At 34.4% G+C, this 72,089-nt stretch overlaps 2 protein-coding genes, 1 long non-coding RNA gene and 2 pseudogenes across 3 annotated transcripts; 2 read left to right on the forward strand and 3 right to left on the reverse strand.

Moving 5' to 3' along the window:
* Positions 1-24,427: 24,427 nt before the first annotated feature.
* On the forward strand, positions 24,428-26,588 carry LOC130960055 (60S ribosomal protein L10a-like; annotated as a pseudogene).
* A 7,523-nt stretch (positions 26,589-34,111) lies between these two features.
* Positions 34,112-36,394, forward strand: LOC130960058 (uncharacterized). Its single transcript, XM_057885406.1, has 3 exons — positions 34,112-34,263; positions 34,737-34,807; positions 35,854-36,394. Exons 1-3 carry the CDS (start codon positions 34,157-34,159, stop codon positions 36,261-36,263), a joined length of 588 nt encoding a protein of 195 aa, XP_057741389.1. The 5' UTR covers positions 34,112-34,156; the 3' UTR covers positions 36,264-36,394.
* Positions 36,395-36,472: 78 nt separating this feature from the next.
* On the reverse strand, positions 36,473-43,531 carry LOC130960057 (pre-mRNA-processing protein 40A-like). Its single transcript, XM_057885405.1, is given in 24 exon segments — positions 36,473-36,825; positions 36,916-37,038; positions 37,041-37,229; positions 37,395-37,497; positions 37,609-37,673; positions 37,767-37,874; positions 38,443-38,538; positions 38,634-38,681; positions 39,029-39,127; positions 39,212-39,328; positions 39,414-39,467; positions 39,539-39,631; positions 39,740-39,820; positions 40,239-40,344; positions 40,447-40,481; positions 40,553-40,639; positions 40,753-40,830; positions 40,905-40,973; positions 41,084-41,182; positions 41,620-41,686; positions 41,767-42,077; positions 42,163-42,217; positions 42,350-42,402; positions 43,283-43,531. Coding segments are annotated over 24 exon segments (2,286 nt in total). The 5' UTR covers positions 43,298-43,531; the 3' UTR covers positions 36,473-36,690.
* A 3,891-nt stretch (positions 43,532-47,422) lies between these two features.
* LOC130960059 (uncharacterized) lies at positions 47,423-48,380 on the reverse strand (annotated as a pseudogene).
* A 10,504-nt stretch (positions 48,381-58,884) lies between these two features.
* On the reverse strand, positions 58,885-59,948 carry LOC130960054 (uncharacterized). The gene is made up of 3 exons (XR_009078978.1): positions 59,808-59,948; positions 59,567-59,653; positions 58,885-58,964 (listed from the first exon to the last, which is right to left on the reverse strand). It is a non-coding gene; the product is annotated as an uncharacterized LOC130960054 (long non-coding RNA).
* Between the last annotated feature and the right edge of the window lie 12,141 nt (positions 59,949-72,089).

The following is a 72,089-nucleotide window of genomic DNA, read 5'->3' on the forward strand; positions in this document are numbered from 1 at the left end:
CCGAACTTCAAGAGCAATTAACCAAGGCCTCTTTCAACCCAATTCCACCAAGAGTAAGGGCCCAACTCAAGGCTTGAAGATCAATTGAAGAAAGTGTATAAATAGGCTAGAATTCAAGTTATTCGGGGAGTTCCCTTTTTAGAATTTTTCATAGAGCTTTCCTTTTATTTTAGTTACAGAGAGAGATCTTTAGTTTCTTAGTTTGGGGAAGGAGAATTCCATTCTCTTCCTCTTAGTTTTATTGCTTTTAATTTCAATTACAATTGTCTTGGATCTTGGGTTGGAGAATTGAAGGAATTCTGTTTCAATCTCATCCTTGGATCTCTTTTTACGGCTTAATTGAATTTAGTTCTCTGTTAATTGTTCTTCTTCTATTTTCTTTGCAATTTACAATTCTTTTACTATTGTTCTTGTTGGATCTAGGAAGGCATTGAGATCTAGACTTGGTTTTCTAGTCTCTGGGTCCTGAGATCTAATTTTCCCATTTCAATTCTCTGTTTCTTGCTTCACTTGTTCATTTACTTTCCTGTTTTAAATCCGATCCAACCCCAATTCCCATTTACTCTTCTGTTTGATGCAATTCAACTTCTCTTTGTTTAATTCCTGCGAATCCAAGTCCCAATCCCCTTTACATTTCAAGTCATTTACATTTCTTGCCATTTAAGATTCTTGCAATTTATATTTCTTGCTCTTTAAGTTTCTGCCACTTAATTTCTTGTTTCTTAAGATTCAGCACTTTAATTTTTGTTCTCTTTAAATTCATGCCAATTTCCCATTCCCTTTACTTTCAATGCAATTTAAATTCTGCCAATCACCAATCAATCAACCAAATCTTGATTTGCTTGACTAATTCAACCACTAAGCTAAAATTGCTCAATCCTTCAATCCCTGTGGGATCGACCTCACACCCGTGAGTTTTATTACTTGATGCGACCCGGTGCACTTGCCGGTTAGATTGGTGTGTTTTTTGGGAGAAATTCATTTTTCCACCAAAAATATCCCATCAAGTTTTTGGCGCCGTTGCCGGGGATTGATTAGATTGACAATGATTAAGTGAGGTGGTAATTTAGATCAAGCACTTTTTCTTAATTTTTGACTAACCCACTAACTGTTTGAAGATTTGCCTCTACTAGCCCACTAACCATTTGAAGTTTTGTCTCAACTGATTACACTCAATTTTCAAAAATACCACTGTGTGTTCCGTTTGTTGATTAATGTCACAGAAGAAAAAAAGAGAGGCACGAGGGAAGGCTATCATTGAAGAAGAAATTTCGAAAGAAAAACACCACAACATGAAGCCGCAACTCGTTACACTAATCAAGAACAATTGCTCCTATGGTGGAAATCCATTGGAGGATCCTAAACAGCACATATCCACTTTTCTGAGAACTTGTGGTGTTGTCAATCTCGAAGGTGTAAATCATGACACCTGGAAGCTCTCGTTATTTCCCTTCTCACTAAGGGATGAAGCTGCACAATGGCTCGAAACTATGCCCCAGGGCAGTATTACTAGTTGGGACGAATTGGTTACCAAATTTCTGACCAAATTCTCCTCATCCCAACAAAACATCAAGATGAAAGAGGGGATTCAGCCATTCATACAAGGAGAGGAAGAATCATTGTTCAAACCATGGGAAAGATACAAGAAAGCAAATGACAAAGAGGGTTTCCGGGCGTTCTATGAAGGATTAACCCCAGAAACAAGGAGAGCAGTGGATTACGTCTTAGATAACCTTTTCAAAGCAACAGCAGCTGGCCAAGGAACTACAGAGCTCAATAACAAGAGAGCCAATAACCAACACTCAATTGAGACTCCACAGAATGCAACTTCAGATGAGGAGATAAAGAATCTTGAAGGAATGAAGGCAGTCATGAATCAAAGCAAACAGCTACATCAGCAAACTCAGCAATAATTGGAGTCAATAGCTAGACAAATCGACTTTCTCCAGTCTACTACAGTGAAGGCACAATTTCCACCATGGAAGCCACATTCTTATCTAGGAATGAAGGAATCTCAATGTCAGGAACAAAGGGACTTCAATTACAACAACCAAAGTCACTCTAGCATGCCCCAACACTAGTCTCAGAATGACGTGCACATCCCACCCTGGAGAATTCAATCCAACTGGAAGGAAGGCGAAAGCCAAAATCAAAGACCAAGGGACTTCAACTGCAATAACCCCAACTTCAAAAATCAGCATACAAACCATCCCCACAACAACAATCATCAAGCACTACCCCAACACACACACCTCCAACCCCATCCTACCTCACCATTCGCCCAAAATAATTTTTATCAACCACCACAGTTGACACAGCCACAACCATTTCCAACTGTTACAGGAATTTATGTTCTAGAAACACTGATGGAAAGATTTATGAAAATTCAAGAAATGATGGCAATAGAGCAGGAAGAAATAAAGAAGCATCAAGAGATGATAAGCAAGAACCAAGAAACCGTACTTAACCTTGCTGAACTGAGTGAGAGGAAGGGAACTTTGAACCCAAAGAGCCATGAGAAGGAGGCTGGGTTGAAGGAAAAGGAAGTCGTGGAGGAAAGTAAGAAGTCTCAACTTCCATGATCAGAGGGTAGAGAATGTCAAGCTAGTGATAATAAAAGAGCGCTTGTTGGGAGGCAACCCAACCAGAGGTAACTATCTTTCATATCCAATTCAATAAAACTGTTAATTAGTTTTATCTAGATTGCAAGAAGCTAAGTTTGGTGTTGCACACCAAAACAATCTAAGGGAGAATGAAGGATTCTAAGTTTGGTGTTCCACCAAAATCCCATCATAAAACACATTCTCACTTTCTGCCATAAGGCTAGCTTCATGCATTTAGACGAACTAGTTAATTATCTTGCTGTTTTCTAGTTTTTAGTCTATTACCTTAGAAAAAAGAAGAGAGAGTTTCACACATGGTTAATTTGATGCATTGGCAAGGTACTAAGTTTGGTGTTCCCACACCAAAGTAAGTTCAAAAAGCCCACAAATAAATCATGCAGACTAACCACTGTTTCTAAGTGCTTGGGGAACAAGCAACTTTTAATATCATTGCAGAATGTCATACAAGCCTTTGGAGGGATTAAGCATCATCAATCAAAGAAGCAAAAGATGAACATAAAGGCCAGCAATGATGATGATGAGAAGGAAAGCAAGTGAACTCCAACAGGTTGTATTGTTAAGTGATTGTTTTACATCAAATGTTGCTGTGATTGAAAGTTGGATTGTATCCTTAATTGCCCTGTTTGTCTGCATCATATAGTTTTCTTTTTATATTCCTGCCTGCCTGCATAGCATAATCTTCCTTTATAATTCAATAAGCAAGATGGCTGATCATTCACAACATTCTTATCTTCAAGACTTGTTTGCGCTCAATTTTCAAGAATGCATCACATGAAAGTTCTTTGAAAAGAAGGATTGAGGAATTAAACAAATTTGAGGTAAGCAAAAGATTAGGAGAAGTGGTGGTTCTAGTTGTATGATTATGTATTGAGGTTGCATGCTTGTGAAAACCTGCATGGGAGCTCATAGGCAGGATATGAAGTTCAAAAAAAGTATTGTGGAGATTCTCAAAAATCAATTGATCCGAGAAGCAGCAACCAAAACAAAAAGAAAAGAAAAGAAAATACAAAAACAAAAAGAACATGGCCCAAGGCTCTGAGCATCAATTACTAGGCAGAAAAAGAAAGAAAGAAAGAAAGAAAAACTCAAAGAGTTGCTATCCTAGTAAATGCTTGTGGTTGAAGTGTGTCAAGGAAAGAGGCTTGAGCAAGTAAATCCTGAGGGGTGCTTTAACACCTAATACCTTAAAACCAACTGGTTTAGGAGTATTGATTGAAAACTTATCTAAAGAGCCGCCTTGAGACATGACACTTAGAGTCGAGGCCAAAGCACAGAAACTATAAGCTGCTTCAAGGTGATTACATATAAAGAGATCTCCATGATATCATTTGGATGAAAATCCAAAGACCTACGACTCCCAATATGTAAGGACTAGTGAGCACTGAAACCCTTGCTTGAGCATATAATTTAGAGTTTACCCTACTGTTACTTAATCACTTCTCTCGCTGTATTTTACAAGTGTTCCTCAATCCATCTTAATTGAAAGAACCTTTGAGCATAATTCATTTCTTGCTTAGGGACAAGCAAGCTTTAAGTTTGGTGTTGTGATGACAAGTCATCTTAGCCTAGTTTTACTAGTCTTTTTCTTTTGTTTTCACTTGAATTATGCACTTTCTTGAGCCATAAGCAAGCCAATTGGGTAGATTTTCATGATTCCTTTGATTTAATCAACCATATGTGAATTAATGCAATTTCATGAGGATTTATGCTATAATTGTTGCATATTATGATAGATTGAACATCTCATGATTTTGAGCATAGCTTTGATGTGTTTGGTTGATTTATGATAGGTGAAAAAAGCTTGGAAAAAGGTTGAAGCAAGAAGGAATGGCTAGAAGCAAAGAGGAGACAATGAAACAAGTGAATTTGAACCAGGAAACATAAAGTTGGAGTTGAAGTTAGCCCTCAAACTTTGGCACAAACTTTTGGTGCAAAGTTAGCCTCAAAGTTAGCCCCCTAACTTGAAGGCTAACTTGAGAAGTTGAATTTTCTTCCCTGGGCCACTCAAAGTTTGCGCCAACGTTAGCCCCCAAACTTGGAGGCTAACGTTGGCATGTTAATTTCTCCCAGGGGTGGCCAAAGTTTGCGCCAACATTAGCCCCCAAACTTGGAGGCTAACGTTGGCATGTCAATTTCTCCCAGGGGTGGCCAAAGTTTGCGCCAACGTTAGCCTCCCCCAAACTTGGAGGCTAACGTTGGCGCCAATTGTGTTTAAGGAAGGGCCAAAGTTTGCGCTCAAGTTAGACCCCAAACTTGAAGGCCAACTTTGGCACCAGAAAAATTGATTTGCTGATATGAAAAGTTGGCCTTAAAGTTAGCCCCCTAACTTCAACTCAAACTTTGAATCCAACTTTACAAAAATCAAATCCGGTTCACATGGTTCACTTGGGTTTCTCTCCAAACTTCAAGAGCAATTAACCAAGGCCTCTTTCAACCCAATTCCACCAAGAGTAAGGGCCCAACTTAAGGCTTGAAGATCAATTGAAGAAAGTGTATAAATAGGCTAGAATTCAAGTTATTCGGGGAGTTCCCTTTTTAGAATTTTTCATAGAGCTTTCCTTTTATTTTAGTTACAGAGAGAGATCTTTAGTTTCTTAGTTTGGGGAAGGAGAATTCCATTCTCTTCCTCTTAGTTTTATTGCTTTTAATTTCAATTACAATTGTCTTGGATCTTGGGTTGGAGAATTGAAGGAATTCTATTTCAATCTCATCCTTGGATCTCTTTTACGGCTTAATTGAATTTAGTTCTCTGTTAGTTGTTCTTCTTCTATTTTCTTTGCAATTTACAATTCTTTTACTATTGTTCTTGTTGGATCTAGGAAGACATTGAGATCTAGACTTGGTTTTCTAGTCTCTGGGTCCTGAGATCTAATTTTCCCATTTCAATTCTCTGTTTCTTGCTTCACTTGTTCATTTACTTTCCTGTTTTAAATCCGATCCAACCCCAATTCCCATTTACTCTTCTGTTTGATGCAATTCAACTTCTCTTTGTTTAATTCCTGCGAATCCAAGTCCCAATCCCCTTTACATTTCAAGTCATTTACATTTCTTGCCATTTAAGATTCTTGCAATTTATATTTCTTGCTCTTTAAGTTTCTGCCACTTAATTTCTTGTTTCTTAAGATTCAGCACTTTAATTTTTGTTCTCTTTAAATTCATGCCAATTTCCCATTCCCTTTACTTTCAATGCAATTTAAATTCTGCCAATCACCAATCAATCAACCAAATCTTGATTCGCTTGACTAATTCAACCACTAAGCTAAAATTGCTCAATCCTTCAATCCCTGTGGGATCGACCTCACACCCGTGAGTTTTTATTACTTGATGCGACCCGGTGCACTTGCCGGTTAGATTGGTGTGTTTTTTGGGAGAAATTCATTTTTCCACCAAAAATATCCCATCAAGGTTCTCAGTATGGTAAAGGTGCCACACACATAATATATAAGATCCTGGGAATGCCAGAGGCAATCCTAGAACGCCGACACTCAGATTATAGAGCTTAAAGTATTAAATAGAAGCTATAAAAGGTGGTTTTCTAAGAATATGTAAACCTGATTTAACTTAATCTTAAACCTAAATCTCATATTGCCATTCCTCCAAACCTCCATATCCATCAGGATTTCACAGACAAACAAACAGATAAAGCAAGCACAGGTAACAAATATACATTTAGCATGGCAGATCCATTTAGGCACACCCAGTTAATGCACAAGCAAGTAGTTCAAATAGTATGCATATGATGCATGCCTGTCCTATGGCTGATGAGGCTCATCTGTCAGTTATCCAGCCAACCCGACAAGTCTGAATTGTCCTTAGACTGTCCCCCCGACGTGCATCCCCAAGAGTCTATGCATAGCTTTTTCTCAAATAATCAATATTGCTCAATGGGGGTAACATTCCCGGGAATTTATATAGTGCCCGGTCACACTTACGTCGTAGGGTCAACAGAGTATCGAGTTTTCTACCTGGTACACGTGGTGGCAAGCCACGGCACTTTATCCAGGGAATCTCGTATCTCAGATCATTCAAATTCATAAGCCATATAAATAATTCAATTATAATTCATCAACATCCACATCATTCTCAATTGCATCTCATTCATCATCATACATTAAACATAATCAATCCTTATCCTTCATTATCACACCTCTCATTCCGTCCATCAATAGTTCCAATTCAAAACATAATTCATTCTTTTCTAAGAATCAAACTTCAAACTGAAAACATACTCATTTTCTTAATAACTCTAAATCAAACCTTATAACCTTTGAATCTAAATCTTTTTAGATAATCATATAAACAAAATCTCTAATTTTTATAAAATTTCGATAGCATCTCCTCTAAAACTCGGACTTTGCCACCCTTTTCGGGTCCAAACCTGCTTTCTTTTCAATTCAACATACCCTTCCTCATCATCATAATAGTCACCATAATAAATCTACCTCAGATCCACAATTATACTCATACAATATTCAAATCCAACAACCAAAATTCAACTAAGGTTCATAGTTCACTAATCCTAGGCTTCTAACACAAAATACCTCAAATCAATAATTCACCAAATTATTAGTTAATCAACAAGTACCAAACCAACCATGTTCATCAACAATAACATTCAACCATAATTCTCTCCAAATTAACATAACAACATTCACCATCCAAAATTAATAACTAATTATTCAATAAACTTCAACCAAATATATTCATCAACAAATTACTAAACATTAAACATACACCTGCATTCTGATGACAGGTAATCTTAGCCTAGTTTCACTAGTCTTTTTCCTTTGTTTTCAATAGGTTTTATGCACTTTCTTGAGCTATAAGTAAGCCATTTGGGTAGAATTTCATATGTACTTGGATTCAATCAACCACCCTTTAATTAACACAAAATCATGAGGTTTAAGCTAAAATTAATTGGTTTTTAAATGAATTTTAAGCTTTGTGAATTTTGTGATACTTTGATTGGTTGTTTTGATTACTTGTAGGTGAAGAAAAGAAAGAAACAAGGGAAGCGTAGCCTAAGGAAGGAAAAAGCGTGGCCCATGACCATTTGTTCCTTGGCATCATGAACTGACATGCATTGATGCTTATGCATGCATGCATTTAACTATGGCCGAATGAAAGCATGCATTTAATGATTTTTCAACGTTAATGCAATTGGCTTTATTAATTAAAACATAATGAATGCATGCTTGAAATATTTAATTAGTAAAGCTAATGAAAGCATGCATTTCATTTTAATGCCGTTAAAACAAATTGGCCAATGTATTAACAATTAATTAACAAAGCCAATGATGCATGCATTATTAAGTTTTCTTTGCCAAAGGCATAAAAGCATGCAAAGCCAAAGCCAAGGCAACGTTTGCGCCAACGTTTGCCTCAAACGTTGAGGCAAACGTTGGCTAAGAAAAGAAGCAGGGGAAGGAAACGTTTGCGCCAACGTTTGCCTCAAACGTGAGGTCAAACGTTGGCTACAATTTGGCAAGAAAGAGCATGGCAAAGCACCCCTGATTGATGGTTGAGATGAGCCACGTTTGCGCCAACGTTTGCCTCAAACGTTGAGCCAAACGTTGGCCAAAAAGAGAGCTTGGGAAGATCCACGTTTGAGCTCACGTTTGACCTCAAACGTTGAGCCAAACGTGGATGACAGCAAAAGAGGCCTGCTGCATAATAACTCACATGGCACGTTTGAGTCAACGTTTGCCTCAAACATTGGCTCAAACGTGAAAGTTACTTGGCCCGGTTCACAAGTGGATTTCTTCCTAACACCAAGAGCAATCAACGGAGGCCACTATCAACCCAGTTCCATCAAGGCCAATGCCCAATTCAAGGCTTGAAGATCATTAGAAGAGAGTGTATAAATAGATTAGAATTTAAGTTTTTCGGGAACTTTTGAATTGTGATTTTTGCTGAAGAGTTTTTGAGAGCTTACTTGGCATTTTAGAGAGTTTCTGGGAGGAGAATTGAATTTTCTTCCTCTGGGTTTTCTTGTTTACTTTCCTGCAAAGCTTTATTTGAGTCTTGGGTGTTGAGAATCGAGGAAATTCTGTCTCAATCTCACCTTGAGATTTCTCTCTGTTTTGAGCTACTGCACATTTGAGAAATTGATATTTGAATTCCTTTATTCCACTGCTTGATCTTTAATTTTCTTGCAACTGTTTTCAGAATTTGGATCTAGGAAGGCAGTGAGATCTAGACTTGGCTATCTAGTCTCTTGGGTCCTGAGATCTATTGATTTCCATTTTAATTTCCTTGTTTAATTGCTGCATCAAGCTTATTTTTCCTTTTAATCTGAATTCTGGTTGAATTGAATCCATCATCTACTCTTCTGCTTGTTTAATTTTACTTTCCTTGTCTAATTTCTGCAATCCCACATCCCACTTCCCCTTTTATTTTTCAAGTCATTTATATTTCTTGCACTTTAAGTTTCTGCAATTTACATTACTTGCACTTTAAGATTCAGCTCTTTTTCTTTTGTTCCCTTTAATTTCCTGCAAATCACCCACTCCCCTTTACATTTTCTGCAATTTAATTCCTGTCAACACAATCTCACACAATCAACGCTTGTTTGCTTGACTAATTCAACCACTAAACTAAAATTGCTCAATCCTTCAATCCCTGTGGGATCGACCTCACTCATGTGAGTTATTATTACTTGATGCGACCCGGTACACTTGCCTGTGAGTTTTGTGTCGGATCGTTTTCCGCACATCAAGTTTTTGGCGCCGTTGCCGGGGATTGAAATAGATTGACAATGATTAAGTGAGGTGGTAGTTTAGATCAAGCATTTTTTTCTTTAATTTTGACTAACCCACTAACTGTTTGAGGATTTGCTTAAGCTAACTAAAACTTCATTCTAGCAATAGAGTGAAGTATCACTGGTTGTGTATTTCTCTTGTCCTGTTTGTATGTCTGGTGCAGGGAGAGCTATTCCTATTTTATCTGAAGCTGATCAGAGGACTCTCAGGAGAATAAGAAGAGCTGAAAGAGGGAAAGGTATCGTTGGAGAGGAAGAATCTGAGGAAGAATATCATGGAATAGAAGGAGATTCATCTAATCCCAATCCACCAGGGGGAGCAGCTAACAACAACAACAATCTGCCACAGAGGAGAGTTTTGGCCTCATACACATTTGCAAATCCAAGACACTGTGGGAGTAGCATCCTCACTCCCAATGTCAATGCAAACAACTTTGAGCTAAAACCGCAACTCATTACACTTGTCCAGAACAATTGTTCCTATGGAGGAAGCCCATTGGAAGATCCTAACTAGCATTTATCCACCTTAAGGATTTGTGACACTGTCAAATCCAATGGCGTGAATCCTGAAACATACAAGCTTTTGTTATTCCCATTCTCATTAAGGGATAAGGCTGCACAATGGCTTGAAACTTTTCCCAAAGGAAGTATCACTAGTTGGGACGATTTGGTGACTAAATTTTTAGCCAAATTCTACCCACCCCAAAGGATCGTCAGGCTGAAAACTGAGGTGCAGACATTCACCCAATTAGATGCCGAATCCTTGTATGAAGCATTGGAGAGATATAAAGTTCTAATCAGAAAGTGTCCCCCAGAAATGTTCAATGAATGGGATGTGCTGCAGAATTTCTGTGAAGGCTTGACGTTGAAATCTCAAGAGGCATTAGATCACTCTGCTGGAGGTTCATTACAACTGATGAAAACTGCTGAAGAATCCCAGAATCTTGTGGACATGGTGGCCAACAATCAATACTTCTTTGCTCATCAAAGAACTCGCCAACCATCACAGAGAAAGGGGGTACTAGAACTGGAAGGAGTGGACTCCATTTTGGCTCAAAACAAGATGATTCAACAACAGTTTGAACAAATGGCCAAAAGAATTGACAGCCTTCAAGTAGCAGCTGTGAACACAAGCCAACCATCAACTGTATGAACTGTATGGATGCAGAATGAAGAAAGCCAAGAAGAACAACAACAGGAGCAAGTGCAATACATGCATAACCAAAATTCTGAACAGAATGAAGGTTATGGTGATACCTACAATCCTTCCTGGAAGAATCACCCCAACCTTAGATGGGGAGATAACCATAACCATAACCAACAGTCATGGCAAAGAAACACAACCCAAAATAACCTAAGGAACAACCAGCAAAACAACAACCAAAATTCATTCAGAAAACCACAAAACACTTACCCCAACTCTAACCATTATCCAACCCATAACCAATCCATCAACCAAAATACCTATCATCAACCACCCACATCTCACAACCAACCACAAGCATCTCCAGAATCTCAAAGAATCACTAACCTGGAAACCTTAATAGACAAGCTGTGGAAACACCAAGAAATGACGGCCAAGAATCAAGAAGCTTCCATCAAGAACATGGAAAGACAAATAGGCCAGCTCTCTAAACACTTTGCAACAGAGAGGCCATCAAGTTCCCTGCCAAGTGACACAATTCCAAATCCTAAGGAAGAGTGTAAAGCGATACAGTTAAGGAGTGGGAGAACATTGGTGAGCAACAATGACACTACAAGGAAACAAGTGGAGAGCAGCAAAAAGCCAACAAATGCAGAGGGAGCCAATGATCAAGATATGGTGCCAAACAAGAACACAGAGAATCCCAAAGGAGAAGAAGACCAGACCAATGGACAGGCTGAATTAGCAAATCGGGAACTGAAGAAGATCTTAGAAAAGACAGTAGGAAGTTCAAGAAAAGATTGGGCTCGGAAGCTGGAGGATGCACTCTGGGCATACAGGACAGCTTTCAAAACTCCCATTGGGAAGTCACCCTTTCAGCTATTATATGGCAAATCATGTCACCTACCTGTGGAGCTTGAACACAAAGCTTTTTGGGCTACTAAACTCCTAAACCTTGACTCTGAAGCAGCAGGTGAGAAAAGGTTGTTGCAGCTAAATGAGCTGGATGAATTTAGATTAGAAGCATATGAAAGTGCCAAGATATACAAGGAAAAAGCCAAGAGGTGGCATGACAAGAAGGTCATGAAGAAAGAATTCAAACCTGGGCAGCAAGTACTTTTGTACAACTCAAGGCTCAAGATATTTCCTGGCAAGCTTAAATCTAAGTGGACTGGTCCATATTTGGTAACCAAGGTTTTCCCTTATGGGAGTATTGAATTTCTGGATGAAGCAACAAAGAGTCAATTCACAGCAAATGGTCACAGAGCAAAGCTATACTTAGGAGGACATTGGGACAAGGAAAAAGAGGTTCAGAGCTTACAACGTCCCTGAAGCAAAATGAAGAATGTCAAGCTAGTGACATTAAAAGAGCGCTAGTTGGGAGGCAACCCAACATGAGGTAGTTTTCTTTTCGTAGTTTTTTCAATAAAAAGGTTGAATAATTGGTATGTATCGCAAGGAGCTAAGTTTGGTGTTCCACACCAAAACAATTTAAGAGAGAATGAAGCATTTTAAGTTTGGTGTTCTACCAAAAATTTGATCTAAAAACACGTTCTCACTTTCTGCCTAATGCTAGCTCCAAGCAATAGACAAATCATTCAACCATTTAATTACTTTCTAGTTTTTAGTTTTACTACCTTTGGCAAAGATAGGAGAATTTTGCATATGGTTACTTTGATGCATAAAAAGCATGGCAAGGGACTAAGTTTGGTGTTCACACAGCAAAGTAAGTTCAAAAGCCTACAAGAAAATCTTGCACACTAACCAGTCACCTAAGGGCTTGAGAAACAAGCAACTTCCATTTACTCTGCAGGAATTCAGTCACCCTCTGGAGAGGGCTGCACATCATTAGCCGAGAGTAAAGAGAAGAAGCCACCAAGAGGTTGTATTGTCACTTAATTCCATTGAATTACTCTATATTGGAAGTTTGAATGTGCCCGTCTTAACAGTAACTGTTAGAAGTCCTTGCATCTTATCTGCTTCACTTTGCAATAAGTAAGCTAGTCTAAGTGTGTGCTTGTGTGTTTACTTTCACTTAACTAAATGCATGTTCTGTCCCCTGTATCTTTTTAATTCAATAAAAGAAATGTTTGAAACATGAAGTAAGATGGTTCATTGCTAGCTAGAAGTCAAATAATAGTAAGTGGTGGTATGTATGCTTGATTGTGTAAGTAGCTCACTTTTAGTGAATAAAGGACTGGACTGTTCTTCTTTTAAGTAGAAAGTAGCTCACTATCTATGGATCTCAAAAATAAAAGTCCTTGGTTGAAAAGAAAAACAAAAAGAGAAATGAGAAAAGCCAAAAGTGGCAGCAAGAAAAATAAAAAGAAAAAAGAATAAAGCTAGACACCAATAGCTTGAACCTTGGAATATATGTCTGTGGTGTCTTTGTACTAGGATCTGCTTGGATTATTAAGTTCTTTGGAGTGCATCAACACTTGGTAACTTTGGTTAACTAACCCGGGATTATCAACTGAAAGTCCACCATCAAGAGCAACCTAACTACAAGGCATTTAGTAACCCAAAGAGGTGCTGGGCATCAATGTTCTAAGAAGGTATGTAAGCCAAGTGTCTAAAGTGAATAATGTGTCAAGCATAAATAAAGAAAAGAGCTTGCTATACATGACACTGAACTAAAGCTTATAGAAAAAATAGTAACCAAGGACAAAGGAATAATGAGAGGTCATAGCAGTGTGTTGCTTGATGCTTGGAGGAGACTTTCTAGGCCTAAATGTCAATAAGAAGTGAGTAGCTACATATCTGCATAAAATCCCATGAGCTACCAATAATACTCTGCTAGCATAAACATCCTCTTCTATTTCATTATTTCTTCTTAATAAATTCAATACTTGCTTGGGGACAAGCAAGCTTTAAGTTTGGTGTTGTGATGACAGGTAATCTTAGCCTAGTTTCACTAGTCTTTTTCCTTTGTTTTCAATAGGTTTTATGCACTTTCTTGAGCTATAAGTAAGCCATTTAGGTAGAATTTCATATGTACTTGGATTCAATCAACCACCCTTTAATTGGCACAAAATCATGAGGTTTAAGCTAAAATTAATTGGTTTTTAAATGAATTTTAAGCTTTGTGAATTTTGTGATACTTTGATTGGTTGTTTTGATTACTTGTAGGTGAAGAAAAGAAAGAAACAAGGGAAGCGTAGCCTAAGGAAGGAAAAAGCGTGGCCCATGACCATTTGTTCCTTGGCATCATGAACTGACATGCATTGATGCTTATGCATGCATGCATTTAACTATGGCCGAATGAAAGCATGCATTTAATGATTTTTCAACGTTAATGCAATTGGCTTTATTAATTAAAACATAATGAATGCATGCTTGAAATATTTAATTAGTAAAGCTAATGAAAGCATGCATTTCATTTTAATGCCGTTAAAACAAATTGGCCAATGTATTAACAATTAATTAACAAAGCCAATGATGCATGCATTATTAAGTTTTCTTTGCCAAAGGCATAAAAGCATGCAAAGCCAAAGCCAAGGCAACGTTTGCGCCAACGTTTGCCTCAAACGTTGAGGCAAACGTTGGCTAAGAAAAGAAGCAGGGGAAGGCAACGTTTGCGCCAACGTTTGCCTCAAACGTGAGGTCAAACGTTGGCGCCAAATTGAAGGAAATTGGAGCTCTGGGCACGGCAACGTTTAAGCCAACGTTTGCCTCAAACGTGAGGTCAAACGTTGGCTACAATTTGGCAAGAAAGAGCATGGCAAAGCACCCCTGATTGATGGTTGAGATGAGCCACGTTTGCGCCAACGTTTGCCTCAAACGTTGAGCCAAACGTTGGCCAAAAAGAGAGCTTGGGAAGATCCACGTTTGAGCTCACGTTTGACCTCAAACGTTGAGCCAAACGTGGATGACAGCAAAAGAGGCCTGCTGCATAATAACTCACATGGCACGTTTGAGTCAACGTTTGCCTCAAACGTTGGCTCAAACGTGAAAGTTACTTGGCCCGGTTCACAAGTGGATTTCTTCCCAACACCAAGAGCAATCAACGGAGGCCACTATCAACCCAATTCCATCAAGGCCAAGGCCCAATTCAAGGCTTGAAGATCATTAGAAGAGAGTGTATAAATAGATTAGAATTTAAGTTTTTCGGGAACTTTTGAATTGTGATTTTTGCTGATGAGTTTTTGAGAGCTTACTTGGCATTTTAGAGAGTTTCTGGGAGGAGAATTGAATTCTCTTCCTCTGGGTTTTCTTGTTTACTTTCCTGCAAAGCTTTATTTGAGTCTTGGGTGTTGAGAATTGAGGAAATTCTGTCTCAATCTCACCTTGAGATTTCTCTCTGTTTTGAGCTACTGCACATTTGAGAAATTGATATTTGAATTCCTTTATTCCACTGCTTGATCTTTAATTTTCTTGCAACTGTTTTCAGAATTTGGATCTAGGAAGGCAGTGAGATCTAGACTTGGCTATCTAGTCTCTTGGGTCCTGAGATCTATTGATTTCCATTTTAATTTCCTTGTTTAATTGCTGCATCAAGCTTATTTTTCCTTTTAATCTGAATTCTGGTTGAATTGAATCCATCATCTACTCTTCTGCTTGTTTAATTTTACTTTCCTTGTCTAATTTCTGCAATCCCACATCCCACTTCCCCTTTTATTTTTCAAGTCATTTATATTTCTTGCACTTTAAGTTTCTGCAATTTACATTACTTGCACTTTAAGATTCAGCTCTTTTTCTTTTTGTTCCCTTTAATTTCCTGCAAATCACCCACTCCCCTTTACATTTTCTGCAATTTAATTCCTGTCAACACAATCTCACACAATCAACACTTGTTTGCTTGACTAATTCAACCACTAAACTAAAATTGCTCAATCCTTCAATCCCTGTGGGATCGACCTCACTCATGTGAGTTATTATTACTTGATGCGACCCGGTACACTTGCCGGTGAGTTTTGTGTCGGATCGTTTTCCGCACATCACATTCCAACTTATCCTATGGTCATCTAGCCTAAGTTTTCACAGAACATTATATATTAAATGCAAGAAACCTAAACCATACCTTGGCCGATTTCCACGTAACGACCAAAGCAAATTATTTAAAACCAAGGCAGCGCCTTCAAAATTCAACTAATCAGCTTCCTCCAAGTTCCAATATTCACAATTTCAAGCTCCAATTATTTATTCACAACCTAATACACATTTATAACACATATATATCCAATTTAATACTCAAAGCTCAAATTCAAAGAAAATAGAATAGAATTATCGTATCCTCACCTTACCCAAGCTTCACATAAGCAAGAGTGAACGTTTCTCTCAAGCTAATTGGATCCTAAAACATCAGAAATCAAAGAAATTCAACCTTCCCATTAAAAATTCGAAAATTGGGGGAGAAGAGGGCTGAAAGTGATTAAACAAGTTACCAGTGAAATTGTTCCGATAGAAACGTAGAGCTCGACGCGGTGAACGCGTGGCTACAAACGGTGCGGCGATTGGAGCTCGAACGGAGAAGTTATGGGATTTGGAAATTTATCGTAGGAGGTTCGGGAGTTTTTTCTTCTCCCTGGAGTTCATCGTGATGCAGCAGGAAAAATGAAGAAGAAAGGGGCTTTCGGCTCTTTTAATGTGTTGGTCCGGTTGAACCGACAGCCCAGTTCGGGTCCAGTTCAACCGATTCAGCCCGTTCGGTCTAATTTTGGACCGATTTCTTCGAAATTGGTGTCAAAATTCTCGTTTCAATGAGCTCTATCCTAATTTGATATAATATTCACATTTATAATCCTCCTTATTAAAAACTAATTTATTGACTAATTATCTACTAATTTAACTGGGATTTACATTAATTATTATGCAAGAATTTTTTATAATTTTAAAAAATTATATTGAAATGATATTTTAAATATAACATAAAATATAAAATAATTAAAATTTTATTTTATATTACTTCACAAATAATTAGATTATTATATTCAAAATTTATTAACTAACTACTTTTCTTAAAATATTATTATATAATATAATTTTTCATCAAAATATTTTAAAATATAATTTATTTAAAATATTATATAATACATAAAATATTAACTTTTTATTTTTTTAATTAAAAAAAAATAGAATAAATAATATAATTTTAAGTATATGCCTATCACATTATATATTTATTTATATTAATAAGACCTAAACTAATAAAATTCACAAAATTAAAAATATTAAAACTGTATGCAAAATCAGGCTATTGCAGAAATATAATCACATAAATATAATGTTTCCTTTTATACCTCTTCCAACATAATATATATATATATATATATATATATATATATATATACTATCTTAATTAAAATACAGATAAGTTATATATAAGGTTAAATTACATAGTTGGTCTCTACACTTTCAATGAAATTACAAATTAGTCTTTATACTTTAAAAGTTTATAATTGAGTCCCTAAAGAGAATTAAAATTTGTAATTTAGTCCCTACTATTCAAAAGTGTTTGATTTAATAGAATATTCTCAACATATTCTCTATTTTAAACATGTGAGCTGCACGTGTTTAATAACAGGGACCAATTTACAATTTTAGTGAAAGTATGGGGACCAACCGTGTAATTTAACTATTTGAAAATGACAAAAAATTTTCTAGGCTATCTAAACCCACCTCGCCCCTCTCCAGCTCTCTCACTCTCGCTTTCTCACTTTCCAAATCGATACCCCAACTCCAGCGCTCTCTGTTTCTCACTTCTATGGGTGTTCAAATCCAAACCGATCTAAATTAAACCGCTCATCCAATCCAATCTAAACTGAAAATCGATTGAAACCGCATTAATTCGGATTTCGGATCTACTTTTTACAATCGATCCAATCCAATCCAAACCACACAATGTGTTATAATATTATTGTTTTATTATTATATTTACAATTATACTTATAACATATTCAATCTGTTATATTTTTATATTTTTTATGTATTATTATTATTTAATAAATATTTTATGTTCAAAATATGATTTATTTATTTATTTTAACTAACCTATAATTTTATTTCTATTGTTATGTGATCATTGATTTTTTAAGATATTGTTAAGACTTGTTATGTCATTGTTGGTTATTTAAAATTTGATGTTGAGACTTGTTATATATATTTAATTTTTTTAATTTACAAAACCACAAATTCAATCCAATCCAAACTGCTCAAAATTGGATCAAATTGGATCAGATTTTTTTTTTAAAAATCATCCAATCCAAACCGCACCGCAAACACCCCTACTCACCTCGATTCACCGTCGTCATGCCGGATCCACCGCATTTGTGCTCACGGGTCGGGTCTCGCCTCCTTCCTCCAACTCACCTCTCTCATCCAACGACTTTTTCTTCTCTTCCAATCGCGATACTGAACACCGATAAATGAAAGAGAACAATTCCAATCCCAAACATACTCAAAGCGAACAATTCAATGTCAATGGCAACGGAGGCGAGAGGCACGGCAATGGTGAGCCGAGGTGATAAAGAGCGCTGGGATTGGGGTACCATTTTGTAAAGTGAGAAAGTGAGAGTAAGAGAGTTGGGAAGGGGCGGGATGGGTTCAGATAGTCTATGGAGTTTTTGGTCATTTTTAAATAGTTAAATTACACGGTTGGTCTCTATACTTTCACTAAAATTGTAAATTGATCCCTATTGTCAAACATGTGCCGCTCACATGTTTAAAATAGGAATATATTGAGAATATTTTGTTAAATCAAATACTTTTTGAACGGCGGAAACTAAATTGTAAATTTTAATTTTCTTTAGGGACCCAATTATAAATTTTTAAAGTATAGAAACCAATTTACAATTTTACTAAAAGTATAGGACTAATTGTATAATTTAACCTATATATAATTACACCTATATATATGGATTTGTCTTAAAAAAATAGAAAAAATAAATTATATTATTTATTTAGTTTTTCAAAAAAAAGAAAAAACAAAAAATTAATATTATCATGTATTATATATTTTTAAATAAATTTATTTTTACAAATATTTTAATAAAAAATTATATTATATAATATATCTAACAAAATAATTAGTTAATAAATTTTAAATATAATAATTTATTTTTTTGTCAAATAATATAAAATAAAATTTTATTATTTTATAACTATATTGTAGTTTAAAATATTATTTTAATATAATTTTTTAATATTATAAAAATTTTCTTGTATGATAATTAATTTAATGAATAAAAAATACTTATTTTTTTGTATTTATCTATTTTATATTTTTTGAAACAAAAACTTCTACCATTATATAATAATTTTTTATATATTAAATAATTATAACAATATAATAACATTAAAATCAGATAACATATTAAATTTGTTACAATAAAACTAATATTATGTATTTTATTCTTAAATTTAACAAAATATATTTTTAATAAATTATATATGATGAAAGATATTTTGTGAAAGATATTTGTATACAAATTTTTATATATATAAAAGTCTGGTTAAGTTAGAGAATAAAAAATTTAACTAGAAAAATAAAAAATATTCAAAATAATAAAAAATAAAATATGATCTTATTATAGATATATAATTATAAATATTATATATATGAAACTATAAATATTAAATTTAAAAATAATTTTAAATTATTATTTACTAAATATTATTACAAAATAAATAAAAATAAGAAAGACTAGAAAAGAGAGTCCTGAGGTGGCACATATATTAGAGAGTTTAAAAAAAAGAATATATACTAATTCTATGTCAGTCACTATTACATATACGCATATAATACATATACATAGTTAATACATATTATTTATTCAATTTTTCTAAAAACAAATAAGAAAATAATATTTCATGTATTATATATTATTTTAAATAAATTATATTTTGACAAATATTTTATAAAAAATTATATATAATAATATTTTAAAAAAAATTGTTAATAAATATTAAATATAATAATCTAATTATTTATCAAATAATATAAAATAAATTTAATTATTTTATATTTTTATGTACAGTTAAAAATATTATTTTAATATAATTTCTTAATATTATAGAAAATTTTTTGAATAATAATTAATTTTAATGAATAAAAAATATTTATTTTTTTTTATATATTTTATATTTTTAATTACGTAAGTTTGATTAGTTTAGGCCTTACTAATATAAGTAAATATATATATGATAGGCATGTATTTAGAATTATATTATTTATTCTATTTTCTAAAAAATTTAAAAAATGAAAAGTTAATATTTTTATGTATTATATATAATATTTTAAATAAATTATATTTTTAAAATATTTTGACAAAAATTATATTATATAATATCTTTAACAAAAGTAGTTAGTTAATAAATTTTGAATATAATAATCTAATTATTTGTCAAGTAATATAAAATAAATGTTAATTATTTTATAATTTTATATTACAGTTTAAAATATTATTTTAATATAATTTTTTAATATCATAAAAATTTCTTGCATAATAATTAATCTTAATAAATAAAAAACTCGTTTATTTTATATTTAACTATTTAAGAATAAAAGCTTCTGTTGCTATTTAAAGTATTATGTATTAAACTATTGCCATTTAAAGCATTTATTTATGTATTAGGATATTTTGTATTTATTAGAGTCTATCAATACTCTTCTTCTATATTAGCCTTTGATTTTTATCTAATAAAATTTAATGGTCTATATAAATGTGGCACATCCAATACTAAGTACATAATTATTGTGTTCATTTTAAACATACCCTAATTAGATGATTGATTTTTTTGTGCACATGTTATTTTTTAAATTTAATTATTCTATTGATCACTGTAATTTTATCAAATTTACAATTAGATTTTTATACTTTTTTTCTTTTCATTTAGGTTCATTCATTATTTTTAATTTTGTAGTTAAATCCTTTTTATATCAAAAATATTAAATATAATTATAATATGTATTCTACTTTTAATTATGAATATACTCTCTTTTATTTTTAGTAGATTCAAGCATTTCTTCATTTTACTCTCACTTTTGATATTTTTGTTTGTGCGAAATTTAGTATTTTGACCTGTTCAAATGTGTGTGTTTTATTTTTTGTTTTTTCTTAAAATTTTCCTTATCTTTACATCGAAAAAAATTCTAAAAAAATGGATGTTGTAAGTATTATAACCTAGCTTAATATATTTTAATGGATTTTGTTGTAACTTGTGAGGATGCAAATGTAATTTTTTTTTATATAAAAATCCAATCTTTCTTAAGTATTTTTGAAATATTGATTTTGAAGATGTAAGTAGAGATAGGGCAATTCTTATTGCGGTTAAAATTATTACAATGAAATTGTTTTTTCATCTTATCCAATTAGCAATTACCATAATATTCAGTGTTCATACTCACTAAAACATATTTATTATAAATGTTGTTATTGTTTAAATTATTAGTGGGGGTGGTGTTGTTATTAGTATATACCAAGTATGTGTCTCATGTTAAAGATATTGCGTATCAAAAATGATCCTGTTGATAACAAAAAATAAGTTATAAAATCTTGAATATTTATAACTCTATTTATTATTTTATTATAGTTCAATTATTTTGGTTAAATTAAGATTGAACTTTTAAATCGGGTAAACTAATAAGCAGAGCAATTCAATGATCGATTCAATTTCTAAAACCTTACTTATAACATTGTATTTCAATGTATATTATATTGGGACTTATTTTAGTGTACATATAGTTTTTTTATATTGGTTAGTATGTTTTATAGATAATACGTTTATACGGATTGAATTACAACCATTTAATGATTTATATTATTTCACATAAATTCAATGATACACGTTTATTAATTTAACTTACTTCTTTTTATTTTATCTTATTACCTACTTTATTTTTTTTTTTTTGTTCCCACGGTATCCTCCAACCCGACAGGTCAAGGACTAATCCGTCGCGGTACTGAGCTCTGTTTAAGGGTTTGCCGCTGGCCAATGGGTTGCTGCATGCATAAGGCGGGATTCGAACCCCCAACACTTGTTTAAGCGGACTAGTGAGCTAACCACTAGACCAACCCAACTTGGTTATTACCTACTTTATTTTATTATAGGCCTACTACACATACAAGTTTTTTTGGCTTACAAGTTATACAAGTAGGGTCAAGCCCAACAATAACAACCCTTACATATGCGAGTATTTAAACACGCACTAATTCAATAGTTTCAATAGTGCGTTCACTTACCATTATGAAAGACGGTTCTTCTTCTTCCTCGATCAAAACCCCAACCCTAAAGATTGAAACGACGCTCGAAATCTCTCAAGAAACTGTCAAAATCATCGCCAAAACTTGAGGAAATCAATCTTGTAGAATTTCATTTCCCTTCTTATTTGTGCTCTAAACTCTTGTAGAAAAACCTGCAACTTTCGAATAATCTTTGTAGAATTTTGCAGCATCTTTAAGCATGTTAAAAGTCATCCCAACCTTCGAAACAAACTGCTCATCAACATCGCACAAAAATTACAAAATACACCAAAAATAGTCCACTATACACCATATTAAAACTAGGATAAACTATATAATGCAACTACAACTATAGAATCATCATAAAAAATAACAAAAATAAGATTCAGAAATCATCATCAAACAGATACCAAAACAATTCAACTATAGAATCATAAACGATAAACAAACTATATTATCTAGATTCAAATCACACCTCACTACTTGATTCGATTCAAAATAATAATACAAATTCACCCTCGTTCAATTGAAAATGTCAGAACTTGTAAATACACTGAAAAGTCCCTTCAATACACCAAAATATTTCTGATTTACACCGAAAAATCTAATATACAATGCAATAGATTCATGAGAACTACTATATTATATTCAATTCAAACAATCAACGATGAAGAGCAATTTTCACAAGCAAGGTTCACAACATTATTTACCTACATAATCATAAACTACTAACGAAAACATTAACTGGAATTGTACCACATCTTAGGTGCTTCATTAGAATCAAAACAATAATCCACTCTGCTCTGGTTCAGTTGACAATCTGAACTTGAATCATTCATTATCTTCAAAATGATTTCGGAGCTTGATTTCAAAAACGAACATAGAAAACGAAGAAAATTAAGAAAAACGAAGAAAGAGAACGCACGAAAACGACGAAAGAGAACACACGAAAACGAAAGAAGAGAAGGCAGAAAATGCTGACGAAATTCGAAAAAGAAAATGAAATCGTTTCAAAAAAGGAAGTTATATACTCGCCGTTGATTGAAAAATTAATTAAATTAAGAGGCGCGTGGATTGTACGTGTTAAGAAGAGGCGCGTGAGATGAATTAGGGTAAAATGACTTGTATGGACTTGTTTGAAAAAATGACTTGTATGTAGAGAATATTTATTTTGAAAATAGCAAACCATATTTTTTTATAAATTATATATGGTTAATGAAAATATTTTTAGAAAATTTTTTTCTATATTCCTAATTATATATTGTATACGTAAATATAGATTATATTTTGAAAATGATATTTTAAAAGGATAATTGCATACCAAATTTTTCCTATGTTTTCATTATCTACTAAAAAAAAAAAATTTAATGGCAAGGTCGAAGGACAAAGTATAATAATGAGTTAATACTCAATTTGGTCCTTGAACTTGTACGTCAGTCTCAATTTAGTCCATGAAATTTTAATTTTCTCTATTTAGTATCCAAATTTTATAAACGTGCCTCACATTAGTCCCCAAGATGATTTTTAATTCAAAAATGTTAATGGAGCGTTGAAATGAACAATCAAATGCCATAAAATGCTGTAGTTTTGGTTTTGGCATTTAAATAACTCAAAAAATGATGTCGTATTACTTGTTTTGTTAAGTAAAGTTTCAATAAACACCACTTATGATATTGTTTTTAGGTTATTTGAGTGTCAAAACCAAAACGACATCATTTTACAGAGTCTAGCGTGGCGTCCTCCTATCCATGACAACATTTTATTAATGTCTATACATTGAAAATTGTTTCAAGAACTAACATGAGTCATGTTCGCAAAATTGGGGACTAAATAAAGGCAATTGAAACTTTAGGGACTAAATTAAAATTCATATACAAATTTAGAGATTAAATTAAGTATTATCTCGTATAACAATATTATTAAAAAATACAAATAAATAAAAATTTAAGTGTAAGATTTCATACTTTAGTAATCTAAAATTAATATCATTTATTTTATTCTTCTAATAATTCATTTTCACGTTCTAAATAGAACTGCACATCGACTAGATTAAATTGAATAGGACCAAAATTTTTATTTGGTCCATAATAAATTTATTGGATCAAATCGAATATAATATTTATATTTTTATACTCAAATTCAATCCGATTTGTACATTTGCAAATCAAATATTGAATATGTATATAAAAAAGTTCAAAATACTTATCTCTATTAAAATCAAATACAACTATTATATAATAAAAAGTATAAATAATTAACTTATCAAAGGAAATAGAGAGTGATAACAAAAGAAAATAATATAATCAGTGCCAGTGAATAAATATATCTTTGTAGTGAAGTAAAATAAAAACATTATATCACTTCAAAGAGATTATGTGAGAAAATGAAAATCAATAATTAAACGATAATTCAATAATTCAGCAGCAACAACAGTAATTTAATTCAGCAACTCAGAACTAAAATCGTAACAACAGCAACGCAGAACAAAAAAAAAAAAAAATGCCAGGCAACAAAATCGGAGCACCCAGCGCTGCCCACCCTCCGGGTTCATACCCAATCCTCCTTTGAATGGCAAGGGGGCTTTTTGGACCATAGTATTAGAATAGAAGAAAAGATGCAGTGTCTGATTTGTAATGGGCCTAAACCCAATATTAAATTAATTTCGAAGCTTAACCCGGCCCAAATCGGCCCAACCCAGCCACTGCTCATATGTCATATCCATAACCAGCCGAAAACCCTAGCTACTGTCTTTCTCTTCCATTCCGCTTCACACAGACCCAGGGTATTGCTACTTTCTGCGTCACTCAAATCGGTACAATAATACTCCTCTTTCCATTTTGATTTGGATTCGATTTTGACGTTTAGTTTTTCCTAATACCAACTCTTTCTCTTTCCATTTCAATTTTTGTTCGCAGTTTTAGCAGCTCTTGATTCCACAAAACCCTAGCTTCAACCATGAGGTAAATTTTAGCTTCCACTGTCAAAGATTTATGTTTTCCCCTCATTTTCGTCATGGATTAATAATAAATGTTTGGTGAAAACGAAATGAATCTCTTGAATAATTTTGTTTTTGTGAAATTAATTAATTGGCGATATGAGTGTTGATTTTATCTCTGTGTGTGTGCGCGCGAACTGTATAGTAAGCTTCAGAGTGATGCGCTGAGAGAAGCCATCACAGGAATTGTGGCTGATTCGAAAGAGAAGAATAGGAAGTTTGTTGAGACCATTGAGCTCCAAATTGGACTCAAAAACTATGATCCACAAAAGGACAAGCGTTTCAGTGGTTCTGTAAAGTTGCCACACATCCCAAGGCCCAAGATGAAAATCTGCATGCTTGGAGATGCTCAGCATGTTGAAGAGGTAAGCTTGTCTTCCAATTCATTTTCTGTTGTTGTATTAAGACTTCTTAGTTATAAAAGTAAAATGGTAGCTGCTTTTATTTTTGTAATTTGGTTATTGTCATACATGACCCTTGATTTATATTGGATATGATAGAATCAGTTGATTCGTAGAAATTACATATTTATGTGAGAAAATGATGTATCTAATTGAAGTTTTTGGCTTAACATTAACGTTTGTAACAATCTGGTATTTGAAGTGTGTAAATGAGATGCTTGATTTGAATGACTTTGCAAATGCTGTGCTTTCCATTTTTTGTATGAATGGAGTATCTTGAAATGACACATTGGCTGCACTTGAAGAGAGCAATGACATTTTATGATTTGATGGAAGTGATATTATGGTTGTGTTTCAGTGCTGCTTGTGTGATTGTTGTGTGTAATGGTTGCCATGTTTGTTATGTTGATTGAACTTATAATTTGCAGGCTGAGAAAATAGGATTGGATTGGATGGATGTTGAAGCATTGAAAAGCTTAACAAAAATAAGAAATTGGTGAAGAAACTTGCCAAGAAATATCATGCTTTCTTGGCTTCTGAAGCAGTCATTAAGCAGATTCCTCGTCTCTTGGGTCCTGGTCTCAACAAGGCAGGCATGTATCTTTTGGATTTTAAACTTTTGTGCTTTTCCAGAAACTTGTTAAATTATTATGATTTAGATAATTTTATTCATGTGTGACATTGTAGTCTTCCTGTTTATAGTTCTTTTAATTGTCTACTGAATGTAGTGTTCCTTTTGTTTGGTAGACCTTATATGTTGCGCGTATCTTTTGAATTTCAGTTTTCACCTTTTGCTGCTTTTGAAATTCCTCCTGACTTTGCAGGAAAGTTTCCCACACTTGTTACCCACCAAGAATCTCTCGAGTCAAAAGTTAACGAGACAAAGGCTATGGTCAAGTTTCAGCTTAAGAAGGTGCTCTGCATGGGAGTAGCCGTTGGCAATGTTAGTATGGAAGAAAAGCAAATCTTTCAAAACGTACAACTGAGTGTTAACTTCCTTGTTTCCCTGTTGAAAAAGAACTGGCAGAACGTAAGTATTCCTCCGTCCTCCGTCCTCCGATGTTTGATGCATTGCTATTGCATTCTTCATCTATCTCGTCTGGTTAAATGGCTATGTCGACATGTTCATGACTTTACCCCTTTTAATATTGACTTAGTTTGCATGATTGTTGATTAGTGTTTATTCCCTGTATTGTTATTTTTAATCCATGGGTATATTTAAATTCTTTCATCTAGCCAAATCATGTAACGTGCAATATTTATTTTACTTATTTCAGGTTAGGTGCTTGTATCTGAAGAGTACCATGGGAAAATCTTACCGTGTGTTTTAAGAGACTTTTTTTTTATTTGAAATTAAAAATTCTGTGAAATTATGATCAAGATTTTGAGTATCTCACCAGCATGACAGATATTTTCATATTATTAAAGTTTTGTCGGATGATTTTTTTGTTTATTAATATTTCGTTCATGGTTTGGCCTCTAAAGTCTAAAGTGGTTACCGGCATTGGATCCTATTTTTAGTACTTCCTTCTCACCCTTCTCTTGATCTTTTTATTCCATTTCAACGTGGTCTGTGACTTATTTAATAGTTAATACTTGTAGCGGAAGGACAATCGTAAACTTGGTGAATCATGTACAATAAACTACCGTTGTAGATTTTAGTATTATTTTACATTGGTGCTGTATATTTCCATGAAGTTTATAGCTTTAGATGATCATAATGGAATTAAATTACTGTCGATACATTTCATTCATATGAGGGGGATTACCTATTTATAAAAAAGCTATGAAATTTTATGACATAGGTCAATTCTGTCATCCAACAATTCATTCGAAAGTAAAAACAATTTAGTTGTGAACCCCCAAGTATAGGGAATTTTTTTTTGTTTTGTTTTTTTAGTTGGAGGTTAAACCTTTCGCAGCCCAAAAAGAATGAAATGATTAAATTAAAATAGATAAAGTTATGCACTCATAGTTTTTAATTTTTTATGATAAACCAAACATAGTTGATCATCAATAGTATTAAATTGAAAATATTTATATATTTAATGTTTTTTTAATTGTAAAAGGTCTTTTAGTAATTATGACAATAGGAGGATATATCATTTTACAAAAATAAACAGCTTCCGCAAAATCCTTTTTCTGTATATCCTGACGAAAGAAAAAAGACAATAGGACAATTTAATTTATGAAGACAAAACATTCATTGAAAAATATAAGTTAAAATATGTGGCTTGTATAATGATATAGTCCATTGATGACCCAATCTTGGTGGGTATGCCTTGTTATCTATCAAGTCCTAATCTCACGAGTTATTCACATGATTAAAAGAAATTAAATTATGTTTCCGTATAATTTTTAGATAATAATGTTTTAGCACTTAACAAACCCCACAATAAATGTTTTATAACCTTAGGACATATTTGTGCATGGTCCTCATTGAATCATATACGGTTGATAGCGACACATCAAAGCAATTATAAAGTATAATAACTAAGCTTTGATTAATATAGATACTTTTTTTTTATTATTTAAAAAAGGACTAAGATTGGATTTAGATTTGAAGGCAGACAATACAAAATTAGTGGGTGCTACTATCTTTTCAATTGAGATTACTAAGCCAAAAGTACCACTTTTGATAAAAACCAAATAGATTGGTACTCCTTAGATGTTTCTTTAAACAAGAACTAAAACCAATATATATAGCCTAATAATTACATTAATTGAGGAGTGAGTACTATTTCATTTTCCAGTTTTCTTACCCACACCTCATCTGAAAATAGAATTGTCGTTTGCATTGCATTTTTGCCATTTACTGATACCTTTTTAAGAATTTCGCTAAAATGGAAATAATGATTCTGAAATTTGAACTAATAAGTAGTTTTCAACATAAGTAGAAAGCTTAAAAGAAAGTGCACTTGTATTTACATTGAGAAATTAGAGGTATCTAACTTTAGATTATTTTGGAGGTTTAGCACATAATACACTTTAAAGATCTTAGAGTGAATATTTTTCAGTTTCTCATCTTTTTAAGAATAACTTACTTTAAATGAGTTTATCCTTTCAATTTACACTAAAATGGATGTGTTGATTTTCTTTTTGAACAAAATCACTAATTAAAAAAATCCCTATCAACTATTAGTATAAGATCCTTTTAGTGTTAGCTAATCTATTATTTTCAATTATTGACAAAAGTTGAACCCCAAACCTTACAGAAAATAAATAAATATTGAATAACCAAAACAAGTGTGGATAGACAATATCCTCCATCTCTCTCCTCAATTATATCCATTAGACATAAAGTTAAAAAATTCTAATCTTTTAAAAAAAAATATATTAATTCAATTTTCATAGTTAACAGAATATAGTAAAGGAGAAACTTCTTTATGTTTTCTCTAACTTAGGCTTCGGTATACTTTGATTCTTAAATTCTTATAAACATAGTATAATACGACCTATAAATCTTCTCAAATGTGCATTTTAATTTTAATTACAATGTCAAATAAATACTAACCAAACTTATCAAATTTATTTAGGTGACCATTAGTTGCGGTACATAGCCGATCCCAAGTCTGGATAAAGGATAAGGGTTGTGTTAGGTCTTCGGCAACCAACATAAAAATATAGTCGAACCCCCATGACATGACCATTAGTTGTACTAAATTTCTTTAGAATTTTTCTTTAATTTTCAAACTTAGTCATATAATACTTCGGATTCTGAAAAACTAGAATCGTTTGAGTTCCATTTAAGAGTTTGCTGGTGGCCAATAGGTCGCTTTATATATAAAGTAGGATTCGAACCCCCAACATGTGTTTAAATGGATTAGTGAGCTAACCACTAGACCAACCTAAAAAAAATGACTAGATATTAAATTTATATATTTACAAAATGAATATATTTCTTGCTAACTTGACAAGTCACATCTTTACCATTGAAATCAATAAAAAGTAAAGAAACTCTATTTATTTGGATAAATAATAGAGAATTGAATTAATTTTTTTAAAAATAATTTTAACAAGATTTGAATCCTATGCAAAATTGCAAATATCAACATTGTATAAATTACCGAAATAGTGTAAATGTTTTGTTGTCTGTCCGTGATGATTGTTGAAAGTAACATGAGTGAAAATAAAGTTTCAACATACATGTTTGTATAAAAAAGACCAAAGTGACACCTCATTTTAAAATATTCTTAATATATAACTACCATGCATGCATTTTATATTCTTTCTTAGCTTTCTGTCCTATATGATGCTACTCTGAATAATTGTTCTCTTTGTATTGACTGAAATTTTGAAACCAAGATTCTCTTGATCATTGGAATTAATCATTCTTGAATGGCCGATACATGCAGTGAAATCCATATGAACTAATAAGGGTAATTGAATATCATAGGCTGGAGAAAGTTTTTAACCTAAAAAAAATGACTGCTACATTAACATCAGACATACATGCATCCAAAAAATCTCTAGAAAGACACACATCAATATTACATCACTTTTATTATGTATTCCATATTTTTTAACTTTTGGCCGGGACATTTCAGTTAAACCACCATAACAATTACTAAATGTGTGTTGATCACTAATGCACAATTCTAAAAAGAAAAAATTTAATTTAAATTTTATGATGAGTAAATCGATTATTTTATTCTCAGCTAAACATGGATGATAGGCCAACGACTTATAATTCAAATGATATAGTCTTCACATATTTACCTAGAGGTTGTGGATTCGAATTTCACTCCTAACTTTGAAAAAAAATAGAAAAGGATAAATCGATCCTTGACTTTTTAGTCTCATCTAAATCCCTAAGAATTTAAAAATATATTTAAGTCCCTGAAATCTTCAAAATCTGGACATATCAATACATGAATCTAATTTATCCAATTTTAAAAACGGGCCTGCTACACATACAAGTAAAAAGGCCTTACAAGTGTTACAAGCCCCCAGCCCATAAACATTCCACACGCGCACTGAATTATATTGAATGGAGCGTAATATTCATGCACTCCACTCAAACGGTTACGATTCGCGTAAACCGCCCCTTAATGGCAGACTCTTCCACTTTTTCCACTTCTCAAAGCCATTCAGAGAAAAAGCAAACGTTCCATTCTCGAGCATCATTCGATACTGAAAATATACAACTCGTCGCTAAGATTCGAAAATTCCATCAACACAACATAGAACTCTCGATCAAGAATCTCCAAAGAAAACAAAGCTATAATACTCAAGGTACGTTACATTACCATTCCTGTATATTTTCCACATTTCGAAATTGAAGAACTAGGTTTTACTGTTCTTCTACGTTGTTTTACGTTTTACTGTTCTTCTTGCTCTACGTCTCATTTTACAGTTTATGATGTTCTACTTGTTCTAGGTTTTACTGTTATTCTTCGTTCTATGTTACACTGTTCTTCTTAGTTCTTCTAGGTGTTACTGTTCTTTTTGTTCTACTTCTTCTGGTAACTAATTTTTGGGGGTATATTCCGTAGTTTGGTAGGTGTATATTAGGTAATTTGTTGGGTGTATATGGCATAAGTTGTTGGGTGTATATTTTTGAACTGATATACTGTAATAGTCAGCAGTTGCTTATATTTGCTTGTCCATGGGTGTATATTGCTTGACCTTGTAATGTTGCTTGACATTGTATATTGATGCATGTTTGAGTGATATCTGACTGATATATATGGGTGTATCTGAATCATATCTATGGGTGTATCTTATTGATATATATATATGGGTGTATCTGACTCATATCTATGGGTGTATCTGACTCATATATATGGGTGTGCCTTACTGATATCTTTGGGTGTATTTTTCATTTCAGAAAAAAAGGCAGCGAGAAACCAACCTGGAAGAAATGTAAGAACAAATATAGTAGGAGGAGGTGGACCACTATAGAGTAGAATATGCCTCGCGGATACTATTCAGTGAATTGAATAAAGAGAGAGATCAAGCAATTAGAGCGAGTAATGCAATAAGACTGTCGAAGCCATCATCAGTATTATTGAGTCCATTTTGTCAGATAAATTCTACTGATATAGAAACTGAGTAATCCAACTGCTAGCTAGTTTGTAAATTGAACAAATGATGTAAAAATTTACCATTTATAAATAACTTCTATTAAATAAAATTTTTTCCATAGTTAAACTGTCTGTGCTGTTAAACTGTCTGTGCTGTATTCAAAAACTCTGTATTACAGGTGGTAAAATATGAAGGAAAACATCAAGGCAGATCTAAACACAAATTATAAACTTTTACACCCAACGGAAGTTTAATATACACCCAAGATTGCTTAAATATACACCCAAACTGTCTGTGCTGTTAAACTGTCTGTGCTGCATTCAAAATGTATGAATTACAGTACTATAATATGAAGAAAAATATCAAATCAAATATACACTCATAACCTGCAATTTTTTACACCCAAAGAAAGTTGAATATACACTCTGAAATCTATCCCCCGTGATGCTTTGAGCCTAAAACCCTGAACCCTAAACACTTAAAACCTAAACCCTTACCCCTAACCTGTAAACCCTAAAACCCTAAACCCTAATATATATATATGTATCTATATGTAAAATGTGAATCAAAAGAAAATTCACAGAAATACACCCAAAAGAACAGTGCTTTTACACCCATATTCTGTAACTATACACCCAAAGAGTTATCCCCTGCTGCTGGTACCCTAAACTGATAATTCATAACATGTCCTTGATATTGGCTGGAATTTGAATGCACCACTGATGCAGCATCAAACAAGTTTATCTGAATATAAGAAACTCACATATTAGCTAAACTATTAACGAAAAAAATAAACTCAATCACCACAAATTTAAAGAACATTACTTTTACCTTGCTTAAAACTTTTGTTTTCTTCTTCTTTGTGGCATTTGCAGGGGTGTGAATGATCCAGCACAACCTTTGAAATGATCCAAGCACCGACATCCTTCAATGTGTGTATATAAATTCTTGCAGGACAGTTTAAACCGGCTGTCGGATTGGTCTTCTCGGTCGGAGATATTTTAGATTTCCATTTTCCCTCTCTGCTACATGTAATCAATTGATTCTTAATCTCGTTTCCCTTCCTATTTGTGCTCCGAACTCTTGTAGAGAAACCTGCAGCCTTGGCATAGTTCCTATAAAATTTTCCAGCATCTTCAAGGGTGGTAAAGGTCATTCCAACCTTCGGAACAAACTGGTCATCAACAACAGAGAGAGGCTGCAGAATACACCATGTCAAAACTATAAATACACCCAATCATTGCTAATATAATACACCCGAACGGCAACAACTCAACTAAAATGACAATAAAAGCCATAAACTATAAATACACAGGCTACAGAATACACCATGACAAAAACTAAAAACACACCCAATCATATCTGATATAATACACCCGAACGACAACAACTCAGCTAAAATAATAGAAAAAGTAGTATACTGTAAATACACCCATACTTCCCGCAAAAATACACCCAAAAATGTTCTGATCTACACCCGAGCGTCTGCTATAAATTTCAGATAATTAATCAAAACTAACACAGATTCATGTTAACGTGTTATTTTCACAGTCCAATGTTCACGAATTATTCAGCTACACAATGCTATTCAAATGACTGCAACAAAATTCAGAGTAATCATATGTAAAATCAAACCTCAGGAACTTCGTTAGATTCAAACTCATAATCCACTTCGCCCTGATTCAGCTGACAATTTGAAGTTGAATCATCCATAATCTTCAAAAACGAATTCAAACTTTGATTTCAGAAATCGAATAGAAAACGAAGCTGGAGTTGCAGAAAGAGGAACTAACGTAAATGACAAAGAACATACCAGTGAGAAAGGAGGGGAAAAGAACGATCGAGAAGAAGGAGGGAAGATGCGCGAGAAGAAGAACGAGCAAATCTGAAAATAAGGAGAAGGAAGAAGGAAACAAATCTTTTAAATTTGGTAGTTATATATACGCGAGATCTTTATATAGCGCGTGTATTGGACGTATGTGTAGCAGCGCGTTTTTTGGGTTTATTGCTTAATGAACTTGTAAAGCATACAAGCCCTAATGGCTTGTATGTAGAGCTTTTCTCTTTTAAAAATTCTCTCAAGTGTGCATCCGTATCAACCAGATTAGTACAACGGAAGTCACGTTTAATTTTTTTGTTGAGTCTGACAGACCCAAGTGAACATGAAAGATTGATACGTCCAAGTTTTGAAAAGACCAGGGACTTAAATGTATTTTTAAATTCTCGAAAATTTAAATGTCTGCGGATCAAAAGGTCAATGATCCATTTATCCTTTTCTCAGAAAAAAGCATGGAGGATAGAGTTGTGTTTTGGATATTAAAATGACAAATTCATCCTTGATAATGTAAAAAGTTGACAAATTAATTCTTTCATATAAAATTTAACAGAAAAAATATACTATGTTTGACCTTTTTGAAATTGTGAAAAATTAGATGGATTATTCTTAAACATTTTTTACTAAATAAAGAGTGCTGCCCTTGTTAATTAAACAAATCTATAAATGTACTTATTTTTTTGGGAACGTATTAGCAATTGTCAAAATGAATTTCTAACCAATAAGAATTTGAATCTCTATCCTTATTTTCAAATTCTAAGAAGCTAATTCTGTCTGGGGAAAAAAGGAAAAAATTTTTGAAGGACAATTTGTGATTACTCTTATAATTAATATTGTTTGTACCTAATTACATTGTATGGTATCATTGCTTGTGACTTCATTAACTTCCAAAACATTCCATATATTATTGTGACTATATAGTGTCTGTCCTCAACTTTCAGATATGCTAATTGCAACATCTTTTATTATTACTTACTTACCCTTCAAACTTTAGCCTCCTTTTATGGCTTCATCAACAACCAAACCACAAAAAGGATTAGAGATTTCCTCACTGAGCAACAAGAACCTTTCATATTAGAGGTTTACCTTCTTGAGAGACAACACTCTTCAAAATGGTGGAAAAGATTCAATGGAGATTCTGATGGAAATAAGAGTTCTAATGATGAGAAATCAAGAAAGAGAAAAAAGGCTATGCTTCCTTTTTACAAAGTTCTTCTACCATATGGAAAGAAAGGAAATTCCTTATGGCCAAATAATAATGAAGATCACAATTTGTTTTCTTCAGAAACTTTTCAGAGGTATATATCTAATCCTTAAATATGTTTTTTAACTACAAATCTTTTAAAGTGTTTAATTTGAATGCATCAATGTAAAAAAGTTTAATATAGATAATAATGTATTACCAATTTATCACGTCAACAAAAATATTTGCCTTAACCTTAACTATCTCTTATTTTAATAGTTATATAAATTCACAAAAATACTATGTGCACACTAAAAATTCAACTACTATGTATTTGTATAGTATTTGTGTATGTATAAATAATGTACTGATTAATTTATTTTCAATATGTATTTTATATTTTAATATATATGTTATACTAATTGCTAATTTTGGTGTACACATAACATAATGTGGTTGATAAATTTAGAAATTTAATTGGATGACAATGTTCTAAGGTTTCATATGTAACATTTAAACTCAATCTATCTTTATTTTTAATTTTTAAATTTATATATTATTTTCTTTTGCTGTTATAAACATTGGAAGGCAGCACCAGAAACGCATAGAGAATAGCCTTGTTTCAATGGGAAAGATACCTGTATACAGAATTCCACATGGTAAATATCTTTGCCATTATCATATACAAACACAGCTTTTACTTTTATTGCATCAAATCTATATTATTATTGTCTTTATATAATATTTAACCCTAAATATTTTGTTTCCAATTTATTGATTAAGATATTACTAGTTGCGGTTTTTTCACCGTGGATTTCAGTATAATATCCCATGTTCAAATATTTCTTTCTTTACGTGTATATTCCCAAAGAAGAAAAAAACGGAAATAGTAAAAATATTGAGTCATGTTCTTTAATAGAAAAGTTATATTCACAATTTCACATTGTGTTTTAGACAGTCATTGAAATCCGTGAACAATAGCTTAAATAAGTATGAATTTCATTATGCAAGTTGAATATGATTATTAAGGAGTAAGTGTATAATTTGGTCCATAAAATTACAATTAATGCACATTTTACATCTGAAAATTTCAAAAATATCAATTAGTCCTTAGAGCATCTCCAATGCTTAGTTTTAATTTTATTTTATTTTGGATCCCGCATAATACCACATAAACATTTGTGAGACCATATATCATAAAAATTGATTTGAAACTCCATGTGAAAATTGAAATTCATCACTCTAATGCTTGGTTTCATTTCAATTTAACGACGTTACATAACAAAGTTACAATGTTCATTTAATAGATTTAATAGATATATAAATGACAGCATTTTACTAATCTTTTTTTAAAATAATACGGTATTTCAAAGATTATATCAAATGTAAGTTTCAATTTCAAATCAGTTCAGTTACTATAAAAATCAAAATTGATACTAAAAAAATATCTTATTGGAGTTGCTCTTAAAATTATGTTTTGTAAGATATTTTAGTCTCTCACAAATGGGTACTATTTTGTTAATAAATCGCATTGCATGCTAATGTATCATTCAACAAAATTGATGGATTTATACTGTTGATGAAACCAATATGTTATTTTGACGTTTACATAACTAAAAGTGACATTTAATCTAAAACACTATGTTAAAATAACATGACTTATCATTGTATATGAACTCATGAGTATGATGTGCTGATGAAACAGTAGCTGCCATATGGAATTTACTTGGAGAGTCAGTGAAGAAAGAGAATTGTACCAATACCAATAAGCAATCAGCAGAGTTTCTTATTCGGCCAAATACGTCCAAAAAGGTAGTTCAAAAGATTAGAAGACTGCTATGTGCCCGTGAGAGAGATATTTCCATAGTGGCCATTCCAACTAAGCAAGAAAAGGTAAAACAATGTTACAAAGGACCCATTTGTGAGGGAAAAAAAGAATGCGGTCGGCAAGGTGCAAACCTCAAGACTATGGATTACTCGAGTTCAATAAACGAATGGAGGAACATGGAGGAACAAGTGAAAGCCATTAGTGTTGAGATCACTGATCATATATTGGAAGGTATTAACAATGAAATTGTATTAGAATTTATAGCAACTTGGGCAGACCAATCCTAGAGCAGAAATCAAACACAAAAAAAGCTCTCCTACTTTGGAGCAATGATTTTAGTTATAGTTTAATTGATTTGGAAAACTAATTCAGATATAATCTGCTTATTACTTGCGTTTGGAAACAATTGTCAAATTATCCGCACATTGTTCAGCTTGTAGAACTAAAGTTGATTTTTTAAAATTTGGACTTGCAAATACACAAGTACTCAAAAAACTTCGTACAAAGTGGACATGTTATTGTTAATTGATAAATCCAAGGAGAACCAACAGATTCTAATTATTTTACATTTTAAGTCCAATATCCTAAACATAAATGTTCCCCAAGAAAAGGGGAGTTTAAAAGAACTAAACTAATATTAGACAACCCAAGTCTTGAAAGGATGCAGGCAAAGTTCTGAATCTCATAACTGCAAAAAGGTTAGCAACCTAGCGTCTAAATCTCTGCATCATCACCGAGTTCCCCGTCTTCAAGTTCTTCATGGCCCCCGGTTTTCCGGGAACCATCACGGTGCTCCCTCTTGTGTCTTCTATGCCGGGTTTCATTGTCTGATTCTGGAGAGTTTGCATGCTGCAAGATAGTTGCATTCATTTCACATGCTTATTCTAAAATGTTACAAGTAAAATCTAACAATCAAGATGATGCAGAAATATCAATGACCTTTCGAGATTTCTTTCGGTCGCTGCCGTGCTTTCGTGATTTCTTAGACTCTTCTTTTTCATCCCTCTCGGAATCCACGTCCTCTACACTGCTGTGTCGCCTCTTCCTGTGTTTCCTTTCCTTTCCTTATCTTTGTCTTTTTTCTTCTCTTCCTTGAAACCATGGCTTTCAATATCTTGGTTTTCACTATCTGTGTCGTCCTTCTTATGCCGATCTTTAGACTTTTCTTTCTCGCGTTCTCTATCCTTCTCTTTTTTTTCCTTTTCCTTCTCCTTCCGTTTCTCTTTCTCTTCTCTCTCTTTCTCCTTTCTGGCCTGCAGATAATTTTTTTTGTAAGAATAAAATGCGGTGTATTGACCCTAGACCCTTAAAATAAGTTAATAAAGAAGACATATTTCTAAATTATGAAGCCATATCTTCTCACAACCAATTCAAATAAGTTATGAAACCAAAAACTCAGATAAATAAGATTTGCACACCTTTTCCTCTTCACGCTTGCGTTCCTTCTCTTTAGCTTTTTCCTTTAGGTATGTAATGTACTCCTCAAATACTTCTCTACTGTAGTTTTCATCCCCCATTGATCTATAAGTAAGTGTAGGACAGAATCATCAAGAACAAATACTTCCAGGATGGACAACAACAGTATTCATGGCACAACCGACTCAGTAACTTGAAACAGAGAACAACATGTACCTGTACTCTTGTGTCTCCTCAACAAGTGGCTTGCAATCCTCCCAAGTTGCAGATGTAGTAATATCCTACAAAATTAGATGATGACACTTTCTAGTAATAATTTACCCAGCCAAATAATGAGAAACAAGAATTAGATAACTGGAAAAATCTTAGTTTACCTTGAATGTATATAACAGGTTAGTTAAGTCATCAGCAAGGCGCTGGCGCTTCTTAGCTTCTTTCTCCTCTTTCTCTTTAGCTCTCTCTAACAAGTCTTCGAATATAAGCTTTAAAAGAGAGAAAGAATCAAAATCTGATAATCCATGTTGCAAAGGAATACAATCTCCAGCATGCACATGTGACTCTAAGTTTATTGAAGTTGATCAAAAGAATCACAGAGAGACCCATACAGCAATTCAGTGAATGGGAAATTTCAAATCGAGGTAAGTTACTTAGCCAACGGAATCATTTCATTTTATTCTGAGATAGTGTTTTTTCTTTTCTCTTTTTAAATATCAAATATAAATATCCAAGCAAATCCTCATAGAACAATATCCATAACGAACATAGAGTTGAAACTAATGTAATAAGTTTCTTCACCATGTTGCTGAGAGTATTAAATTTATGTAAGATTTCTGAAAGTAATTTCCAATGTAGTAGCTAAAATATTATACATCAAAAAATATAATACCCACAATTTCTTGCATTGTGTTGCCTCATTAAATTCCCTCTTTAGACATTGGGAGAGTAACTATTAATCTCTGAATTCCATTAATTTAACTACTCTTAAATTATTATATTTTTGGAGCAAGAAATGAAACTAAAATAACAGAAATTACAACCACAATACATTACCTTCAAATTGATCTCTGATATTGTTTCGCAACTACCTTCTTCCAAGATAGCAGCCTTGAATTCCTCAAACACCGAAGTGGACACTACAGTGATCGACTTGATCAACACATGAAACAGAGAAGCAGGTTGTTCATCAAAATAAAAACTATGGATAAAGCAAAAGAAAAATATATTTGATGCTTAGACCATACCTTGCCTGACTTAATTATATCTTTTACCAGTGTCTTGTCTTCATGGTACTGTCAACACGGAAATTTAATACTTTAGGTTGATGTGAACATTTCAAAAATTTTAACAAATACGGTAAGTTAAACAGATCACTCGCAATACTAGAATTTATTCCATTCCCAAATCATAAATGACCCGAGAAGATTCAATCAAAGAAATTAATGGAGCTGGAAATATATGAGAAATCGTATTTTCTTAAATATATTTCAATTCAGAAAATTATTGACATCAAACTCAGAATATTTGAACAGAAAAAAATAAAAAAACATAAAATAAAGAATTAAGTCTTGCTCCATTTGATCAGGATAAGAAACAATAAATATTCAAAAGAAATAACTCAAAATGGAAATTAGATAACCTGATTTTCAAGATCTTCTACTACATCCTCAAACAAATCCTTAGGAGTGGAACCAGATGTGTTTGATGCGACAGCTTGATATTGAGGCAAATCCCTAACCTGGGAAAATGTGAACACAAGAAAAGTATTTCTGTTACCATATTATTCCAGCTTTTCATCACAAGCAATGAAAATATGTACTACCTTCAAGCAGTATTCTCTCCATTGAGTTTTAGCATTAAGAATTCCAGCAGCAACATGTTCTTCCAACAACTTGCGGAATGCATCACGATTTTTCCTTTCACCACGACGAACTTGCTCCTATATGTAGTCATATAAATAAATACACATGCAAACATATGGGCCAAGACACAACAATTCAACAAATGACATTTTAAGGGTCTACCTTCTGTACTCGTTTTTGCTCCTCTTCTTCCTTTTCCAATTCACGAATATAGTCCTGCCAATGCCAATCTCAGCACACAGATCTATGATATATGCCAACTATAACTATAACTATAACAGCTGTACCTGGAAAACAAGCAAGCGGTCAATTTTTTCAAGCCGTAAATATCTATCATTGTCCTCTAACCGATCTTGGACTTTTCGCCATGGACTGTGAACCTAAAATGAAACCCAAAAAGAGAAAATTGACTAAATTAGGACACGTTGAAGAAGATAGAAACAATTACAAGTTTACAACAGAGTTAAACATTTTTAAGTAATATGTACCTTCACATAATCACATGACTCCAAGAATTTCCTGTATTCTGCTAAATTCCGTCTGTGTTCCTCAGCAGCATTTTCCTTTTCCTAAACAGTATAACAAGGAATAAAATTTTAGACATCTTTGATTGCGAAACCCTAACCTCTGTATTGTTATATTTTAATCTAAACAGCTGTTTTTCCTACCTAATATTTTATAATTCTTCTCCCTACACCCAATATATAATCAGACAAAATCTATACAAATTTGAGGAGAATATGAAAAAAGCTAAAGTGGAACGCAGCGACAGCAACTAAGCATTTAATCCCATTTCCCACATACTACCCCTTATTGCTAAGGGCTGTTGAAGGAAAAATTGGCATCACTAAGTAAGGACAATCCACACAAAGCACTCAAAAAATTTTATGCAGGCTTCTTGAGTTTATTATATATATAGAGACAAATGAAACATAATACCTAGAAAGATTCAGATTACACATGTAAACAAAAGATAAAATCTGTCACCTTTCTCTCGAGTTCCACCATGTAGCTCTCAAATAAATCTTCCCTGTCCCTCATTTTGTCAACAGCATTGAACCGCTCATCATTTTCAAACATATTGATTGCTTTGCTGATCATGACAAAATAAATGTTAGGCATCTCAAGAAGGATTAGTTTAGAATAAAAATTATCTTAGTAAATTCATTCATAATCAACGAGGCAAGAAAGGTACCTCCATCTCATGGATGAAGTTAGCTCCTTGCACTCCTGAAAAGAGAACATGCATTAAGAATTATTTCACATCAGCAAAACAACTTGAGATCATGTCTGTAACTTACTTCCAACATCTTTGTGAATTCTTCTCGAGCTTTTTTCTGCTTCATGCGTCTCTCTTCAGCCTCTAGCTTCTTCCTTTGGCCCAAATACTGAATATTTTAAATTGACCCATGTCAGACCCAGATGGTCATTAATATACATATAGAATATATGCACAACACAAGGGGCACAAGCAATGTGCCACTGCAAGCTAGTTTATCACCTCATTAAAAGCTTGTTTCCGCTCACCAAGTGTTTTTAGAGCATTGTATCTTTTGTCATTGATTATTTCTCTCATCGCCTGAGTTACAATTCAAATATAGTAATTAGCATTTGAAACAAAAAGAGAAACTTAGAAAAATGTCCATTATTTACCTGTTCCCATGTCCAATCAGACTGAACATTAGCAGACTCCAATAGTGCCTTAAATGCAATTTTTGCTTCCTAAAGAGCATTGTGATTGTAGTTAATACAATAAAAGTAAAAAGATAAAAACCATGTCATGCATTCCAAATTTTCATTTGAATACAGTAAATATCATTTGGAGCTCTTACCATCTTATTTGCATATGCAAAGGTTTCTTTATCATTTGCTTTCTCCTCCGGCAGAGTCACATTAACTTTTCCAGCAACTGGCACTCCTTTTTTGGTTTCCTGCAAGAATAGCAACAAAACTCAATGAGAAATAACTCGATGCTAGTTCTCAATCGCACAGCAAATCAAGACTGTCACATAGGAATATTTGCTCACTTTATGACCTGGTTTGTGTGTGTGTGTGTGTGTGTGTGTGAGAGAGAGAGAGAGAGAGAGAGAGTGAAACTTTTCCTACAAACAAAAGATCTAGGTGCCAATTAAACAGTCCCAGTGAAAACAAAACTTTCTATTCGGCTATTACCCTGCCATACATGGTTTGGTGCATTTTTCAGTTGCTTAAATATTTTACAAGGGATCAAACCAAGGGTGCAAATTTATTCTAGTGTTCTGTTTAAGTTATCTTTTCTTTTGAAATCATTAATTCTTTGCTCTTGTACACTTGTATAAATGCAAGAAAACCTAAAACCTGAGAATAGAGTTGGGGGGCGGGAGGTTACCTCTATATCTTGAACAGAAGCTCCACCGGTAGATGCAGCAAAATCCTGAGATGCTTGATTTTCAACACTGCTCAGGTAAGTTTTAGACACATAAGTTAGCAACAGAAACTACCAAAAGGATAGACGAAAACAGAACAGAGTTTATACCTGGACGGTGTAGTGGTGTCAAGAGGATTTGCAGGTCCAGCTACTGCCGTAGACGCAGTTACCACAGTACTCAGTTCAGTCCCAGTGGTACTTGATAATCCAGAAACCAACTGCTGAGGACCAGTTGATGATGCAATTGGTGTGACAGAAGCTGGACTTGAAGAAAGCCCATCTGATGTCAAAGGAGTGTTTGAGCTAGCAGTATTTGTCACTGTTGATGGTGCAGCAGATGAAACAGCAGTATTGGATGTATCACTTGTTTCTAACTGCATTCCCTGGTTGGCAGCTTTCAGCGCCAATTCACGAGCCAACTGAATAGAAATATTGTAATTTGGATTGAGAAACTTAATGTTTCCATGTATAGTTATAGAAATTTATAACATGCATAATTATTACCTTAAGTTCCTCTGGTATTGACCATGTTGATTGCTGAGTAACCTTGTAATAATACCTACAAGAAATCATGGTCAAAATATAGATCATAAGTAAAATTTTACAAATACGTGCCACAGAAAGTTCAGAAAAAAGCAGCAGAAAAATAGACTTTCTTAATAAAATTATACAACCAAGGGATAAAACGCACTTTCTTCCATCTGAAGATGTGAATTCTTTCCAAACAGTTGATGCATCAGCCCTCTGTCAAATCCAGCAAAGTTAGAGATATTTGCAAATGCTAACCATAAAACATCCACAACAGATTATCATATCAAGGTAATAAATTAAACACATGCTGCTGTTAGAAACTAGAGGCATTAATTAAACAAATCAAGGGTCGAAGATAAAATGCCTGGAGAATACTGTAAGATGACAACATTGCCAATATTAACAGTTATAATATAAAATGCATAAAAGCAAAGCAGAACTTTTGACATGCTCATGCCTAAATACATAAGCATACCTGACTGCAATTATAAAACCGATTAAACAAGATCACGAAATGGGAAACGAGATACATAAACAAAGAGGAGTTGGAAGTGGTAAAACAGCAATAAGAAACACATAAATGTTTTATATTTATTTTTTTTTTGTACACGTAGGAAGAGCCAAAGAAACTTACAAAGGGAACAAATGATATCATTCACACATCCCATATTGTTCACCCTTAAGCCACTGGAGGAAGGGGATGTGAAGGGTACAGACAACAATCAATTAATGGTAATTCAGATATACACCAATCTTGCATTTTAAGATTGTAAGCCAAAATAAAAAAGGGGTTATAAATAGCAAACTGTTGCCTGCCTCGAGAAAGTGTAACCACCGCCTTCACAGTGACCATATAGAGCAGTTGCTAAAATTTCGCCTGACTTGCCATGATATCTACAAATCAGTGGAAGCACATGCACATAAAAGGATATTCGCACCATAAACCTTTTTTGATGATTGAAATATTCAGATATGGTCAACGATCACATTAGAAACCAGTTTGATTGGCCACACAACATTTTCAAGCATGTCGAACATATATAAAAATGGCATTCAAATTGTGTCAGCATCAGCAATCATCCAAACAACTCACCTCAATAGGTGACATCAGTTCCAATGGTTTCTCCCAACTAGATTGCCTTGTCCTCTTGTTGTAGTAATATCTGGTAAAGATGATCAAAGAACAAAAACTTCTTGTTATGATTCAAGATAATGCAAACTACATATGCAATCCAAATGTTATCATAAACTGTAAAAGATATTTTTCCAATAATGTAAACAGTAAAAGATATCATCTGTTTCCTCGAAAAACAAGATATTAATTCTTCTGCCATCAGCTGCAGTATGCTCTTGCCAATCAGATGCTGACTGCTGGTTAGGGGCACTTGTTGCCTAAATTTGACAAAGCAACAGACCAAGAATTATATTAGATCATATTTCTCAAAAACTATAATATGAAAACATAATAATATTTTACCACCTTTAGTAGAAATCTGAATCAATGAATCACGTCTAATGTAAGCATCATAAAAATACTTTTAGGAATTATAGAGATTCAGTTAGCTTATAAGCTATGCTATTGAGGAATCCACTTCAATCCAATGATATCATAAGTTCATAACAAAAAAAGCCGACCTAAATTGATTGAAGTATACTAATACAAATCCTGGGTAATACATGCCACAACCTAGAGTAGAGCCCAAGGCCATTATAAACTGTTTCATTAAATTCTCATACTTCAAATGTGAGACTCATGTCCAATACCTTCCAGTGGATCCTAACAATTCCTCCAAAATTATGCCCATGACAATGATAGAATTGGTGAGAGAGATTGAGAAAAAAGAAGATATAAAAGGCACGCACATGTACATGTACATGAAAACTAAACCCGACATGGAGACAGACACAGCCATATCAATGTCTAAAAATGGTAGGACATGGTCATAAAATATAAGAAAATAAATTTTCAAAATTTATACAGTATTTAAGCACTCATAAATGTCAAACTACCAATATTCACTACTATCTAAGCTCTGCCAAAATTTTTGAAACATTCTTAGCATATGTTATTTGTGTCAATACTTGTTACAACTAGGTAAATAATAAAAATTTATTAACGTGATAATAAAACAAGTAATATGCATTAGAAACCAGGTAAGGATCAAACACTTACAGAATCAGTTGACTGAGTACCAGATGATTGCACTCCAGCCTGTTGCACTGGTGTAACAGTTGCAGCACTCTGAGAAACAGAGGACACCCAAGGTTGTCCAGCCGGAGGAGCATGCATTTGGCCCGATGGCTGGTACTGAGCCATTGCATTAACATTATCCTGCTGCTGACTATACGGTGGTTGAAACTGAAAAGAGTACGAAATTGTATATCAAACCGGACTCTAATAATGTACAACCAATGTAAAACTACAAAGAAAATACAGCAAGCATACAGTATATGAAGAATGAGAAGTTGCTGCTGAAACAGCCAAGCTGGGCATATGACTGCTTAAGTGGGGAACAGTTGGCTGTGAATGTGGTGGGACGGATGTCGGGGGCCTATTTGTTTGGATATATTGCATAGGTATAACCTGCGACGAAGGTGCAGGTTGACCAGGCTGAATATGTCTTGGAGGCAACTGCTGCATTGGTTGTGAATACTGCAATTGCTGACTCTGACCAACAGGCATTGCAACATTTGAAGAAGGAATAGCATGTCCTGCAAGTCCAAATTGTTGGGAAGCCATTGGAGCAAATGGCTGACCTTGCTGGGCCTGAATGACTGGCCGAAACTGCAGATAAGGAGTTCTAAGAGTGATGCAAACTTGCAAAATATTCCCATATGAGAGCAAGAAGTAGTAGTTAACAAAAGGAACAGCAAAGAGCAGCTAGTTCCATAAATAAGCACAATTAAATCCTTCAGCTGAATGTCAAATAAACTTGCTAAAATGTGGAATGATAGCGTAGCTGATACATAGAGAGAATAGATTGATAAAACATTAAGAACTACTGATAAGAACATTTATACCTGCATACTAGGGGGCTGAGAATTATTGGCCATTTTAACAGTATAATCCCTGCGAAGCACAAATATATAAGTCAGTTAACACAAATTCGTGAAGCTTAAACACGAGTTTAGATGAACTTGAATCGTAAAGCTCAACTCGTAATACAGAAGAAACATTTGCAGCAAAGTCAAACCCTATTTTTGATTTTCCAAACAAGGAATCGGCACTCATTATCACTAACTCAAACAAAAGAGCTGTTTATGAATTGAAGCATCAATAAGTGATAAGAAATAGTGCAACAATAATCGCAAAAGATGAATAATTCTCGTAAGAGAATAATAACATGAACAATTTTTTATAAAAAGAAAATTCCTAATCAAATTACACATACGATTGGTTTGATTGCGTTACCAGAAGAATTGCTGGGACTGCGAGAGAGAATCTTCTCGTTCTGTTTGCGGAATTAGGGTCCTCTTTCACTCTCTCTCTCTCTTTCTCTCTCTGCGCGTTTGAGGGTGAATGAGTTGTACGTAGTCCAACATGGATGAACGGTTGGATCTAAGTTACTTAGCATCCGACGGCATATATTGACCCTCTGTGTTTGGGAAATTTAAATTAATATTTTAACCTCCGTATTGTGATATATTTGGAGATAGACCCCTTTCTACAAAATTCTTTAGTGAATTACATGATTGGGATTTCTTAGATTATAAAAATGTAACATTTTTCTAATTTAATTCCAAATATCACAATCTATAAACAGCTCCTTTTTTTAACCCGTATGATTGTACTAGAATTTTAATTAAATTTACTATTTTATCTTTAATAAATTATTGTATTACCATTTAATCTTTTATTTGTTGAAAATATTATTTGTGCACTATTTTATATGAAATAATTAATTTAGTGATTAATTTATAATACAATGGTTGTACTTTTTTTATATGTAATATTTTAATAAATGATAAAATTATAAAATATATATATAATGAACCTTCAAAACTTCTTGAAAGTCCTTTCCCTTTTTTGGAGAAAATTGGAAATGAGGAGTTTAGAAAATTGTGCAGTGCTAATAAAAATCTCTAAATTTCTTGTTATCTGAATAATAAAACTCTTAAATAGAGTTTAACACTTCAAAGTCTTTTCCTCTTTTCCTAAATTCTCTAAAATAAAGAATACCTAGAGCAGGGTAACAAAAAAATAATAAAAATAATTAAATATAAAATATATATTCTTAAAAAGCATTTAGAAATTATATTTTGATATCACTTTTTGTAAATATTATTAAAAAAATGATATTTTTTATTTTTAAAATTTTTTCTAGTATCTAAACATTTACACAAAAAGTTAAACTAAATTATAAGTCACTTGTAAGTCATTTATCTTTTATGTTTTGAAATTATTATTAACAATAATATAAATTTTCGGGTATAATTTGAATAGTATATCGAAATACAAATAAGAAAATCTTAAGATTTTCTCTGATTTGTACTTAAAAACTATTCAGTGTGTTTTTTTCTTGTTCTTTTTTTTTTCGATCATCATTTTTTCAATCAAATATACTGGGTCTTAGATTTTGATTGCTGAATACATAGCAATCAGTATGACCAAATTAGTAGCTAAGAACTTTTTTTTTGGTGACTAGTAGCTAAGAACTTTGATCAATTAGAGTCTTGACATTAATTTAAATAAATAATTAATTAAATAAAGATAATGGAGTAGTAACACACACTCGACCTCATCGTCTAGGAATTATGAGATCACCCTAAGGATGTCTTCAACATCCACTATAGAACCCTGTTTAAAAAGTAGAACCATATTCTCAAGAAAAGTTCAAACGACCTTCAACAAAATGGTATCTGTACCCGAAATCGATACTAGTAGGTAGATAGAGAATATATAAAGACACGAGGCAATTTTTTTCTGAAAAATTTGGCAAAATAGTCCCGTAACTTCGAGAGAAGGGATCCCTTCCCAGTTCCCAGTAATCAGGTCCGAACGATTGTTTACCAAAAAAATTAATATACAAAAAAAAGAATAATATACTATTTTTGATAACTAAAAATTTAAGCAAACTATAAAAAAAGGATTTATTTTAAGCTATATTCTCTAGCTATCACTTAAACCTTTTATTTTTTCCATGTGTTAATTGCAATTGTATTTTGTTTACTTCTTAGATCTTGCTTTTTCTTTAATTTATTTTTCATAGTTAATTTTATTGGCGTTCAAATGTTTACTAATATTTATTCGAGAAAGAAAATAGGATTGCTCATCAAACTTTCTATACTCTTACATAATTTCACAAACACAAGACAATTTGAATTGTAGATAGAAACTTTACCAATAGTAAAACATAACTAAGAGAAAGTTAATTAACTATACATAAAAACATATATATAATTATGATATCAATCTCTATCTATGATGTTGTTGTTGTTGTTGTTGTTTGGGAAGCCAGAGATTGTAACCAAGTTATTATTGTCATGAACACTTGAAAACTTCTTACAAGAGAAAAAAGACAAGCCCTTCCTCAACCTTGATTCATTAATCATCAATCCACTACCTTTGTTGACCAATTTCTTGTTGTTCTTCTTCTTCTTCCTCTCACCACCATCACCACTTCTTTGATGATGATTATTATCATTCTTTGTGCACTCTTTGTAAGCTGCTAAAAAAGGATCATCTTGATGATCTTGACCAACCCAAAGTCCTTTCTTTGAAGATGTTCTATAATATGGAGGTTGAAAAGCACATGGGGGAAGTGGAATATCTTGAAAATCATGATGATTATTATTACTAGGAATAATATTAGTATCTTCTTTCTCTAATTATTGTGTGCATGATGGAGGGGGTGGTAATAATAACTTAGTCAAAATTTCATTCTCCTTAATGGGAATTTCATCACCATGATTATTAAGAGTAGTAGTAGTTATTACCTTGGAGATACTAGGCTTCTTTTCCCATGAGAATAATACCTTTCTTGATGAATATGGTTGACTACTCATATTGATGATATAGAATTTTTAGCTATAGTGGAATAATAATAATATGATGATAGATAGGGCCTATATATATGAATGAATAAGATTTTGATGTTACTAGACCCTTTATATACTATAGTCTTAAAACCTAATAATAAATGGTTTAGGGTTTTATCATATGTGAATGGACAAGCACCAAAAACGTAAGCATAGACAAATTCCTAAACCAAATTGGAAGTAGAGATAGAAGTTTGTGGAAAAAAATGGCCATGGGTTTGCATCATCATCATCATCAATCACTCAATTGGTGAAGACAAGGAGAAAAGGTTAGAAGGGTATAAGACAAATAATTAAGATGGCTTGACTTGTTCTTCATATATAATAATTATCAAGATTATATAAATAATTAAACAACTTGTGAATGATAATGCTTGGTGTACAAGTGCACCATGTGTACCACCACCTCTTATGTGAAGTGGAATAAGATTCAAGTTTGGATGCACCAATTCTGAGTGCGGATTAGGATTTATTTTTTAAATAAAATAAATTAAATTCTATATTTACATATATATATATTATTAATACTTTTACACTTTATGTAAAAAACACATGATGACCGAATTTAAGAATCATACGAAGTGAAAAAATTATACGTCATCATCAACATCTAAAATCAAATCATTAGTATATTTTATTAATTTTTCAGTAGCAGTATTTAAAAGAAAGAAAAAAACCAAATTAAATTTATCTTAGATTAGGGTTTAAATTTAAAAAAAGTATAAACTGCGTAAAAATATTTTGAGATGGATAGAAGAAAAAATTAAATTAAGTGCGAAATTTAAAAATAAAAATTATTCAATTTTGTTATAGTAATCATTGAGAGAACTCATCTCAAATTAACTACAAACAAATAAAGTCATTTAAAAATTTCATAAAATTTGGCCACGAAAATATAAGACTTTACAAGTGATTACCACGATCATATAAATATAAATTTGTCACTAATTTTAGTTCGTGATGAGAATTTTTTCGTTGGTAAGTGATTGGTCATAACTTACTCGCCTAACGTATGCTACATATATATGGGTCTCATAAAAATTCACATTTACTATGATGAAATGGATTTACAATTTTATATCCACTTCCGTGACTAGATGGTATATCGGTATTGTTATCTGCATTAATTGAAGAATGCATCCTCTTTAAGTCTCAATTGTTAAAAAAATTAAAAAAGTAAAGTATAATTTTTAATTTTTTTTTAAATATTTTTTTTTAATTTTACTTATAAAATTAATAATAAAAGATTACATTTTATTTTTTCAATTATTTAAAAAAGTTGAAAGAATTCATTTTTCACTAACGATTTTACTTTTGCTAATTGATAAAAATAATAAAAAATAAATTCCTGAGTCAATATAATTAACCATTATTTGTCATTGTCCCCGTGGAATTTCTTAAATCGAATACAGCAACTCTTTGGACCGTTTACTTGGAAAAAGAGAGAGGCAACAAAAACAGAATAAAGAAACGGGGTAGCTAGGAAAAAAAAAAAAAAATAGAAATGTTGTTACATGGATTATTTGATTGGGCTCTAATGGAATAATTAGAGAACACATTAAAAAAAATGTTCATATATAGCGGTAGCAGGATAAAGAACGTATATAGTTAGGAACTTAATTGGCTTTTTATTCCCGTCTTTTTTTTTCACCAATCATTTTCTTTACCTTATACAAACAAGAATAAATTACCATTTGTACCCATGAGAGATAAAAACGCTGACATTTGTATCCATGATAGCTCGAAACTAACCTTGTACCCATGAGAGATGCTGTCCGGGTGACAAAAGTGTCCCGCCTTGGATCTGAGCATGGTTCGTACCTTTCCGAACCTGACACTCCCAAACCCTCCCCCCAATCTGAGCCAACCATTCACCATCATCATCTTCATCTTCTTCACCATCACCATCACCATAACCTCCATAACCTCCATCACCATCACCTCAACACCGCCACAGCCACCTCCCTTCACCACAACCTCCGGCGACAACCCACACCGCCGCGCCCCTTTCTCTTCTTCTTCCCCTCTTCTCACCTCCGTAAAGGTTCGGGTTCGGTTCAACCGGTTCGGTCCTTTCGGTCCAATTTTGGACCGTTTTCTTCGAAATTAGTGTCAAAATTCTCGTTTCGATGAGTTCTACCCTAATTTAATATAGCATTCACATTTCTAATCCTCCTTATTAAAACTAATTTATTGACTAATTATCTACTAATTTAACCGGGGTTTACATTGGCCCGCTCCGCCAACTAATATGGATTCAAAATGTTAGTCCGCCTCGTTTTATGGCGGATTGGCGGATTTGTCCGTTTGACTCTTTTTTTTTTTAAATAAAATTCATTAAAATTAATCAAAAATAATAATTAAAAAATCAAATACAAATAAAAAATAGTCAAATTATAATATAATTTTTTTACTATTTTTTTTAATTTTTAACTTTAATAAAATTGTTTAAAATAATATTTGCCAATAGAATCATCTTTATTTTAAAAAATAAGTCACATAATTTAAGCATATATACGAAATTGTAAAATAAAATAAATAAAGTTAATAACTAAAAGAAGAATAAAAACAAAAATGAAAAAAAAATGTTTAAAAATTCTATAATTATTAATTTCATAATAGTAATCACTCTATTATTTAATTAAAAAAATAAAAATAAAAAAATCTTCGGCCCGCCCCGCCTCGCTAAAATTCGCCACTTTAGTAGTGCGGGTTTGACGGATTTTTTTTTAATTTGGCGGGCTCCAAATCATAACCCGACCCGTCCTTTTTAGCGAGTTTAACGAATCGACCCGACGGGCTCAACCTGTGTCACCCCTAGTATGAATATATAGGGGACCATATGTCACGTTTTTCATGCTTAGTAACGGCTTATTCAAATTCTGTTAGAGGAGTTATTGCATGTAGAATTGTCTATCATATAGTATTCATATTTAGGGTACTTGTTTTGACTAGTGGCTACAGATAATTAATTAAATTAAATGAAGAAATTTCTTTTTAAATATCTAAAATGTTTAAGTTTTTAATTGTATTTATTGTTTAAAAAAAATAACATTTTTAATCTTTGATATCCTTAAAAAAAGTAAATATAATTCTTAAAGTATTTTGCTAGTAAAATTTTAAAAAATATTATGTATGTATATTTATAAGAGATATGTGAAATACCGTTGCATCTACTATAAGATGTGAATTTAATTAATTAACACGCAATTTATATATTAGGGGTGTACATGGACCAGGTAAAATTAGGTTTGTTCTAACTCAGATTCGGCTATAATATATATCGGGTCTATTTTTTAGATCCTAACCTGATCTTAAATCCGATGAAACCTAAACATTTTTTAGCCACAATTATATCAGATTTAAACTGGGTAAAAACCGGACATTTAAAGATTTAACAATAATTTTAAAAAAAAATTATTTATAAAAAACCTATTTACGATGCACTTATCTATAAAGAAGAAACTTGTTGTCGAGAAGTTGATATCTATATTTGAACTTGAATTTGTCCATAAATTTTAATTTGATGCTTTTTTTAATCTATTTTTTAATTCAACAAATGTGATTAAAAATAAAACAATAAGCTTATAATTAATATAACATAATATTGGAATTAATTTAAACATATATACATTTTTTAGTTCTCTTAGATAGCGTTTATTTTGAGGTACTGGGACGGAGACTGGGAGATTGGAAAGTGGGACTCAGTATCATGTTTGTTGGCCCAGAGATTAATACTAAAATTTCAATCTCTATCCCTAAGTATTTCAGTACCTCCAAAAAGTGGAGACACAAAGACTGAAATTTTTGGAAACGGAATAACATTTTATACCTAAAATATTCTCATTTTAATTAATTAATTAATTCCAACTTTACTCTTTGTGCAAATTAAATTAGAGATTCATTTTATTTAAGTCTCTATTTCTCACTTTATACCAAATACAATATTAAAATTTATTTTAATCTCTGTCTATTAATCTTAATCTTTTAATCTCTATTTCTCTTCCAAACGCTACATAAATAATGACTGAGTCGAATGAAGCCGAATTCGCCTTTACCCGAATCCAACCTAAATAATAATTAGATCTTTTTTTAAAACTCGGATTTAATCCTAGATCGATAAAATCACACCAAATTATTAATCTTTAAAATATTTGAATCTGGACGAGTTTTCGGACTAGACCATATACACTCCTGTTACACACTCTAATTATAGTGTGAGTAAGCATGCACCATATCTTGAATATTACATATAAACATATCACAAATTTATATGTATAATGTTGGAAATATTGTAAACATAGAAACGAGGCTCAGCTTTGATGTTAATGGAGGAGCGACAGCACTATATATCCACCTCTAAATTGATATTCATATCTTCTTTTAATATAACTTATTAATATCCAACTCCAACAAACTAATTTAATTAGTAGGAATTTTTTATGCTGCCACGTTGGTGATTTAAACTATGATATACCATGAGTTTGTATATAAATTATATATGTAGATAATCAATTAATATTTGACCAAGATAGTTTTAAAATTTCCCTAAGGAGTTAAGGTAGGCTACTTATTATTACCTGCCAGATCAACCTTTTTTTATATTGAAAAAACATAAAATAAAATTAGTGCAATTTAGAGTCACATCTTATAAATTAATAAATTTTAATTTGTGCATAGGATCCCTTACTAATTCTCATAAGAAAACTTAATGTAATTTGCCCTAATGATAAAGTATGTAACAATTAATAGGGTTGTGTAGTTTCATTTGCTGTATCAAGGAACATTATCTACGATGATGATGATGTGAAATTTAATAATAGTATTTTATTTTTCTTAACTTGTAATATTGCCGTATAGTTATACTAGATAGTTTAATTTTATTCAAATTAAAAATAATTTTGTGTTTATAAATAATAATCATTTAATTTCAAGCTTTCTACGTCTTTTGTTGCTCCAATGGCCTTGAAATATATGAGAGATTTTATTGGCTTTTGGGGTATGAATTAATTTTTTATTCTTAGATAAATTTATGACTTAAGACAAAAAAAAAATCTTTAAATTTCGTCAATAATTTAAAAATCCGCGTTTCTTTTTGTCATAAAACCACTTTTGTTTTTTAATTTAAACTGACAAAAAAATTAAAAGACACATAAATAATTATATTTTTAATATATATCTTCATGCAAAGGGTCTAATTTTGTATTTATCTAAATTTTTTGTATAAATTTATTTTTATTTATTTTATGGTATTTTTTATTTAAAAATAATGAAGTTCAAATTCTAAATTTTTCGATCACAAAAAATTTGATACTATATATCATAAAATTACTTCTCTTAAAAACTTAAATTAATAAAAAAAATACTTAAATAATAATTATATTTCTAACCATTAGTTTCTTCTTTTCTTTTGTTAACCAATTATACTAATTATACAGTGATATAGTTAGCATCGATGGAAAAACTTTAGGTAAATTTGACACTTGAATCATCTACTAAAACTTTCATATTATTTATTAAAAGGGAAAGTATAAGGAGCCAATGAAATATTTATACAATATGTACAATGGAGGTTTATGGAGTATTAGAGATATAATTATTAGTATTATATTTTTTCATCAGTTGAAGCTTTTGGGATGAGTGGTATCATGATATGGTATTAAAGTGCTAGATCTAAAAGGTCAAGAGTTCAATCCTTGGTGAACTCGAAAATTAGTTTAATTTTTCGAGAAGATGTTTATTATCCCTTGTAGGGGTGGCAAAACGGGTCGAGCCCGCCGGGCCGATCCGCAAAACCCGCTAAAAATGCGGGTCGGGCTAGGATTTCGAGCCCGCCAAATTAAAAAAACCCGCCAAACCCGCACCGCCAAATTGGCGGGTTTTGGCGGGGCGGGGCGGGCCGGTCCGCCGGGCCGAAACTTTATATTTTTCTTTTTTTTATTAAATAAAATAATGTTTACTATTATAAAATTAATAATTATAAAATTTTTAAACACTTTTTTTCATTTTTTGTTTTTATTCTTCTTTTAGTTATTAACTTTATTTATTTTATTTTACAATTTCATATATATGCTCAAATTATGTGACTTATTTTTTAAAATAAAGATGATTTTATTGACAAATATTATTTTGAACAATTTTATTGAAGTTAAAAATTAAAAAAAAAATAGTAAACAAATTATATTATAATTTGACTATTTTTTATTTGTATTTTATTTTTTAATTATTATTTTTTGGTTAATTTTAATGAACTTTATTTTTCAAAAAAAAAAAAAAGAGTCAAGCGGGCTAGCCCGCCAACCCGCCAATCCGCCATAAAGCGGGGCGGGCTAGCATTTTGAACCCATTTTAGTTGGCGGGGCGGGCCGGCCCGCCCCGTTTATGAGGTAGGCCTAGGCGGGGCGGGGCGGGTTGGGGCGGGCCGGCCCGCTTTGCCACCCCTAATCCCTTGTACTCGGATGGTTATTCTAGATAGTATAGAAGAAGTTCATTTTATAATTCAATAGTCCATTGATCCATTGTACACATTGTATAAATAGTTCTCCCTAGCGAGATCCTTATTAAAATAATTAATTATCACACAGTTCTCCCTAGCGAGATCCTTATTAAAATAATTAATTATCACACAACAAGGATAGAAATTCAAGTTGCACGTACTGATGGAATATGGGAAATTATTGTTGCTTACCAAATATGCTATTCTTATTTTATTTTTACTTGCTTTATATGGTTGATTGGTGGACGTTCTTCTCATAACTCAACATTATAATAATTCATATCAATCAAATCACATAGTATTAAATTAGGAAATGGCTTCAGAAGTCTAATATACATCTGGATATTATGTAATGTCTCATCATGGTACGTTGCATTCATATATAATATTATTAAGTTAAATTATTTATTGATTTTTATAATTTTATTAAATTTTTAATTAATTTTTTATAAATTTAAAATTTATAATTGAATCTTGTATTAAATAAAAAAGTTTAATTAGATTCATATTAGTTATTATTTTTTAGAAAAAAGGTTATAATCTTAAAACATTTGTTTTTAAAAATTTTCACAAGTTATGTTATATCAAACACAAAATAACTAGTTATATAATATTTCGTATTTTTTAACAAAGACTTAATTAAAAAAATTAATTTATCTAATATAAAAATTTAATTACAAATTTTTAAGCTAAAAAGACCTAATTGCAAAGTTAGTGAAGTTATAAAAACCAACAAATTAATTAAGTTATATTAGTAAGTATTAACATACATATAATTTAAATAATTGATTTAGATTCAAATGACAGTGGGAACATACAAGTTAACTAAAATTACATTGCTTATATATTTTACAGTAGAATAACGATCACTTGTTATAAACATTATTATACTAAATTTTATAAAAGTTGAACATCATAAAATATATTCTAATAATATAATATCAAATTATCCATAAAAAATATGTCAAATGAGTTTATATTAAAACAAATTGGAAGAAGAATATAATTACAGTAGTCATCACTCTATTGTTTAGATAAATAAAGAAAAATATTTTTTTTTAATTATTTTCCCAATAATTTACTCAAACCAAAAAATATTGTACCATCTATTATTTTATATTTTAATTCTAACGAAAGCTAGCGTGTAATGAAAAAGGGAGAAATGGAACTAGACTTAGACGCATGTCTTAGGATTCTTAAGAATATTTAATATTAATGGTTGGATGTTAGGTATAGATTGAGAAGCACAATGGAATTTTATGAGATTAAAAAATATCAACTTATATGTACAAGGACGAATATATTAATTATCTTTCAAATATTCATGTGAGATTCATGGGATTATATTTATAATAACATATTATTAAATAATACTAGTCATACCAATTTGTTATCATATATAATTCAGTTTCAGCACTCCTATCTTTTGGAATAGAAGAATTGTTTCCTTTAACTTAAAAAAAGAAAACCAGTTTTGGTAAATTTGTATAAATTTTATAGGCCATGGATTCCTTACTCCTACATTTTTGTAGGTTTATCATTAACCATCATAAAAATAATTATAAAATGTACCTCGTTTTTTTTTTTTGGAAAATTGACTAATTAGATTTTGACCCCTCAAATTATTAGTTTTTAATTTTTCTTTTTTTCTCTTTCATTTTCAGATTCAAAGATATTTAGAGAAAAAACGTCTGCTAGGGTTTCCTCTCTTTATCAATTTCTGCTAGAATTTTCAATCTCTGTCTCTCTCTCTTCCTCTTCCCCTACCGGAAATCTCAATATCTTCCTCTTCCCCTTGCTGCCGCAACCTGCGCCCGCCGCCGCGCAAGACGCCGCCGCCGCCGCGCAAGACAAAAAACTGAGAAAGATTACAGTTCTTGGAGAGCATCAACGAGACTGATTAAATCTCCTTCCGAAATAGAGTTCTGAGTGTTCTCCCTAAACCTCTCTACCAGGTTTCTTTCCTTTAGATTCATTCATTTCCTTCTTTGTCATCCTTCTTATGCAAAGTTTCATTAGATTGAACTTGTTCGAATTGGATTAGTCATTAGATTGAAGATCATGCCAAACCCCTTTAAGCTAGCTAAGCAAAGTTTCTTAATTGAATATCTTATTCTTGTTTAAATGAACTATGAACTATGCATATATAATCAATGAGGAAAATGCTATTTCAGATAGAATTTTTAGTTATTAGCAGAGCTAATCTTAACAAATTATTTTGTTATTTGTAAATTATCAGTCTATAATTAGGAGTTTTAATTTATCTTTTTATTAAATATCAAGAAAAAATGATCTTTATAGTAATTTTTAATTCAAACAAGTACAAATATCAAATTTCCCATTGACTTGTATATAAGAAAAAATCTTTATTCAAATATATGGGTTTAACATTGTCTTTTGATATGAATTAGCAATTTGGTATATCCAAGAAAAAATATGGCCAATAGATTGTTATTTTTACCAAAACAAACGAAGGAATCAAGATCTGGAATATCTCTTGGAATCATAAAATCAACGAGGCATTCTGTTATTTGCTTGTTCTTAGTACTGTAATGATGTCTTGATCTCATTATCCAATTATATTTATTTGATTATTGTCTTAGTGATAAGTTGGAATTTCTGATGAGAAACAAACAATTTGCAAACCCAGTAGCTTAGTCAGATCATGGCTTCTCCTTCTCAAACTCACCACAATGTTGCAATGCGGGTCCTTTTCAAACATCCAAAGGTCGATTGTCATTTTGTTTGACAAAAAGTTCAAGTGGGTGTGATGAAATTACTTTCAGTAAACGTAGTATGCCGACCTTTTTTTTTGTGGTGCGCTTTTGTTTGAATAATTTCAATTCTTTTACTCTGCAGGAGATACACAAAATTTTATGGGACTTCTGAGAGAGCTGCAAAGGACTTGGCCCATGATGCATTAACTCATATGTTGTCTGATTGGATTGAAGTTGATATTCTTCCTTACTATGGTTTATCTGCATTAGTATTATATGTTATGATCTACACACACCGTAAAAGGGATAAAAGATATGAATGCTTCTAAAGTAATGTTTCTAAGTGGTTTTAGATTCTGTCAGTAATATTTATAAACCTTGTTATGTTTTAAATTCCAAACAGAATACAAACGGTGGGAAGAAGACATTGAAAAATGGCAAAATCCTATTCTTCAGGATGAGTCACTACCAGAATGGTAATTCTCTGTTTAAGCATGAAGACATTTTAATTTTTAAGCATCAACTTGTGTATTTGTTTGTTATGGATAATTGCCAGGTATATATTAGCTTAGAGCCTCTGCAGTATGTGCAAAAAACATAAAACAGAATTTTTCTTTTTTTTTTTTCTTTGCTAGTTCATGACTAGCTCTTCTGTCTGTAAATTTTTGTTATTTATTTTAACTAAGAAAGGTTTCTCTCAATCTTTCATAGATCATCCTCTCCCCATATTTATCAGAATGTTCTCCATTTGATCAACTCTTACTTTTGAAGCTTCTGTTGGTTTAGATAATATAACTAAATTTTCATTTACAGGTACAAGTTCACATTGTTTAATTGTTGCTGGAGGAACAATTTGGATTGGTATGTATTCATTTAAATATATTGTTTTGTGATCGAGTAACCTGCATAAAATCTAGCTTTTTGGTGGATCTTGCTATTGTCAGATTAGTCTAATAAATGAAGACTCTTTGATCTGTCTTTCAGACTCGCATTTGCCATCTTCAAATATGAGGAAAAAAGCCGGGATCAGGTAAAAGAATTGGAAAATACAGAAGTCAAAGTGACTGAAGCCAAAGTGAGTCGTAAACAAGGTGCAGATGCTGGGCGTACAACAGATAGCACCTATGATGTTGAGTATACAATAGATAGTGCCAGTGACATTGATTGCATGGTAGATGGCGTGGATGAAAAACATCGTGGTGATCTCTCCCAAGAAAGTGATGCTAGTGTTACTCTGGCAATGATGGACCAGCAATATGACAGAGATGATGTTGGAAGGTTTCTGTACTTGGAAGGTGTTGAATATATCATATGGTGCACATATGATGTGCACTTCTATGCTTCGTTTGCCCTTCTTGAGCTCTTTCCAAAGATTGAATTAAATATACAGCTATGCATGTGCATAAAGATAATATATTATCTTAACCGAAACAGAATCCTAAAGCTTCTTGTAGAAATATGTATTAAAAAAATTATACTTGGATAACGATCTATTTGCCAAAGATGCTTGCTGCTTCAAATATCTAGCAAAGTGAAAATGTCATAAGTAGAGATATTAAAAGCTAACATCATACTGCAGTGTGGTTCAAGTTTTTAGCTAGAGTCATCCAAAAGGTCAAAGACAGCACATTGGTTTACGAATCAAAGCCATAGTAATGACAGGTAGAAAACTCTAGTAGGAAAAACTAGTGGAGCAATATCAAATTTCTTGGTGTTATATTTGGCTAAGCATAGCCACACACACACACACACACAAAAGGTCAAAAAACAGCACATTGGTTTAGGAATCAAAGCAATAGTAATGACAGGCAGACAACTATGATAGGAAAAACTAGTGAAGCAATATCAAATTTCTGGGTATTATATTTGGCTACACACACAGACAGACAACTGAAATTAAAGACTAAATAGTTTCAGTAGTAAAAAGAACTATAATTTATCCTATCAAATATGCAACGATTTTGCTCTATCCATATACATCCCCACCAAATCACATCCTATGAATATAGGTTAACAAGAGAAAGAAAACACAAACTACATATTTCACTTCAAAATAACAAAGAAAAAAAAAATTAATACTAATAACCTATTTGGAAAAATGGAGGGAAAGTACAAATAAACTTACCGCATATAAAAATCCAGATAAAGTATGATTGGCCCTGATTCATCACCTTTATCCGGGATACAAATAATGATCAAGCTCTAATGAAGACTGAATACATGAAACATTAGAAGAAAAAGAATCCAGAAATGAGAGGATGGACAAGAGAGATTGAAATATAACAATAAAAAGCTAAAACGAGGATAATTTAAAAAAGCTCTCTGCAGGTTAAGAGTTGAATCATTACAAGGAAAGAAAAAGCTACCTGATGATGGGGAAATCAATCTCCAAATATTGAAACTAAAACAGCTTCACAAAACATAACATTAGAGTTAAACCTACAAGAGAAGCACATCTAATATCTACATAAAACACACATGAAAACAATGACATGCAACCAAATAGGGTAATATAGTAACAAAAGCAATTTAAAATTTATCAATTGCCCCAATTTTGTGCTTCCTAGCAGACCTCTCCAGGAAGATTTATTAGCATCAAACGATTGAGTGGAGGAAGATTTGATAAGGATGTCGGTCAATTGTCGAGAAGAAGGAACTGAAAGTAATTTCATCACACCCGCTTGAACTTTTTGTCAAACAAATGACAATCGACCTTTAGATGTTTGAGAAGGACCCGCATTGCAACATTGAGGTGAGTTTGAGAAGGAGAAGCCATGATCTGACTAAGCTGCTGGGTTTGCAAATTGTATGTTTCTCATCAGAAATTCCAACTTATCACTAAGACAATAATCAAATAAATATAATTGGATAATGAGATCAAGGCATCATTACAGTACTAAGAACAAGCAAATAATAGAATGCCTCGTTGATTTTATGATTCCAAGAGATATTCCAGATCTTGATTCCTTCGTTTGTTTTGGTAAAAATAATAATCTGTTGGCCATATTTTTTCTTGGATATACCAGATTGCTAATTCATATCAAAAGACAATGTTAAACCCATATATTTGAATAAAGATTTTTTCTTATATACAAGTCAATTGGAAATTTGATATTTGTACTTGTTTGAATTAAAAATCACTATAAAGATCATTTTTTTCTTGATATTTAATAAAAAAATAAATTAAAACTCCTAATTATAGACTGGTAATTTACAAATAACAAAATAATTTGTTAAGATTAGCTTTGCTAATAACTAAAAATTCTATCTGAAATAGCATTTTCCTCATTGATTATATATGCATATAGTTTCTGTGAGCAGTTGAGCACCTAAATTTGGTTCCATTGAAACAATTTAAATCATAGTTCATTTAAACAAGAATAAGATATTCAATTAAGAAACTTTTCTTGGCTAGCTTAAAGGGGTTTGGCATGATCTTCAATCTAATGACTAATCCAATTCGAACAAGTTCAATCTAATGAAACTTTGCATAAGAAGGATGACAAAGAAGGAAATGAATGAATCTAAAGGAAAGAAACCTGGTAGAGAGGTTTAGGGAGAAAACTCAGAACTCTATTTCGGAAGGAGATTTAATCAGTCTCGTTGATGCTCTCCAAGAACTGTAATCTCTCTCAGTTTTTCGTCTTGCGCGGCGACGGCGGGCGCAGGTTGCGGCAGCAAGGGGAAGAGGAAGATATTGAGATTTCCGGTAGGGGAAGAGGAAGAGAGAGAGACAGAGATTGAAAATTCTAGCAGAAATTGATAAAGAGAGGAAACCCTAGCAGACTTCTTTTCTCTAAATGTCTTTGAATCTGAAAATGAAAGAGAAAAGAAGAAAAGTTAAAAACTAATAATTTGAGGGGTCAAAATCTAATTAGTCAATTTTCCAAAAAAAAAAACGGGGTACATTTTATAATTATTTTTATGATGGTTAATGATAAACCTACAGAAATGTAGGAGCAAGGAATCCATAGCCAACTTTATAATTAAATAGAGTAGTATCTAATTAAAATCAATTTTCAAACAGAGTAGCTTCTTATCAAAATCATTCTTTAGATTTTGGTGCGCTCGATATATAGAACTTTTAACACGGACTGACCAACAACTATGCCAATTTGTGCTGGTCGGGTGGCCATCTCACTCGTTTACTTAGGTGAGCGTCGGGATTTAAATCCAGCTTTATACATACAATAAGTAAATTCTTAAATAGAGTTCAAATTTGCAATAAATTAATTTTTAACTTATCGAGTTAGAAAAAAAAAAACATGCCACTTGAACAAGATTTGCGGTGCTCAACGATATAAAATTTAAATTATTCACAAAAAAAAATTCAACAAACTTTTATTTTTTCGGACAGAACTAAACTTTTCTTTAAGAATAAAAATATGATTTTTATTTATTTTTGGATAAGAGAGTAGGATGGACAGTCCCAATTATAGACGTTACAATGTCAGAAGCATTGATCCAATAGAAAATCCCTTTTCTTTGATGACTTGAATGAAAAATCCTTTAGCTTTGGGTTATTATCAATTTGGGTCATAACTCCTCAGGACTATTGTTGAAGGTTTGGGAAGACCCCAAGAATTGATGCCCAGAGGTTTTTTTTTTGGTCATAATGCCCAGAGTTATTTTAAAAGTCAAAGTAAACCCCAAAATGGCCAAATCCAAAAACAAACAAAAAAAACCTACCCATAAAAATGACCATGAAAACATCAAAAGTAATAACAATAATAATAAAAATTATTTGCATCGCTAAGTGGTTAACTTAATGGTCTGTTTAATTAAGTGTTTGAAGTTTGAATTTTATATTGTATATATGTAGTAATTTGTTGGTCATCTTTAAATAATGAAATTCAGATTTACGACGAATTAATTATTGATATATCGAACTAGAAAATATCGTGAACAATTCAAAAAAAAATTAATGTGTATAATCATTTTGTATTTTTATATGTATGTCTAATGCTTGATTCGAAGATGAAATTGTTTTGAAAATTTTTTCTTTTGAATTCTTAGGAGATAAAATTACATATATCTAAAGGAGAATAAGTATGAATGAATATTCTCATCCTTATGTTATCACTTTCTTTTTTTTTAATTAAGAATTGCATGACCAAATCACCTTTGGTTTTCTTACCATAGACCAATAATAATAGACGATGTCATATATATATATATATTTACTTTCTTGTGTTGTTTTATATTTTTATACTAATTGTTACGGATTCGGTCCACGGACCCTGAACCCGAACCCGGCTTACCGGTCAACCCGATTCGTCTCTCTAGAAGGTCCCAAATCGGCCCTCTAGAACTCCTAACCAACTTTTGAATTCAAACGTCCCTCTTATCTTAGCCAGATAAGATAAAGATAAGATAACCACCATCATCTACAAATAGAGGACCCAAGTCCCTCCAGGTATTCATTCATCCCACACACCTTATACCTCTTAGATCCATTCTGACTTGAGCGTCGGAGTGTCTTTGCAGGTACCTCCCCTCCGCTCCATCGGGGCCATCCAACATCCAATCCGACCCGCAGGTTCCCGATCCTCCTTTCAATCCGTATCAGAAGCATTCTGTACATTGGCGCCGTCTATGGGGACCTGCAACAATCAGACCGGATGGAGGGCATCCTGGAGGATAACCCATCAAGCCAGGACGACTCCCAACCGCGTCGTCCGATCTCAGAACACCATGAAGCCACAAACCAAGCAAAAATAGCAAGCACCATCCACCACGCAAACGAGGACGCCACGACGGACCCACGACATCCCGAGAAAGCCAGGGACAAAGCGGCACAAATCATCCAGGATCTCTGTCTCTGGGTCCAAGAACTTGAAGGCAAGCTAAACGACCGAGAAAAACACAATAACGAGCATGGAAGCCAGGCAACTTCCAGGTCAAGATCCCACCGCGGAAGGTCGCCAATCCGGCAGCACAATAGGAGGGATGATCGCAGCACCTCACGCAACCGCCGACGCGAGAAGTCGCCTGAACGACGATACGACAAAAAACACCGTCGTAGCGATTCTCGGGATCTAAACCGTCAGCATGATTCAGACGAAGACCGGAGATACCGAGGCACCAAACGCACGAGAAGCGACCATACCATAATGGGAGCTACGCCCTTCACGGAAGGAATCTTAAAAGCAAAACTCCCCAAAGGTTTCGACAAACCCACCGACATGAAATACGACGGAACTAAAGACCCTCAAGAACACCTAACGGCCTTTGAGGCCAGAATGAACTTGGAAGGAGCATCCGACGCAGTCCGATGCAGAGCCTTCCCAGTAACCCTTGCCGGGCCAGCGATCAAATGGTTCAACGCCCTCCCAAACGGATCCATAACTAGCTTCCACGACATCACAAGAAAATTCATGGCCCAGTTCACAACCCAAATCACCAAAGCCAAACACCCCATCAGCCTGTTAGGGGTCACACAAAGGCAAGAAGAATCCACAAGAAAATACCTCGACCGCTTCAACGACGAATGCTTAACGGTCGACGGACTCACGGACTCCGTTGTCAGCCTCTGCCTAACTAACGGACTCATGAATGAAGACTTTCGCAAACATCTCACCACCAAACCAGTGTGGACCATGCACGAAATCCAGAACGTCGCTAAAGATTACATCAACGACGAGGAAGTCAGCCAGGTCGTCGCCGCCAACAAACGGCAGCACGCCGCCATCCAACACGGCAACCCGACTCCCCGTCATAACGCACCACCCAAAGAGAACCAACGAGACCACCTTAAACCGACCCACAGACCACCAAGAATAGGAAAATTTTCCAACTACACTCCCCTAACAGCATCAATTACTGAGGTATACCACCAAATAGCAGATCGAGGCGTCATCCCCAGAGCCCGACCACTCAAGGAAAGGACAGGAGGAAACAAAACCCTCTACTGCGACTATCACCGCGGATACGGCCACAAAACACAAGATTGTTACGATCTCAAAGACGCTCTTGAACAAGCTATACGAGACGGCAAACTCCCCGAGTTCGTCAAAATCATCAGAGAACCAAGGCGCGCCGACAGAGACAAATCACCAGAAAGAGAAGGACGCAACCCAAGAACTCAAAAACCACCCAGGGAAAACACCGAAGAAGATCCGACCATCATAGTAAACGTCATCACGGGCAAAGACGCGCCAAATAAATCAAAACTAACAATGAAAAAAGACCTCAAGATAATGGCCGTCAAAAACCACGACCCAGTAACCATTGCCGACAGCACGATAACCTTCTTACCCGAGGACTGCCAGCACGGCACCTCGGCCGGAGATGCCCCCTTCGTCATATCAGCCCGAATCGGAACAGGACTAGTAAGAAGAATACTCGTGGACACGGGTGCCGACTCCAATATCCTCTTCCGAGGAGCCTTCGACAAACTTGGACTCTGCAACGACAACCTCCAAACGCATCGCCACGGCGTCACGGGCCTCGGAGATAACTTCCTCAAACCAGACGGCTCGGTCACTCTCCCCATCACCGTAGGAACAAGCAATCAGAGAAAGACGATCCTATCCGAATTCGTCGTCCTAAAAGACTCCACAGCCTATAACGTCATTCTCGGGAGAAAAACAATTAACGACTTCTCGGCAGTCATCTTCACCAAATACCTTCTCATGAAATTCAAAGCCGACGACGGCACCATCGGAACCATTCACGGAGACCGAGAAGTTGCAGCCGAATGCGACAACAATAGCTTAGCTCTAAGGAAAAAGTCCCGGGACGCGGCCGGAATATTCCTTGCCGACCTAGACGCACGGCTTGACGGCCAACCTAGACCGGAACCAGAAGGGGACATGGAAAAACTACAAATAGGGCCAACCAAGGATGAATACACATTCATCAACAGAAACCTCCCACACGACCTCAAAGAAGAACTCTCTCAACTTTTGAAACAAAACAGAGACCTATTCGCATTCACACCAACCGACATGCCGGGAATAAGTCCCGATCTGATGTCTCACCATCTGGCAGTAGACCCCCTAGCCAAACCCGTGGCGCAAAGAAGACGGAAAATGTCACCAGACCGAGCCGCCGAGGTCCAAAAACAAGTAAAAGCCCTACTCGAAGCCAACTTCATCCGAGAACTCCCTTACACGACCTGGCTAGCCAACGTCGTACTAGTTAAAAAGTCTAACGGGAAGTGGCGAATGTGCGTTGATTACACAGATCTCAACAAAGCATGCCCGAAAGACGCCTTCCCCCTACCAAACATCGACGGACTAGTAGATGCGGCATCCGGACACCGGTACCTCAGCTTCATGGACGCATATTCCGGCTACAACCAGATCCCGATGCACCGACCAGACGAAGAAAAGACAGCATTCATCACCCCAGATGGAACCTACTGCTATAAAGTAATGCCCTTCGGCTTAAAAAACGCCGGAGCCACCTACCAGCGACTTGTTAACAAAATATTTCGCAACTTAACCGGAAACAAAATAGAAGTCTACATAGATGATATGCTCGCCAAAACGGAATCCGGCGAGCAACTAACCGACGATCTAAAGGTCATAATGAACACTTTGCGAAAGCACCAAATGCGACTCAACCCAACAAAGTGCGCTTTCGGAATGGAAGCAGGAAAATTCCTCGGGTTCATGATCACACAACGCGGAGTTGAGGCAAACCCGGAAAAATGCCGTGCCGTCCTCGAGATGACAAGTCCCAAAAACCTCAAAGAAATCCAAAAGCTCACCGGCCGACTAACCGCACTATCCCGGTTCCTCGGAGCTTCGGCACAAAAGGCAATCCCTTTTTTCAAACTTATGAAAAAAGGAACCCCCTTCAAATGGGAGGCAGAATGCGAAGAAGCTTTCCAACACTTTAAGAAGGTCCTAACGGAACCTCCGATCCTCGCAAAACCTCAAACAGGGGAAACATTATACCTGTACCTTTCCATAACGGAAGAAACAATCGCAGCAGCACTCGTCCGGGAAAACGAGAAAAAGGAACAAAAGCCCATATACTTCATAAGCAAGGTGCTACAAGACACGGAAGCCCGTTATTCACGACTAGAAAAACTGGCTTTCGCACTCCTCTCGGCATCCCGACGACTACGACAATACTTCCAGGCCCACCCCATAACGGTCCGAACCGACCAAACGGTCAAACAAGTATTACAAAAACCCGACCTAGCAGGAAGAATGCTAGCATGGTCCATCGAGCTATCCCAATTCCAGATCAGGTTCGAGCCCCGAAACGCCATCAAAGCACAAGCGTTGACCGACTTCATCGCCGAAATGACTCCGACGAAGCTGACACCCGAACCATGGAAACTGCACGTCGATGGCTCATCAAACTCCACTCACGGAGGCGCCGGAATTATACTCGAAAACCAAAATGGGATCACAATTGAACAATCAATAAGATACGACTTTCCAGTATCAAACAACCAAGCAGAATACGAAGCCCTTTTGGCAGGCCTAAACCTAGCTCGGGAAGTCGGCGCCAAGATACTCGAAGTTAACACCGATTCCCAGGTGGTATGCTCCCAAATCAACGGGAGCTACCAAACCCGGGACCCCCTGCTCCAACAATACCTCAAAAAAGTGAGTGAAACAAAAGAAGGATTCGAAAACGTCTCCATACATCACGTCCCCAGGGAGCGAAACGCCAAGGCGGATCTACTTTCCAAACTAGCCAGCACGAAGTCAGGACACGGCAACAGATCGCTAATCCAGGAGGTCGTTAAGTCGCCTTCCGTATCAACGGAAATCAACGCACACCTAACATCCTCAAATCGGGAATCTTGGACATACCCGATCTTGCAATATCTCCGCGACGGAATCCTGCCACCAGACCCGAAAGAAGAGAGGAAGATAAAAAGAGAAGCCGCTAACTACACCATCATAGCAGGACAGCTATACAAACGCGGATTCTCGCAACCCCTACTCAAATGCGTAGAACCCGAGGACACGGAATACATACTCCGCGAAATCCACGAAGGCTGCTGCGGTCACCACATCGGAGGAAAAACGCTAGCCCAAAAAATCATCAGGGCCGGCTATTTCTGGCTCACAATCATTCGAGATTCCATACAACTCACAAAAAGCTGCGACAAATGCCAAAAGCATGCCAATATCCACCAAGCCGCCCCACACCAACTCAGCGTTATATCGGCTGAACGGCCATTCGGCAGTTGGGGAATCGACCTCGTCGGGCCCTTCCCCACGGCACCTGGCCAACTTAGATATCTCATCGTCGCCATAGACTACTACACCAAATGGATTGAAGCCGAACCCCTGGCCTCCATCACGGCAAACCAATGCCGGAAATTCGTCTGGCGATAGATCATTACTCGGTTCGGAATTCCCGAAGTCATCATCTCCGACAACGGAACCCAATTCACAGACAGAAAATTCAGAGAACTCTTAGAAGGATTGCACGTATCCCATCGCTTCAGCTCGGTAGAACATCCCCAAACAAACGGACAGGTGGAATCCGCCAACAAAATTATCGTCAAAGGACTTAAGAAACGACTTGACGAAGCCAAGGGATTGTGGGCAGACGAGTTGGGATCAGTCCTATGGTCATACCGAACAACACCCCAAACAAGCACGGGAGAAACGCCCTTCCGACTCACATACGGCGTAGAAGCGGTCATCCCAGTAGAAATCGGAGACCCCAGCCCCAGAAAAACGGTTGGAGGTAACGACGAAGAAGCAGAACGAGACCTCATAGACGAAGCAAGAAGCATAGCCCACGTCAAAGAATTAGCACTCAAACAAAGGATCAGCCTAAGGTATAATCACGGCGTCATCCGACGAGAATTCGCGGACAACGACCTCGTCCTACGACGAAACGACATCGGCCTCCCGACCCCAGGAGAAGGAAAGCTCGCACCCAACTGGGAAGGACCATACAGAGTCAAGGCCGTAATAGGAAAAGGAGCGTATAAACTCGAACGACCAGACGGCAGCGAAATACCAAGAACTTGGAACGCGGCCAACCTACGAAGATACTATACTTAAATAAGTCACTCTTTATTTTTTTCTTTTAATCACCCTTTATTTCCCTTTATTTTTTATTTATTAGAACCTCGGGTACTCTTTCCCTCACGAAGGGTTTTAACGAGGCCCAACTATTCAAATAAAATTTTTTACAAGTTATTTTCACTTCATCGCCATTACAAGTCACTACTGTTTCTTAAAACACGGAACGAAGACACGGCCATCATGGAGGACTGATCACCCTTCAGGCCGAACGCACGGATATCCAAAAAACCGACCAAACGAACGGTTACGTTAAAACAAACAAATAATGCAGAAAGGCCCGAACGGCCAAATAAACACCACAAACGGATCATACAAAAGGCCCAGACGGCCGAAAATACTATTAAACGATCCCCAAAAGTCACGGCCCTTGGCCACACCAAAATATTCAGTAACTAACAAGTTCAAAAATAAAATACAAGAGGAAACTACTCAAATATCTACAATCCGCCCATCACGGACGGTCTTGAAGGCGCCCGTCACAGACACATCCACACCAGGGGCCAACACCAAAAAACTGCGCCTTCATCGTCTCCTCGGTAGCAGCAATGGCATCCCCAGCATCAGCCAACAAAGCCGCTTTCTCCTTCTTCAGGGCTTCGACCTGAGCCTTCAGAGTTTCCGACTCGGCGAGGAGCAAGGCAGCTTGAGAACTTGCATCAGAGGAACGTTTCCGCTCTTCAGCCAGTTGAGAAAGAAGCGAAGTCTCAACACCGGCAAGTCAGAGAATCTCCGCCCCGGCATCCTCTGAAGACTTCGCCGCTTTCTCCTTCGCAGTAATAGCAACCTTAAGCTCCTCCTTCAATTTGGTCACATCAGCCTGAGCTTGCCGAAGCTTCTTCTCCAACAAACCCGCTTGGGCCATAACGGGCTCAGCTTTTCGAACAACCACAGCTGAGCGAAGAAGGGCACGGTAAACCGACTCAGCCTGGAACGAGACGTCACAGCCATCAAAAAACGACTCCGTTCCAGGCATCAAATGCTGATCAATGAAACCCGTGGCGTCGAAGCGTCGGTCCATCACACTAGGGACCAAGCCCTCCCCTTCAAAAGTATCGCTACCCGGCTCCTCGGCCCTACCCCTCTTCCGAGAAGCCTCAGTACCCGTCAGCACGACCACCTCAGGCGAACCGGGAGGAACTTGAGCCTCATTAGGCACCTCCGAGGAAACCACCCCCTGAGGAGCAGCTTGAGAATCCACAGCCGGATTCGAAACAGGAGTGGTAGGGACGACGATCCCTCCTCCCGAACTAACGCGGCCTTCAACCTCGCCAAGGTCGTCAACCCGCCAGCCATCTCAACTGAAAGAAAAACAGAAGAGTTTAGAAGAGTTACCAAAAAAAAAAAAAAAGGGGAGAAAGGAACACACCAATAAAAGTCCGACAAGCCTCGGGATCCCCCATGACGTCCCGAGGATTCAACGGACGCTCGCCAAACAAATGCCACAAAACGCTGGCAATATCCTTATCCTCCCGGGACAAATCGTCGTAGGAAATCTTAGTCAAAACCGACGGCCCGGCACCAAAATTCCAGTACGTCGGAAACCGGCGCTCGCCTTCCAGAGTAAGCCAAAACGGGCGGTGACCCTCAACGGGACGCACCTTAAAATACTCCCACTTAAACCCGTGAAAGGAATCCTCGAACAACCCAAATATCCGACGATGAGGCTGAGCCCGGAAAGACATATACCCCTTCTTGTGCTTCCCCTCCTTAGTCGGAAGAGTGCACAAGAAGAGGAAAAGGAAAACAGGCACCGAAGTCGGGAGATCGAGATACTGACACACCAGCTCGAAACACCGAACGGCTGCCCAGCTGTTCGGATGAAGCTGAGACGGTGCCACGGAACACCGACTTAATAAACCCTGGACAAAAGGGGAAAAGGGGAACCGCACTCCAAGCCGAGTAAACATGGACTCGTAGACCCACATCCAGTCCGGCACGGTGGGTGAATGGAGGTTCAGATAGCAAACGCGCTCATCGGCATCAGGGAGCACGAGCTCGTATCGCCCCTCCTCTTCACCACCACCACAAATCGCCCCCTGGTCACGGAGCCGTTGGAGATCACCCTCCGTCATCCGCGACGGAACGCCCCACACATCGCTGGTCACCCAACCATAGCGATTGGGAACGCCCCTGGAAGGGGCAACGGGGGCACCCACACTCTCATTTCTCCGACGCTGCATACCTAAAACGGAGGAGCACCACCATCAGCCTACCAACTCGACACAATTACGAAAATGAACACCTAAACACCACTACAAGCAAAACAGAAAAATGGTGGTGCTCAGCCCCTTTCCCAAACGCAGACACCAAACACAGGAAAAACAAAAAGGGAAGCAGGCAGAACAAGCATAGCAAAAATAGAAACAGGCATACAAACAAACGTATGAAAAAGACAGCACCAACCTGGAAAGTTCGAAGGAAACTTGAAGAAAACAGGGAGAAGCAGAACAGCACCAGAAAGCAAAATCCACTGAACGGTTTTTTTTCTCAGGAAAATGAAGAGTTCTCTTTGAAAAGAAAAACGGACGAGGGAAATAAAAACCGAAGCAAAACGGTTTCAAAAAGAAAGAAAAAGACATAACTAACCCTGGAAGCAATGAAAGCTCACGGGGGCAAAAGAGAGAAAACACCCCCGCAATAAATGCTCCCTCGGAAAAGCAAACTAATCAATTACGCCTCAAAAGACGCAACAGGCACAGCAAGACACGGAAAGGTCACGTCAAGACCAAAATACGGCCGAGACGAATCTTTCGCCAAACGAAATCAACGAGCCGACCTCGTCGCCAAACGAACACTCAACCAGCACCGAATACGCAGAGAAACGTCTCGAACTCTTAGCGACAAACCGACCTCACTCGTTCTCTCGCTGCGGGGGCAACTGTTACGGATCCGGTCCACGGACCCTGAACCCGAACCCGGCTTACCGGGTCAACCCGATTCGTCTCTCTAGAAGGCCCCAAATCGGCCCTCTAGAACTCCTAACCAACTTTTGAATTCAAACGTCCCTCTTATCTTAGCCAGATAAGATAAAGATAAGATAACCACCATCATCTACAAATAGAGGACCCAAGTCCCTCCAGGTATTCATTCATCCCACACACCTTATACCTCTTAGATCCATTCTGACTTGAGCGTCGGAGTGTCTTTGCAGGTACCTCCCCTCCGCTCCATCGGGCCGTCCAACATCCGATCCGACCCGCAGGTTCCCGATCCTCCTTTCAATCCGTATCAGAAGCATTCTGTACACTAATTTAATTAGAAATTTAGAAATGTTCTTTCTAAACTAGTTTCGGTTTAATTCTTCCTTTCTGAATGTTCACTCTATTTTTATAAAAAAATATAACAATACACTTCTTTAATTTTGTCTTATTGGGGTAATATAAGAATCAAATTTGGTGATTAATTATTTTTCAATTAATATTGGTTAATTTTTAAAATAAATTCTAAATCTTAAACCTTCTAAAAATTAAGTGTTAAAAATAATTTTACAATGAAAAATAAACTAATATTAACTAATTAAAAATTAATTTTCGAATCCAAATGATCAATTTGGAAAGAAAAAATTTTAAATTAGAACTCTCATGTCTACTTAAATTAAAAGAAAATTATATTCACATATACTTCTCTTAACAA

Source organism: Arachis stenosperma, unplaced genomic scaffold (genome assembly GCF_014773155.1).
Source record: "Arachis stenosperma cultivar V10309 unplaced genomic scaffold, arast.V10309.gnm1.PFL2 arast.V10309.gnm1.Scaffold_100042, whole genome shotgun sequence".
In the NCBI taxonomy this organism is placed as follows: Eukaryota; Viridiplantae; Streptophyta; class Magnoliopsida; order Fabales; family Fabaceae; genus Arachis; species Arachis stenosperma.

Excerpts from the sequence above, each read along its gene's own strand:
- LOC130960058 (XM_057885406.1), top strand. The coding sequence starts at position 34,157 with ATGCTTCCTTTTTACAAAGTTCTTCTACCATATGGAAAGAAAGGAAAT. Across the intron at positions 34,264-34,736 it reads TCTTCAGAAACTTTTCAGAG|GCAGCACCAGAAACGCATAG; the intron begins GTATATATCTAA and ends AAACATTGGAAG. Across the intron at positions 34,808-35,853 it reads TGTATACAGAATTCCACATG|TAGCTGCCATATGGAATTTA; the intron begins GTAAATATCTTT and ends CTGATGAAACAG.